At 33.0% G+C, this 72089-nt stretch overlaps 2 protein-coding genes across 3 annotated transcripts in view; one reads left to right on the top strand and one right to left on the bottom strand.

The window, feature by feature from the left end:
* Positions 1-31399: 31399 nt before the first annotated feature.
* LOC124364918 (GDP-fucose protein O-fucosyltransferase 1-like) lies at positions 31400-53191 on the top strand. 2 transcript variants are annotated; one of them, XM_046820726.1, is made up of 6 exons: positions 31400-31524; positions 34588-34621; positions 35981-36172; positions 38290-38462; positions 51184-51420; positions 52431-53191. In XM_046820726.1, the coding sequence occupies exons 3-6, from the start codon at positions 36127-36129 to the stop codon at positions 52623-52625; spliced, it is 651 nt and encodes a 216-aa protein (XP_046676682.1). In that variant the 5' UTR covers positions 31400-31524; positions 34588-34621; positions 35981-36126; the 3' UTR covers positions 52626-53191. The 2 variants fall into 2 exon arrangements, with proteins under 2 accessions (XP_046676682.1, XP_046676681.1); XM_046820725.1 differs by lacking the exon at positions 34588-34621 and having other exon boundaries at positions 31406-31524.
* A 10164-nt stretch (positions 53192-63355) lies between these two features.
* The window catches only part of LOC124365265, a 12208-nt gene continuing 3474 nt past the window's right edge, over positions 63356-72089 (bottom strand). The window contains exons 2-3 of the mRNA XM_046821230.1: positions 66216-66282; positions 63356-63867 (exon numbers count right to left, since the gene is read on the bottom strand). Of these exons, the coding sequence (XP_046677186.1) occupies positions 63363-63867; positions 66216-66282 (572 nt within the window). The 3' untranslated portion in view covers positions 63356-63362. The remainder of the gene's footprint in view (positions 63868-66215; positions 66283-72089) is intronic.

Raw genomic sequence — 72089 nt, 5'->3', positions numbered from 1 at the left:
TTCACCATATTTTAATACCTCAACTGATCTGATTTGATAAAGCAAGTATTTTTTAAGAACTATTGTTTATTTTGTAATATGAATTAAATCACATAACCTCTTGATTGTGGCAATTCATTTGCTAACTATCTGAAGCTTACCAAATAAAAGGGCCTGATTTCTGGCACTGTTCCTTAAAGTCACTATTGTTGTTGAATATATGAGGTGTATAATGGTAAGTTTTAACACATCTTAGGCATCATAGAAGATAAAAACACTTTTACAAGTACATCGTTAGATTGAATTAATAAAAATGAAGTGCAGTGGTACTTCACTTTCACGTACTTAAGTTGAGGACCGGGAAACGTATTCAGCAACAACCACACAGTCCAGGACCTTTCCGACATCATTCAAAATTGGATTTTTTTCTGTTTGTTCTGTTGGTATTCACTGATTATTTGACATCAGGCATGGGATGATTCACTATATTTAGAACATTAAAATAAAAAAAAAAAACATTGATTAGTTACATTTATAATTTCTTATTATTTTTATCTCACCTTTTTATGAAAATATAACGTGTTAGTCTTAAAATACTCATAGTTAAAAAAACAATAAGAAGTCATGAGTACGCCACTAATGAAAACGACACGACAATATACAAATAATTAAGATATCTAGCTTTAAGTACACAGTTTTAAAATATCGATGTGTATGTAGTTAGTTAATGTGTATTGTACTAACATGACTATTCATCCATTGACTATTCTTCTATTCTTTCTTGAGTGAGGGTGATTGATGTAATTGGAGCGAATAGTATGGAATATCAAGGTTAAGCTAGTATTTTACAACATGTTTATACTGCGATCATGCCAGAAAAAAGTGAAACTGATTTAGCTGGTATTGATAGCATTGAGCATTGCTTCTTGCTTAGACAAAACCTTACATTTGTGATATTAAAAGTGAGATTAAAGAGTTTGAGACATACAGGGACGAATATTGCGTTTATTACCAAAAACGGGTTGAAATTAATAATAACGAATATTTTATGTTTATGCTTATGTTTATTTCACTTTTATGACGTACAGATGAAGCGTAACTGGTAAATGTGGGGGATAGTAGCGAATAGCGAGTATAGTGGTCCAGCCCGGAAGCTGAGATCAATAGTCCCAGCTTCCTCCTCTACACCAACCATGTTATTGGCCCCTGCCAGCCCGAGGTACTTACGTTGTATAACGATGAGTAATGTAGGAGGGATGGATAGTAGCGAATAGCGAGTATAGTGGTCCAGCCCGGAAGCTGAGATCAATAGTCCCAGCTTCCTCCTCTACACCAACCATGTTATTGGCCCCTGCCAGCCCGAGGTACTTACGTTGTATAACGATGAGTAATGTAGGAGAGACAGGTAGTAGCGAATAGCGAGTATAGTGGTCCAGGTAAGTAATGTAGGAGGCACGGGTTGTAGCGAACGGCGAGTATAATAGTCTAGCTCAGAAGTTGATATTAATTGACCCAGCTTCAATCTCAACCCCTGTCATTTCCCGACTACTGCCAGCCTCTAGTACTAATATTGTACAACTGTGAGTAATGTAGGAGGGATGGATAGTAGCGAATAGCGAGTATAGTGGTCCAGCTCGGAAGCTGAGATCAATAGTCCCAGCTTCCTCCTCCACACCAACTATGTTCTCAACCACTGATAGCCCTCGGTACTAATATTGTACAACTGTGAGTGATGTAGTTGGGATGGATAGTAGCGAATAGCGAGTATAGTGGTCCAGCCCGGAAGCTGAGATCAATAGTCCCAGCTTCCTCCTCCACACCAACCATGTTATTGGCCCACTGTCAGCCCGAGGTACTAATACGTTGTACAACGTGAGTGATGTAGGAGAGACAGGTAGTAGCGAATAGGGAGTATAGCGGTCCAGGTAAGTAATGTAGGAGGCACGGGTTGTAGCGAACGGCGAGTATAGTGGTCTAACTCAGAGGTTGATATTCATTGACCCAGCTTCAATCTCCACCCCAGTCACATTCCCGCAACCACTGATAGCCTCCGGTACTAATATTGTACAACTGTGAGTAATGTAGGTGGGATGGATAGTAGCGAATAGCGAGTATAGTGGTCCAGCTCGGAAGCTGAGATCAATAGTCCCAGCTTCCTCCTCCACACCAACTATGTTCTCAACCACTGATAGCCTCCGGTACTAATATTGTACAACTGTGAGTGATGTAGGTGGGATGGATAGTAGCGAATAGCGAGTATAGTGGTCCAGCTCGGAAGCTGAGATCAATAGTCCCAGCTTCCTCCTCCACACCAACTATGTTCTCAACCACTGATAGCCTCCGGTACTAATATTGTACAACTGTGAGTGATGTAGGTGGGATGGATAGTAGCGAATAGCGAGTATAGTGGTCCAGCTCGGAAGCTGAGATCAATAGTCCCAGCTTCCTCCTCCACACCAACTATGTTCTCAACCACTGATAGCCTCCGGTACTAATATTGTACAACTGTGAGTGATGTAGGTGGGATGGATAGTAGCGAATAGCGAGTATAGTGGTCCAGCTCGGAAGCTGAGATCAATAGTCCCAGCTTCCTCCTCCACCCCTGCCACGTTCCCGACCACTGCCAGCCCCTGGTACTAATATTGTACATCTGCGAAATCATCATAGTAATAACGTCTCTTTTCTCCTTCGCTTGCTCTCTGTCACCAATTCAGAGAACCGACAAGCCTCCAACTTTCTTTTGACGAAAATTCGCTTTGCAATATTACGTTGAATTGCCTTTTAATAATTTATTATAACCATTTAAATTTAGAATATCATCATTGCCATTATAATATCGAAATAATGATAACTAATGTGTATAATCATACTTTTTAATTCACTATTAGTAAATTTTACTTATTGCATATGCATCTACAGTAAAATAATAACGTAATTTCATTATATAAGGTGTGACGGTGATAGTGTATTGTTTTACCTATGCCCTTTCCTCTACTTTAAATTTCCATAACTTGTGATTTAAACGTAATTAACTTTGTTATTTATTTATGTGAGATAAGTAGTTCAATAGTTGAAAACGATAAAGTGATTTATTAGTTTAGGATTGTAGTTATTATTTCATTACATTATACTAATTTGTTTTAATTTGTATTGAAACATAATATTCCATACACCGTTTGATCAAATCATTTTTTTAATGGTGAGCTCAAAAGATGTAACTGTTTTCTACAGTACTTATTAATACAACTTGGATAACAATATTGTATAATATTATCGTATATGCTGATACTAGAAATCGGAAACAAAATAATAGATAATAAAGTAAATTTAAAGATTAAAATATATTATATATGTAGAATTTATTTTAATTAATTTATATTTTTTATTTAATTTACAAATAGAATTTATTTTCAAATTTATACATACAAATTTATTTTTATTCAATTACATACTTTTACAATTGTATATTACCATATCTCACTCACTATTGAATTCGCTATGATCCATTCACTTTTCCAAATTGAGATTGATAAAAACAAAATGTTCAAGAAATAAGTATTTAATGGCTTATTTAAATACATTTAGCTGGATTTTTTATTAGTTGTAAACATTGTGGATTTCAATCCACATAGCAGCAATAGCAATTTATAATACCACTTGTCATATACAGAGTTATAATGATATTCTACTTAAAAATAAATTCATTTAATGTACGGTATACAATATTTAACATTTTAGGATTTACAATTTTTATTATTTCCGTTTTATATTTCATAATAATTGTTAAAAAAATATTACACGGAATTAAATAATACATTATAGATAGTACATTTTTTATTTCATTTTAAACAAATCCTTAATACTAATACATGTACAGTCTGTGTAAAGAATTAACTAACATATTATTATACCTACTAATATGCTCTAAGTGCATTAAACTTACATGGCATCAGGTATTTATATTTAGATAATAAAAACAAAAACGGGATACGGGCACAAAAACATTACGCATAAATGCTATGTTTATGTCATCTTACTAACAGCAATCGTCGTTTGACCCATTAGAAAAACTACGTTTTACTTAAACGTTTCTACGAAAGAATTTCCTTTATTTCCACTTGAACAGTCGAGGCAAGAGGAATATTGTTAGAGCTACTCGCTTGAAAGATAACTCTCGGAAAAGGATCTATCTTCATGCCATTCTCAACGTGACGTCAAAGAAATCAGGATGTTACCGACCGACTGAACGTGAATAGCTCACATGAGACTGATCCTGAAGCAGATGTGCCTTGGTCCTGGACTATTCATGTGGCGCTCATAACAACCATTTATTATTTCCTCCCCCATACAAAGCTTATAAAAAATAACGAGGTTGCAGAAAGCTTAATTTTTATTGTTCTGTAATTTTAGCATCGAAAACAATCAGTTTTTGGAACATCTGCGCATGTGTATAATTCTTCAAAATGTAAAAATGTTGTTCCATTTTCGAAAAATCTATTAAAGTTATTTCACCTTAAAAACAAATAATTATTTCTTAAAATGCCTAGCGAATAATATTAAACATATTGAATACAACACAGAAAGAATACCTCTATCAGTCTTGTTTAAATGTTACAAAGTATTGAATATTAAAATTTAATTCAAACTTTGATGTCTTAATTGTTTAATTTCTGATTCATAAACAGAAATAAGAAAACTATAACATTATTTTATAATTATCAATAAGTTTTAAAATCCTGTAAAATATTTTTTGAGTCTAACGTCACAAGGCTCTCTTTTTTGTGTGGAAACTGTGGAAAATAAAATATATCTTAGTATGTCCAAAAAAATGAGAAATTATGGGATATTTTGATTTTTTGTATAAAAGCATTACTATTACTTTTTAAATTCTTGTCAAAATTTGAAGTCCTTCTGAGATTTATTAATATTACAGATACTAACTAATACTCATGTCACCGTGGGTATAAACGTACGTAACACTGAAGTACATAAATCGTTGAATTCTTCAATATCTAAAGTGCGTTTGTTCATATTTTAGCACTTGTTAGTTGTGAATCCAATGCTGGCTGTGGAATCCGCCTTGTTGAATATTCACAGGGCCGATTCGGGAAACGGAGAGCAATAAAAATAGAAGAGCGGTCCACAACCTCATTCGAATGTTGACCCAGATAGGTTCCACGGGTGTAGATTGTAGGTAAAGCGCAAGCCTCATCCTCGATGCTATACAGGCCCATGTCATCCCGGGCTCAAATTGATTCTAGTTTTGGTCGGATGCGAGCGGAGGAGGGGTGCAGCCCGGACCGCTACATCCACCCCCTCCCCCTATTCCAAAGCTAATTTACAGCCCCGGCCCTGCCCAGCTCACATATAATGGACTAACGGGATCCGTTACCACAACCAACAGACCACACTTCGGATAATGTATTCCTGTTCTTCGACCGCTCACTCGAATTCCGATTATGTATTCTCTTTGTCCTGGGAGTTACAGGAATAATTGGGTTAACTCTCCCAACACGAGTTTAAATCTCTACTGTGTAACTCTCGTCAACTGTGTTATACACAATGTTTCATATTGATTATATCCTAATCTTTATACAAATAAAAAATATGATTACGTATACGCTTTTTTTACGTGCGCTTGCGCGCTTTGAGAATTAAAGTTGATTAACGTTTGTTATTTATAGTTTTAATGTAGCATTAATTCTTAAACACATAAACATAATATCTTTATTGCATTTTTCACAATTATATGATAAAAAATATAATATGATTAATAGTAATTAAGATATGGATAGAAGCGCGCCATTATAATCAATACATATGGAATAGTGACGTAACATTCAATAAGCTGGCTGGCTGTAGTAAAATGAACTTGAGTGTTTTTGTAAAAGAACAATGTTATAAACTTCATGTGGTTGTGAGGCCTTATTTTTAGTTATAGAATTATAGGCAATGACTCACATTAAAGATATAATTAATACGCATTTAAACGCTTATTAGTTTTATTATGTTTTATTTATAAAAAATCTCAAACATTGTTGTGTTTGATCGCTTGAATATTTACAAAGTGTACAATTCGCAAAAAAAAACTTTAAAACGATTTGATGTGTATTAATTAAATCATTAAAATGAGACATTCCTCATAACGCTAAGATCTAAAATAAAGGCGTAAATCTGTATGACTTTTAACATCGTTATTAGGAGAAAAAAGGTCATTTTACTACAGCCTTACGGGAGCGGAGATTTCGTTGCTGAGCGACGCGCTCCATAGTCGGCGAATATTGGAACTACACTGCTTTGGAGCTAAAGACAGAGTGTTGTATCAAAGCCGGATACGGAAGGTCTTCTCTATCATGACAGGTCACCTGTCCAACCATGACAACCACTGTCCTGTTGTCCTAAAATGAGGATGGTGCAATAAAATTTGTAGAGGCGTGAGACAAGCTAGAATGTCCTCGTCGAGTTTCTAAAAGTCGTCACGTTTCCCTTCACTGTTTTTTCTTGCAATTACTATTATATACTACACAATTACACCAATTTATATGAACTGATTATAGACATATTCTTGTATGAACAGAACCTGAAGATGAATTCTTCGAATCCGAAATGAACATCGAAGATATGCTACAAAGGGGTTAAAAGGTGCACTCCTCTTATTTGGAATGTTATTATTCTTATGATTAGTTTTTGGGTAGTTTTACTATAGCAAAGCTCAAAAAGTCATTTATTTAATTGTAAGAATATGCACCCTTCTCCAAACATGCTATACCGTAGAGGGTTTCTTGAAAAAATCCCTCAATAAAGAATTATCACATTGTTATATCATGTAAAACACCAAACTGCCACATTACTGATTGGTGAACCTTTTTAGGCCCAATATGTACGAAATTGGCGTAATAATTTGAATGAATAATCAGGTATGGCATATTTGGGAAAGATACAAACAGTATATGTACGAACCTAAATAAAACTCTTGGTAGTTACCATATATGAACTGTGTAATTATGATACGCATAGTGGATGCCAATTCGGCACGTGCATAAATGCACATGGCTCTAACTTAGCATCCCTCACTCTCAGATTCAACGGGCCAAAAAACTTACCGAGCGAGGGGATGCTATGTCCAGGGGGTGCTAATTCAGACGCATAAATCGTGTTGCAGATTGAGTTTGGCGTCCCCTCGGAATCGATATTTGGACCATTGCTATACGTTTTCTATAAAAGCTAATTCCAAATAGCGAATTAGTTATGTATGCAGATAATATTGTAATTCGTTTTCAACACTCACTTTTTGTAAATTTTTAAATTAGAATGTTTCTTTATTTTTTCTTAAGTTTTGCAACATAAAAATAAAATATCACTGAACTACCATTTTATAAAAAATCAGTTTTTTATTTTTGGAGCAAAATTAAGTAAATTAATAATGCCCCACCATTATTTTGGTCATTATTATACAGAAAAAATACAATTTATAAAATATTCTTGATATAAATATTAATGACGATATCATTTGGTAACCGCTTATTAACTGGTTTATCTTTGTCACCATAATTATTATTGTTTGCCGGTGTCTAAAATTTTACAGTAAGAACACACTGAACTGTTTATTTCACTATGATGAAGTTCCGTCTTAAATACTGGTTGTTGGTGTAGGGTCCCGTCAGTAGGACATCGTTGAAAGGGAACTCGTTTTTAAAAAGCGCGCAAATCGTGATTTTGTGGGACTTTGGGGGAAACCGTCCTGTAGATCTCATTTCAAGGAATCTACACGTTTTTATTACTTACGATATTTTGCCCAATAAATAATAAAGATAATATTTTACAGAACTGTTGTTAAACGGGAAGAGAAAAATGGAGACTTTCAATGTAAAAGTCATATTAGAGATAATGACTTTCATTTTTAGAGATATAAAAAGATGTTTAAGATTATAGTGTACAAAAAGAACACTGTAATTTAAATTGAATATTTTAAATTATTTTTTGAAAACTATGAAACTTTTAATATTATTTATGTAAAGTTGTTGATATATTGGTAGGAAGAACAAAATAAGATAACTATGTTAGATTTAAATTAAAAACTTTGAAACATAAGTTTAATGTAATAAAATTAATATTTTAGATAAAAATAATAAAACTATAAAAAAATAAGTAACGTTATATCAAAATTAATAATGTAGTTCTTAGTAGTTTTTAATATGTTTTAGCCTTGACTGATGTTGGAAATAATTCATACTAACTCACGTGTAAATTTTAAGTTATTTGATTATATCACACGAAACTTTAAGTAAAAATGAATGTACGTGTAACATATAAAAATTGAATGCAATGACAATGAATAATAACAGAATAGATTCAATATTTAAAAGAAAACAATTACTGCGAAGGTTGAAGGTCTGTGAGCCGCGTTCCTATTCCTTTGTGGCCGTCACTGCTCAACCACAGTTCCCTGCCATCTTTTACAAATGGTAAAAAGGAAATAGTGGCCTTATCCTTACAATACCAAAGTACTGCTGAGTTATTTTATTTGAGTCTGCAGTTGCATTTAAAAGCCTGTGAACAGAGTTGTCGTTCTATAGCATTGAGTCTAAAAACTAGGTTAATTTTATCAACATTTTGCATCCAGGATGGGTGTGAGGTCGCAGTTCTGGAGGCCCTGCAGAGGCAAATGTAATAAACTCGGGAACGTAACATGGGGATCGCTTCTCTGTGAAAAACTAGTGTCATCAATAAGTTTATATATATATATATATATATATATATATATATATATATTTATATATATATTTACTATGTGATTTATAACAGTACTACGTATTTCAGGAAACTTTGGCAACTTTTACATTATGTACTTAAAATATGTAAATAAAAATATTTATATGTATTTTGACTATTTTTTTTTATTATAACCCATATTGTGTTATATTTTATTGCAAAGAGCATCTGATGCAGCAAAAAGACACTTACTCCACCTTTCAAGTCAATTAATAGAGCTCCTAGAAAATTTTCAGGCACGTGTGTGTGTTCATGTCTTTCCTAAAGTTTTTGAAAATTTATATTGCCGTATTTCGGATTTGAGATAAAAGTTAAAATTTCGTATTTTTTTGTCTCAAAGTTCACCATGAGTACTCAGAAGGTTTCATAATCAAAGGTGACAGTCGGGATGGAAAATAGCAGGTGCCGAGCTGGCCCAAAATCACAACCCTTTGCGCTCGTGCATGTGAGACGACTACCTGCCCTTCAGCCGCATTCACTAATTTGCTAATTATGTAGGTTTACAATCCAACAATCAATTGTTGCACCTTGGGATTCTATTAAAAACGAAAACATTGTTTGAAATGTCGATTTGCAATTTAGCCTTTTCAAATATTTTACTTAGGTAGCCTAAGTATGAAGAGGTGAGACAGGTTGGGAAGCTTTTGGCATTATATACAGGAAAAGGTAGTAACAAAACGTTCCTACAGATTTCCGGATGTGAATTTCGCCCTCCTTCTTCCTCCTAAGTTCAGCTCTGTGATAAGACAGCCGATTTTGAGAGTTATGCAGTACATGTAGCCTACGTCCAATGCGACGCTAAGATATATCACTGTTCCTTGGTACAGGACTATCTTCGAGCGACTCCAATTCTAGACATACCTCGCCAGAACAATTAAAAAATTTTAATCCAATTGTTAAAGCGCGGTGTAACTAAAACTGCTAAATGTTCAGGATACAAAAAATCGACTTAAGATACAAGTTTCGGAGTCCCTGTATCCTATTTCATAGACAACGTGTTGCTCCTGTAGAAAATAAAGTTACTAAAGTGCTAGAAATAGGTTTTAAAAACATATGCAACTAAATTTATGTATTACTATGTTATTTGCTAATTAAAAATATATACCATGATAAAATTTAATAATGATTCGTCGTATGTAAAACAACACAACCTTTCCTGTCTGCCTCTCTCTGCTTCTAATAGTAACGAACAGTATTGGAGAGCCAATTTACACTGTATAAGTACTTAAACTATTTCTTCTTGAAATCGATACGGGGAGTTTTTACTAAAAAAGAATTTGATCGTCAGCCGCGGTAGTTTTGGTAGAGGGTAAAATGAGTGGATTAATCGTACGGAATGGGACGGTATTTTCCTCAGATATTTTTCCTAGCTTGATACATTTAAAACCGACCGCCACAAGCATAAACAGTAATTTACAGCAGAGGACTAGATATTCACCACTTTAAGGGTCGTATATACTTACCTGATTTAATATGATTTATTTACGTATCTGACGGTTGGTTTTAACTGTGTATAGCTAAAAAAATATAGTTTGAGAAAATTATCATCAAATAATTTAAATCACTCCCACTCCAATAAACGACATATTTTAAAGCAATGTTCCTGCCAATTTGAGGAAAAATACAATTGTGTGCTTACTCAAAGCAAATTGTGTGCATACTCAATGCAAACTGTGTGCTTACCCAAAGCAAATTTTGTGCTTATTAATGCAAATTGTGTGCTTACTCAAAGCAAATTTTGTGCTTACTCAATGCAAATTGTGTGCTTACTCAAAGCAAATTTTGTGCTTATTAATGCAAATTATGTGCTTACGCAATGCAAATTGTGTGCATACTCAATGCAAACTGTGTGCTTACTCAAAGCAAATTTTGTGCTTATTAATGCAAATTGTGTGCTTACTCAAAGAAAATTTTGTGCTTATTAATGCAAATTGTGTGCATACTCAATGCAAACTGTGTGCTTACCCAAAGCAAATTGTGTGCTTATTAATGCAAATTATGTGCTTACGCAATGCAAATTGTGTGCATACTCAATGCAAACTGTGTGCTTGCCCAAAGCAAATTTTGTGCTTATTAATGCAAATTGTGTGCTTACTCAAAGCAAATTTTGTGCTTATTAATGCAAATTGTGTGCATACTCAATGCAAACTGTGTGCTTACGCAATGCAAATTGTGTGCATACTCAATGCAAACTGTGTGCTTGCCCAAAGCGAATTTTGTTCTTATTAATGCAAATTGTGTGCTTACTCAAAGCAAATTTTGTGCTTATTAATGCAAATTGTGTGCATACTCAATGCAAACTGTGTGCTTACCCAAAGCAAATTGTGTGCTTACTCAAAGCAAATATGGTACTCACTCAATGCAAATTATGTGCTTACGCAATGCAAAAGTGTGTGCCATACTCAATGCAAACTGTGTGCCTTGCCCAAAGCAAATTTGATGCTTATTAATGCAAATTGTGTGCTTAAACAAAGCAAATAGTGTGCTTACTGCAATGCTAAATTGTGTGCTTACTCAAAGCAAATTTTATTGTGCTATATTAATGCAAATTGTGTGCATACTCAATGCAAACTGTGTGCTTACCCAAAGCAAATTGTGTGCTTACTCAAAGCAAATAGTGTGCTCACTCAATGCAAATTATGTGCTTACGCAATGCAAATTGTGTGCATACTCAATGCAAACTGTGTGCTTGCCCAAAGCAAATTTTGTGCTTATTAATGCAAATTGTGTGCTTACTCAAAGCAATTAGTGTGCTTACTCAATGCAAATTGTTTGCTTATTCAATATCAATAAAATTGGCTATCGGCTTCTAGTCTATAAATAATCCTAAATTCTACTGGAGCAGAAATCCACCAATAATATAGATATGGCCAAGCATTTACAGATTCTACAGTTTTGTTTTATAAATGCATAATAAATGAGGGTAAGTTTTAAAAGAACTAAATTTTATATTTTATAAATAATTTATGAAGTTTAGTTCATTGCCTGGACGCCGTCATCCGAATAAAATCTCAAACAGAAAATGCACACAAACTTTGTTCATTTACACCTTATTCCAACTGTAGTCCCTGGAACCATCCACCACTCCACTTTGTTCAAATCTACATAATTTGAATCCGCCACACCACCTCCGGGAATTGTAGCTATAGAGCTCGTCAGCTGCCTTTGATCTTTTAGCAACTGTGAACATCTGAGCGTGAAATCTTAGCTTACAATTAATAATTTAGATACTCATTCCCTTTGTTGTACAAATTGAGCAGACAGTAGCATTTACAATTCTCCGTTACAATATGATGTTTAATGAGTTTTCTACAGTAACATCCGAAGCAGATGTTATGTAACAAATTGAATTTGTCTGAGTCTTTAAACTAACTTATAATGTAGTTAAACGATTATTACAAATGATTGTATTGTTTTACGTTTTAAGAATATAAATGTATTATTTAACCAAAGGCAATGTCTTTTTGCACAGTGTAAACATTCAATGATGTAATAAACGTAAATGAACATAATTAAATGAATGAAAGACAAATTTAAACTATCTATGTATTTACCTCTGTATTTAAATATTTTAAAACAAAAATAATTTAAAACAAATTATAAAAAAAGAACAAGAAACTCAGGTATGAAACGATATTAAATATATATGAAATAGAATATTGAAAATTAAACATTCACAAAAAAGAAATTATAAAAATTTCAAGTATGGTAAAAAATAAATAATACTTGTGCCAATAGGTTTAATTAAGTAATAAACAATAACAGCTAAACATTTTTCTAAACCTAACAAGTAGCAACAATAATAAATCAACTAACATAAATATTATGAAACATAACTATTAAATTGATATACTGATGAACTAATAAGTTTGTTGATTAACATTTTAATGCTATGAAAAATTAAGTGATCAATCTTGTAGGGTAGGAACGCACATGAGGTTCATTAAAAGAATGAAGATGTTTTTATATTCTTGAGGTATAAGAGATTAAATATCTTTTCCCAATAAAATATGTTAAATTTTTGTATAGTATTTACACAAAAATATGATTGCATGATCTACAATCACCTCCAGATCTCCAGGATCTCTCTTAAATATTTTATTTCTGTATAGTCTGTACGATGTAACCTGTCCACTGCCTTCCTGAGACTGGGTCGAGCCAATTTTACGACAGTTTAGTCCACGCCGATACCCGTGGAGTACCGATCCTACTTTTCAAAACTGGCCTAACAGTGTATTTGGTTTTCCACCTGAACTCATTCTAGTGATGGTTCCATTAAATTTGCACAGTGTGCTGCTAAGTTAGTATATATTAACAAAAGTTTACTCAAAGCAGAACTTAAGCCATCATATATGAAGTTGATTACTTTATTGCGATTAATGAAAAAAAGCATTATATTACTATTAAAGTAATGCGGCATTATACTAATGAATCATATTCATTTACAGTAAGTTTATACTGATTATTCTTGTTCTGTCGTTTGTGTAATACTGTATATGCGTGCAGACTTATACGTTAACTCCAATTGATAGCTTATTGTTTTATTACTATAACTATTTAGTTGAAATCTAATACATCACATTTATATTTGAATCAAATTACCTTAAATAGTTATTTACACAAAGCCAATATATTGTATTACCTTAAATAGTGGCGCTTGGCCTATAAAAAAACATAAACGAAACCTATCTATCTACAGAGATATAACTAGCATATATAATACAAGTACGTGTGTATATAAGTATTAAAATGTATCTCAAAGAGTTAAACTACACTACAAATTCAGTTTGTAATAGAAATATAATATAATTAGGGACATTTTATAATCATTTATTTTACTAAACACTATGCCTATGTTCATTAAAATAAGAAAAAACTGCAACAGACTATAACCAATCGCTTAAAATGTTATGAAAACTTATAATGATCTAATATTGGAAATTCCTATATTTTAATTGTAAATTCACGATTAATTATAATTATGCACTAAAGTGGAACTGTAAAGTCAACATTCCAGTTACAAGATAAATATTACTAACAAAAATATTAGAAAAAATATCAAAATATTTTTAGTTCAATTAGAAAAAAGAATATTCCGTCCAATATTTTCACTAATGGAAATTGAAGTTCATACAAATTTCATAAATGTCTATAAATTGAGTTTTTCATGAAAGTCAAGGTAGGCCAAGTAAATAAAGGAATTTAAATGAATTGAATACCTATATCCCTAAAACTGTATATTTGTATTACACTATTTTGTATTTTATTAACATTAAGTGTTAGAGATTTTTACGATAGCGCTGCAGTAAATTTTATGTTCCTATTCAAAGTTGAACTGTAATTAAAAATATCAGAAACCTAGCTAATCATAGATGAAAATAAATACCTGTAAACCTTATTACACAAACCTTCTTTGTGAGTTCCTATGTAATTTGATATTAATATTTAATTGTAAATCATACATAAATCCTTTTATTCAATACGGCACAATAGTTATACTAAATTTAAACTTCTAAACGTAATAATACATTATTTACTACATAAACAACAATAACTCATTTTTATTATTTCATTCTTGCTCGCTTCCGCTATTTTTATTTTTTACTCTTTTGTGTATACAGTATCCCCAATACAGGCACAGCCTTATGGGGTACCTACATTTCCCTTATTGTGTAAAATTAGTATTAAAAAAAAAAAAAAAAAAAAAAAAACTTAAAGGGAATTCACCTACTTTTTATATTTTATTACTCTAAGGCACACATACCGAATGGAAATAAAATAAGTAGAATATATGTTTTTGTATGTGTTATTTGCTGCTATTGTAAATAAGTTATGTCATAGTATTATTTATTTTTAAGCACAGGCAATAATATTTGTTTGTAATATTCAGATTGTTATTTTTGGGGAAATAAATGGTTTATTATTAATATTATTTATTATATCTACAACTTTGCTGTGACAAGTTTAATCCTGTCCTAATCTAAGTGCGAAATCCGATTTCTGTCTGCCTCCACAACGAGATGACCTAGAGGGTTTAAATATGGAAAGCAACTTTACCTATATATTTCTACTGAATATGAAATATCGGTCCTTTAGAAATTTTGACTTCTGTCTGTCAAACGTGACTCTAATTCCATTGGTCGTAGGGATTTTCACGTCCCGTGTTGGAACGTTCAGTTCCATTTATAAACTCTCGCTTAGTGCAGGGTCTAAAAGTATCATACAGCTATTTTAAATAAAGGACAATCATTTTTAAAGAGCCGAAATTAATTTATTACAACAGAAAAACACCCTGTCGTAATAATTATGTTCAGCACATGCAATTTAAATTGTTTTAAACCCATCACTTATAATGCTTAATATAAACTTATACAACATATGTACGGTCATACAAGTCAAAACAACTTCTATTTCAAATCCAGTTCGTAAAAATGGCAACTAATTCATATGCTCATATTTCATTTCTGACTTGTATATTAATTGAATTTCACACCAAATCGAGAAATTCAATCAATATTCCTGTGAATAAAAATATTTTTTCAATGTAAATTTACTATGGTAAATTTATATTCAACTATCAAGTAAAGTTTTGAAAAGTTATAATATATAATAATTATATATTATAATTATTATATAGTAATGTATATAATATAGCATATATTATATTTTATGTAACATCAATGTAATAAATTTTAGTTGGAGATTTCAAATTTTTAACTTAGCAAAAAAATGACTTTATTTATGAACTGGGTTAAATAAAACTGAAACTAGCTTTCATTAGAACAGTGTTTTATTTCACAGAGAGGCCATCATGTACTGTGATTATGCAAATAAAGAAGGGCTATATAAAATGTCAACTTAATTAAAAAGTGTATACTAGCTAGAAGGCTATATAAAAGGGTGAAAGAACATGCTGCTTCCATTAACATAAACCTTTAGTAAACGTAATAAACCTTTCTTGCAGCAATAAACCGTTTCAAATTTGACCATATCCGATTGTGGTTGCAGTGGTACGGTGAATGCGTTTAGACTTTGAACCCAATCTTGACGGCTAAGAGTGCTGGGAAATGCCCGGGGCAGTCCCAGGTATAGTAGAGAATTTATAGCATTGCCGGTGACTTCGAGATGCGCCGTAGGCAAAGACGGAACTAAAGTGGTGGGGGGTGGAGCGGCTCAGTCTGTTGCCGTATTTAGCCTTGTGAACTTCGGTCTCCAGTCTTCTATACGTGCCGCCCAAAAAACATTCGATTGTGCCAATTCACGAGTTGTAATACAATTTGTGAATTAATTGCGTTGTAGTCGAGGGTCTAGAAGGCAGATTACATCATTCAGACTATAAACCCCTGGCTCTATCCTGAATGCTGTCAAGACATTGAAGCTTTGGCACTCAGGAATCTTTGTAAGCTTTCTACGCGGCGAAAGTTGTGACATATTAGATGCTCCATTACGAAACGTGGTTTCTGCCAGTGTAGTGGTAGATATCAGGCCACGAATATCGTTTTTCAACTGGCCGTGGACTCAGGTGGTCGTACAGACTTATTGGTAAATTTGGGTTCTGGCATATTATTATAGGAGCCGGATCTAATTTGCATTCTATAAGCACACAGTCCAAAATTTGATAGAGGAATTTGACCTAGTGAAAATTTATCGTCAGGCAATGTTTGGAGGATATCAAAATGGTTAATAATATAAAAACATATTGCTCCACAGATAATACTTTCCCTAACTTGACAATGTTAAAACCGACCGCCAGATGCATAAATAGTAATTATGGTATTATACATAATAATATATTATAGATAAGTATATGCAGATACATAAATTGGTAATTTATGTATTATAGTAGGTGTGTATATGACTAATTTAACAACTGGTTGAGTACAAAAGGTGTTTGCGGTAATTTAGTTGTATGATCGTTGGTTTTTAAGTTACATTGTCCGAAAAATAAATAGATAAAACTTTGAAATAGCCACCACAATTGTAAAAATTACAAGTAGTGGTGACTTTATATGGCACCATGTGTTTATCTTTAATTGTTTTGAACTGATGACTTCAAACACTGTTACACTATTACTGGTATTACTGGAAAAGAAATATACTGGTATTCTAGTATATATATTAGGCCTATATGCTTCACTACACAAGACTGACCAATAGAACAAAGGGGGTGAATGTTTTGTTTTGTTATTTTATTCTTGAACATACAGTCTACTATTTAATAAAGATCTAGTTAGTAGTAGCCACACACTAATGAGCTGTTTTGATCTACATGTTTATGTTGGTTTAGTACTCACAACCATTTTAAACCAGTTGTAAAAAATAAAAGGCACGTCTTACAAATTATATCTTATATAAAAAATAACGATAGATTAACCCTTTCAGGGCCAGGACCAAATATGAGATGTTGCAAAATTTTTTCACATATCATATCCCCTTGTGACTAGTCAAAAGTGCCAGGCTAAAATTGGCGATTTTGCAGTCTCTTAGATTAAAATTTATAACTTTTCATAAACATTAGAGAATGACCTAAAAGTTGCACCAAATTACTCGTATAGATATATACTATCAACAAAAAATATATATAGATGTATTTTTAAGTAATTTAAAATTTAAAAAAAAAGTTTAAATGGATTACATAAAAAATTTTATTTTTTTATTTTTTTTTGTAAATAACTAAAAAAGGAAAAATAATTTTACTGTAGGAATGTATGTCACCGGCGGCAATATATTGCCGCCTGGCACTTTTCAGACACGATCTATGGCGGCAATATATTGCCGCCTGGCCCGGAAAGGGTTAAGCTAGGTATTCGCTGAGAAAAATATTTTGACATTTGAACACCTATATAAGTATTCGATGGTTATTTACATTCAGAAATATGTACAAAACTTTGAGTTTAAACAGCAAAATAGATCTCCTAGATCAAGTCAGTTTATGTCAATATCAATTCCGTTCTTAGTCAAAGAAGTTAGCAGTCATAAATTTTGTAAGATGAGGCCGGCAATTATAACACGTTTACAATATTTTGTAGGAATTATATTATCTTTGAAAAAAAACATAAAGTAAAAATGAAAACTGTTAGAATTTGTTCATATTTAATGTTTATTTACACATACAAATTAACTTATTATTATCATATTGTTATTTGTTTTTTATTTTGTATAGTGATGCTGTAGTTGCTTTTACATTGTTGCTGTTGTATTGTTGTTAATTTATATTGTTATTAATTGGTACTGTTATTTCTATTTTTAAGTTTAATGTTATTGTTATATTTTTTAATTTTTATTATTTTTTTGTTATTTACTCTTTTATGACTCGAGGTTGTATATTGTTAAAAGAAAACATTGTAAATGATAAAGTATTTATGTTCATGATTATAAAAAGAAGATCTGGAATATTTATTGACTAGAGACTGATGTTAAAAGACAATTAGCAGAAAAGAAAACTAATATGGCTAACTGTATTCCGCACGCGCCCTACGTGGTGCATTGGGAAATGATTGATGTAAAACTGTGTTCTGTATTACAATGAATAAAGGAATTGAACTTGAACTACTGTAATCGGCACCAAAGTAGTTCGATGACATTTGAGGCGGTGTTGCCACATCGCTGCTGACCATCTGCTGTTCCAACCAAGGAACATACGATTATGTTCACATACTGTCTATGAAAAGCCAATGCATGAAATTAAACGGACGTATATTTGTTTACAATAACAATTAATGATGTTGTTTTATTACATTATATGTCAAGACAGACCAGTAATGTTTCATACACTTGTAACAGTGGTATGCGTGGGGTTTAGAGGGGCCACCATCGGACTGTTTGTTGTACAGTCTGTTCTAGTAAGGTATTATTGGTACCCAGCAGGGATCACTTCTGGCTGGTATATACCTTCCAGTTAAACCCACCACTGGGCACAGCAAAAACCGATGTATCACTTAAATCTGGGCAACCTTATAGAGATGTTAGTGAGATGTCCAGGAGAGACACATCATTAACCGCAAATATCGAGATTCTGGGGTTCATGGGCAATTCGATAGGTCTAGTCTACTGTGGGAGATGACTGTTGGAGTTGGTGGGGTTTGTTCCCAAACCTCAGAGGTCCTTGCTAGCCTCAACAAGGGTGTGCCACCCCCTGCCTACTTTGACTGGAGAGGCTGGTTCAGAGCTGGCCTCCCCTTCTTCCGGGGAGACATGACTTCGAGATGTATTGCCCCAATTCTTCCTCATGGATCTCGATAGGAGGCGGCCCCTACTCCCTAACCTTACCCATCCTGAATATACTGTCACTCCGGAAGCAGCGCAAAGGTTCTTACAGGACTAAGTGCAATTTATAAGCTTCTTGTCCTAAGAGAACACACTAACAAAGGTATTATTGGTAAAACAATTAACAGAACTTTGGTTTCATATCTAGTTACTTAATACCGTTTATGACTCATCGTAATACTAACGAAAAATCCCCTCAGAGGTTAGCAGTACACACAATACAATAAAATACTATTAATCATAATATAACAACAGAGTTGCGTTATATGTTAAATTATCAATAATTTAATTTATTTATTTAATAATATAGAAATACGGTAATAAAAGCTTTGTTCATCAATTAGTTGTAGTATTGCTAGGGAGATACATTTTTAGAAATAGCTTTTAGGAAACGTCAATTTAATATTAACCACGTCCCTTTGTAGTGTATGATTTCTATCTAAACGGGTATTAAATGTTTCTAATGACATGTACTGTTTATATACTGTTTATATATTATATATACTTTTGTACTGTTTATGTATATTAATAATGTTTTTATGACTTCCTTAACATTGTAAAATGCACGCGGTACTGAAATGCCTTTAGCTTTATCTTAAATAAATGTTGAACTTTTTGTAATTATTTATTAATTTAAAATAGTTAAACAAATATAAAGTTGTAGATGAAGTGCCTGATGATGGAATGTTTGATTCAGAAAGGCCTTGCACAAAATAAAAAATTATATTGGAATATGTTGTATTCGTTTATACTAGTGATAGTACAATAAATATAAAGCTGTTTTGGATGTCTGTTAGTAATGTCCTTGCTGCTCAGAAGGTGAATATTGATTTTTTTAGGTCAACAAGGCCCCGAAAAAGATTCTGAATTCTTGGTACAACGATTCAGAACTAGACGTAATAGACAGCATCCTTCAACAGGATTAAACCACAGAGAGAACCGGAAGAGCACCTGAAGTAGACCTAAATCCTTACTTGTCTATCAAAGATATTTTTAAAGAACTTTATTGTAATGGTTACATATGGACGTGTAGGATCGGGAAGGGCACTAACATGTATACTTAACACATTTCATTGTGTCAGCAATTAGAAGGGGATGATTGCCTCACCATGTTGCCATTTGGGCTTTATTGAAGAAAATTTCCGCCAAGCCTAATTCTTTGCTCTAAATGTTTTATGATTTGATGAAACCACTTCCTCACCAACTGTGAAATCAACAGACACTATGTGCATTACTGGAGAATCAGCTCTGGGTGCTGGAATTTAATCGCCAGAGACGGTTCTCTGGGATATTTGACATGAAAATGACTAACCTTTTCGGAATTTCTTCAGACTAGTTTAGATGATACAATGTAATCATCTCTTAAACAACGGACTTCTCCAACTACAACAGACTGTTCCTAGCCACTACATAAGCTACACCGTAACACGGGTATCATGCAAGATAAAAAAAACCTTCCACGTTTTGGCTTTGTCGTTCATAAAAAGCACTGTTTCATGCAAACTACAGCAAACTACATTCAAAGATGAGGGACATTGCGTTATCCAACTAGTTCCTCTGATTTAATGTTTATAATGATATGTATAGAACAGAGTCTATCATCCGAGAAAATGAAATAGAAATGTAACATTTAGACATAGGTGAAAGTGAAGTTCACATTAAATGTTAACAGTTTTCAAAAATGTCTGGATAGAGTTTGGAAGTAAAAAAGGTGATGTTTGAGCATTATGTAAATAGTGTGTTGATAGTTATAATAACTGTATGATTACGATTTTTTATAATATTTCTTCCTAAATTCACATAAATAATTTCACAATAATTCTCAGTTAAACACCTTTTGTAAAAACAAAATATGAACTGAACATGTTTACGAATGTTGTAATCCAATGGGCTTCCAATTAAAACTGAATATTTGGTGAGGGTAAAATATACAAACATAAATTGAGCCGGTGAGAGGAAAAGTGGTCTAAGTCAATTTTTTTTAAATTTGAGATTATTTGTGTAACATATTGTTTGTAAGTCATTCTATCACATGCAAAAGTGATCCAAGTCAAATCCTGTTTTTTTTTCTGATTTATATGGCAGTGAATAATCATTGGCCAACGGAATAGGTGAAATACTGAAAGCAAAAGTGGTACAAGTCTGGACTTATACCACTTTTTCCATGAAGGTGCTTGACTTACTTCACTTTTCCATGTGGTGTGTCTTGTTATGTGCTTTTGCTTCCTCTGCAGACTTAACACAGTGATAGTTTTGAATTTTTTGCTCAAATAGTTTATTTAACGAAACCAGTATGGAAAGTGAATCTGAAGATTAAACTCCTTCAATTCTATTGGATTCAGGATCAGAATACATTCCATCTGATGCTGAAAGTACAGGTAACTATGCTTTCTAATCTATCTCTAACCTCACTTTTTATAACCTCAATAGGCAATAGGCCCTACTTATTGTATTTTGAATATTACTTGGCCTGTAATATTATTGTACTTTAAAGAGATTATTTATAGTGGATTGAGAATTCCAATTGTCTAGCAAAGTTAGAAAATTAACCTTAGCTTGGGCCTATCACTAAGTTAGTGGGCTGTTGTTTACACAAGCAGAGATAGGCCATGCCTATGCCTATCTCTGCATATGAGATAGGCCCATGATTTTGGGCAGATGCCTATAGGCCATACAATATTAGGATATAATTACCATCCAATTATACTGCCAAATCCTAATTTGAGTTTATTTTTTTAGATCATGAAAACGCAGGCGCAGCGATACCACAGAACATCTCTTCTGTCAGTGAAAATTCAGGTGCGGGATATTTCATAATTATTTTTTATTATCTCTTCTTATAACATTAATCAACATAAAAACTGTTATATTGCAGATTGTGCTGTAGTATTGGTAATAATAAAAAGATAAGGTTTAAAATACTCAAATAGCCAATACAATGTTTTACATTTTGAGTTGTCCGTAGATGTCAGCCTACCTGGCGAAAGGCCTCACAAATTTTAAACATTGTATTGGTTATTTGAGTAGCCCTATTTAAAATCTTATCTTTAGAAAAACTGTTATCCCAAAGTGTGTAGCTATTTCCAAAGCTATGAGATAAAGTACGTGACAAACCACCTATAATAGCTCGAAAACTAACATATTTTGTTTCTTTTAGTTGAAATACTATTGTTGGCCTACAAAGAATTTGTTTTGTTACAGAACACAATATCGCAGTTGTTGCTGATGCCAAAACAAGAAAACGTAAAAGGAATATTAACAAAAAACAGAGCGGAAAATGAAACGTGCTTATGGGGAAGGAGTATTTTCACAGCAAAAGGCAAAAAGGTGGCGCAAAAAAATATTCGTAAATGAACCATGTCAGCCTTCTTGCAGAAATAAATGCAATGAATTGGTAGCCGAAGAAGAAAAGGAAGATTTTATTCCAGAAGTTTTACGATATGGCCAGTTTTCAAGCACAAAATGCTTATATTTGTGGACTTTGCCAGCAGTCAACACCGATTACTCATCGAATAAGAGATGGCTCTAGAGGAATAAAAAATCGAACAGTAAGGTACCACTTACAATTACCTACCAAAAACGTATAAAGTGTGCAAGCAGTATTTTTTAGGTCTACCGATGAAGGTAGACTGAAAATACTCAGAGATCATATTTCTTCATTTCCCTCGTATGAATCACATTATACAAGAAGTCACAATCCGAACCGCAAGTATTTACCAGATTCTCTTAACATTAGAGAGATGTACAATCTGTACAAGAATCATTGCTATACTTTGAACACACAACCTCTATCAGAGTCAATGTACAGAAAAGTGTTCAATTTTGAATTCAATTTGCACTTTTCATCAGCCTCACAAGGATACGTGTGGTGAAATGTGACACGTTCAAAATGAAACTAGCCATAGCTGAAGATGAAGAAGAAAAGAGAAATATTGAACGTATGAAGGAAATACATTTGAGAAAAGCAGACCTTGCAAGGGAGAAAAACTAGACGCAGCGAAAGAAGAATCCAAGAACAATTCCAACGTTTATTCATTTACGTTTGATCTTCAGAAGGCGTTAGCTTTTCCAAATTTGACATGTTCAATTGCATACTACAAAAGAAACATGTATGTGTACAATCTGGGCTGTCATCAGCTAGCAGATAGTTCAGCTTTCATGTATGTTTGGAATGAAGTTGAAGGTTCCCGAGGATCTCAAGAGGTTGCTTCTTGTATTACAGAGCACTTAAGTCACAATGTTTCCAATGATGTTAGTCATGTAATAATGTTCAGCGATAGCTGTGGCGGGCAAAACCGCAACATCAAGCTTGCTCTCACCATGATGCAGTTTATTCAACAAGAGAAATTGTAAAATTCAGACAGTAGATCATAAATTTATGGTCAGCGGACACTCATTTCTGCCTAATGACGCAGATTTTGGCATTATAGAAAAGTATTCTAAAGGAAAAACAATGTACTCTCCTCGTGATTGGTACGATACCATAACAAAGTCAAAGAAGAAGAAGCCCTTTGTGGTTAAAATCATGAACCGAGAAGACTTTAATTCCACTCAGGCGCTCGAAAGATCAATTACTAGAAGAAAAAACCAATGTAGATAACACAAAGTATCTTGGTTTTAGTATCCAATGGTTGAGGTACGTTAGGGACCAACCCTTCAAGATCTTTTACAAGGAGACACTGAATGATGACATTCCCTTTGATTGTCTTGACATCACCCAGCAAAAAAAGGAAGGCGAATGGTATCCCTCGCAAGTATCACAACTGAAGCTCTTGTACTCGTCACCTCGTCGGTTACAGCAGCGAAGAAGAAGGACATGATGGATCTCCTAGCCTTCATTCCTCCCATCCACCATAGTTTCTACACAGACCTGACAGTTGGAAATCAGCCTGAAGGAATTGACGACACCCCCATCATCGATCGTTGCAGTGAATCAGAATCCGATGATGAAAAGGACTAAAGGATAGGCTAACTTATCATTGTTCAATGTTTTTTGTAGCTAAACTAATGGCAAAATAAATGAGTTCTTTCAGTTTCTTACATTGTCAAACAATTATTTACCCGAAATATGTTTTGGAAAAGTGGTACAAGTCAATTTTGAAAAAAACTGCAAATTGTTACTAATCGATTGCATTCATTAAGTACATATTTTGATATATGAAATGATAAATCAGGATATGAGTAACCAATTTTTGTCATAGAGTAAAAAGCTATTATGATGAATAGATTTATAGTACTCCTTTTAGTAAACCCTTCAGAATCTCAAAACTATAAAAAAGTGACTTGTACCACTTTTCCTCTCACTGGCTCAATTAAACTTTCATCTTTTGTATTTTACTTACAGTTTTTTCTATTGTTCAGTCATATGCAATGTTATACAACATGTTATAATTTACAGCATTATAATGAACAACTGACGCGGATTTCCACGCGATTCCCTGTTCAATAAGAGACACGTCATATGCATATCTCCTTTAAAAGGCATATTAAACACTCCTGAAGATAAGTCACTGGCAGATATTCCAATCTCCTGATCTACTTGTAAGTTATCTTTAAAAAGCAATCCTTTGACGCCATGAAGTCGGATGTTGGAACTGTTGTTATAGTACACAAATTTCTCTGCAAAATTCCATAAATATGTAAATGCAACAATAGCTGCAACACTATTAGCAACATTTAATCTATTTTAAGCCATAGTGGAGCAATACTAATTCCATAATAATTTTAACGATAGCACTTATGATGTAATATGATGTACTCCTATGATAATTTTGAATCGGAGATAGACATGTTTAAGGTACATATTATTTCAGTATTAATTGTCTAAATGTTCAAAAGTTGAAGGAAACATTCTCTGGCTCTTATTACATGTTTAGCACGCGAAGACACATTTCTAATTCGAAACAATTTACTACAATGAAAAGCCATAGTAGAGGTTTGTCTTGTTATCACGATTAAAACATTATTTACATACTCTGGCTAGGTCAGAGGAGTTTGCTTTGGTCAAAAATTTATATTTTCGATCATTGTAATGTTCTTCCTGTGTAAGTTATCCTCGGTGCCCAATGGTGTTTGCATTTTTAACTACTACAGTTAAAACGCTCCTACTTCCGCACATTTAAAAACAATTATGGCGTAAGCTGTTAATTTGTTTTCCCAGTTACGAAAAAGATTATACAGTATATTGTCTATACACATAAAAAAGTTGAAAATTAAAACATAGTCTTGTAGGAGTTGCAACCCCATTTCAACTCCTGTGGTATTTGGGTCTTTCTTTAGTTTTCTGTATAACTAATGATGCATACTACAAGTAATACTGATAGAGCAAAAGAAGCTCAAGGACACAGTGCTGGAGGACTTCACAAAGTGTGCTGTGGTTGAGCAGTGACGGTCACAAAGGATTGGCGACGTGCTCACCAACCATCAACCCTCACAGTCAATTCTTCTCTTGTAAATATTGAATATATTCTATTATTATTCACTATAGTTTTCTTAATTTTTATATACCCCATATACGTTAATAATCATTTATAATTTTTCTTGGAATACAAATGTGTTATTAAAAATGTATAAGAAAGTTAGAATAACTTTTTTTCCAACATCGATTGTGGATAATAAATTATATTTATATTTGGTTGTAACGTTACTTATTTATAGTTTTACTACCAGTTATCCGCGGGTCCACATGTAACTGCATAGGTTATTACACTTGGATGAGCACTTCTAGTTCGAGGGCATTATATTTCCGACGCCAATATTGAGTTTGCCTTCTTATCCGATGATTTTGTTCCATAGTTGATATTGCCTCGTTTCTCGATGAAAAAAATATAAATATTCATACATAGATGGGAGAAGCCTACTTCTGTTAAAGTACAACTACATAACTATGTAGTAACTTTGTCTTTTATATCTAATTTTTAATATTTGCTAAAAATTGTACAGTTAAAAGTACACAATGACACCATTTACGTGTTTGTTTCTTTATAAACTGAAAAATATTTTGCATATATTAGGTTAATTAATACAGAAATAAAATTTTTGTCAGATATTCATTAAAAATGAATGAACGTGCATTCAAATTGATGAAGGATTGATGTTAAATTTCATTTCATGCAGTTTAAGATCAACAATAAGAACAGTAGTCATAATAAAAAAGTAAATAATTAAAGAAAAAATGTGAATTCGTAAAGAATTTTATTCTGAATATAAGTATTTTATTTGGAACTAATTTTAAGAAATGAGTACAGCACAGCCTCGTTTATTTGAAATTTTTACTGCATAAAAATACAAACAATAGACGTTAAAATTTATTTTGTATTTAATAAAGATGAATGTATCAACAAAGAAGATAATATGTTCTTTACAATAGTAGAGAAAAGAGTTAAGCGTTAAAGCATGGCTCAAGTTTATTCCAGCTGAGTTCATGACGTTTTCATAATTGATAACAGTGACACTTTTCACAACTGTAAAGCTTTAAGATTTGAACGCTTACTAAGCAAAGGAGCATTTTAATGAACGCCTTGCGATCAGTGAAAGGCTGTTTTCTTAAATGTCTACACGCGTTCGTTCTATGAAACTCCAAATTCAGCATTGAAAAGACCTTAGTTGTGATGAATGAAAACGTGACTCATTAAGGATAGGATTCCGTTTTAGTAACCGCTGTAAGACCAAAACACTTGTTAAATCAAAGCAAAAACAATGTTCTTAAACAACTGGTCATTGTTAAAAACTAATGATATCAAGTTTTATGTGAATGTCCAACGTAATTTATTTCCAATTCCTAGATTTTATTTAAGATTGAAATAATTTAATTAAGGGTTATTTAATTAAAAATTAGTTAAGGGTTTTCAGGACCTTATGCAAAGTATTTTTTGTTTTCTTCTCTCAATAATCTATCCCAATCCAAGCAGGTTGTATAGGATTTACATATTCGTGGATAAGATGAAGAAAACAAAAAACTTGTTGAAAATAAACGAAAATCCTCAACCATATGGTATCTACAGATTTTTAAGGATTTAAAGTCACGGTTTCAAATTTAAATTTAATCAAATAAACAAATTTGGGTTAGTAAATAAATTTTCCTCGCGTTACCAGCTGCTGCAAGGGGCTTCGTATTTTCTCTCAGTGTAATTAGGGTGTCATAGACAATCCCTCTTAAATGGGTCTCAAGCGTTTCTGAGAGAAGTGATGGTTAATTGAAGCTATCTCCAGCTCCGGAACACTTCTGAATTATTGAGTGTCTACATTAAAGTGCTTGTCATTACTGATTATAGATGACTCTTGTGCGCATGTCTGAGGCTACATGGACGTTAAATTTCAAGAGAATTTTAAAAATATTATATGAGATTTTGGTAACTTATAAATATAAGTATAATATAAAATAACAAAGGGGCAGAAATCGACGATTGCATTCCTTTCTAAATTAGACAAATTAATTCCTTTCTGAGTTAAAATTAATTGTTGCAAAATTTCACGCTGCTGCGATGTGTACGTTCTGAATATCTACAAGGGATTAACTCAATGAATTATTTAGCAATTTTTGAATTCGTCATTTAAGCTGCGATTCATCCAAAATTTAAAACGTTTCGAAACCATTTATTACAATCAGTTACAATTAACAGAAAACGTGCAATCGTTGTATATTTTAGGATAAAATGTTTAGGAACAAATTATTTCACTATACTAAAAGCAATTTTATAAAACAGAAATGAGACCTGCGTTTAGAAATTTTTAAACATACAGTTACTAAAATAATACTTTCCTAATATAATTGATCTAACATGTCCTGTTATTTTTGAGGCTCGTATTCACTCTTAACATAAATCTATATATATAAAAATCTTGAGTCACGATGTATGATGCCAATAAACTCCAAAACGACTGAACCAATTTCAATCAAATTTCCCATGTATCCGTAATTTAGTCTAACTTAGAAGATAGGATAGTTATTATCTGAATTATTCGCTTATGTCGTGAATATAAACGAATAAAATGAAGAAAAGTTTTCAAAGCGCCTGCACATTATAACCTGCAATTACGAGATAGATACGTATATTAAACAGTGAAACACTATTTGAAGGCGCTAAGTTATGATGTATAATTGTCTAAACTAAATTTTTGGTTGAACTTAAAGGTTGAGTGGTAGACCACTTTGTAATAAAATACATTATGCATGTACAATACATTTTTTGACATATTTTCTTGATCGTGACATCAAGGTAAAATCTACATCGGGGTTGGAAATATAATTTAATTCAACCAGAAATGCTCATACGCGGGCAAAACTTACGAAAAGCGTGCGAAGCCGCGGGAAACAGCTAGTACATGTATAAATATTTAAACTAGAAAAATTCAAATGAATTTATATGTTGACATTTTTTATCTCTTAAGGAATCACGTTAATAATTCATTCAAAGTGAAATTGTAATCTAAGAAATATATAAAATGAAGTGTCATTAAAGATGATTTTAGTTTTTCATCGGTTTTTGTATAATCTGTGTAAGACGATGGTACTTTGGAACTGATTGAATCATGTATTTATAATTTAGACATATGCCCATGTAATTTTTATGGGCATGTAATTTACAAATACAAATATATGTAGAAAGTCATAAAAATCGAAATCTGCGTCAGCCTGGAGGACACTTTCAAATAGATCACTTTTATTCACTATACTAACCCGTGAAACTCAATGCAAAATATACTAACTGAAGCAATCTTATTTTGTGACAAATCGTCCTCGCTAGCGTATTTTGCATATACAAAGAGCTTTTATTCGAAGAACGAGTCCAAAAAATCTTTAAACTGATGAATTTGTAACAAGTACAATCTGAGATTTTAATTTCCACACTTTAAAAGAAATTTATAAATATTAAGTACTATAACAGTGTAAACAAGGTCACAATTTTTAATTTAAGATAATCCAATTTTGATGCAATAATTTTAAACCCAAACCTTAGGTCAAATTCGTTAATGAGCAAAATCATCCAAAGAGGAAAATGCTAGGAAGCGATGGTTATGAAAGGTAGCGTGGATCAGGGCCTGGGCCGTGAGCGTGGATGGATTAAAACCATGTCAATTTAAATATTTAATAAAACCAAAAATGTGAAGTGTTTTAGGAAGATTTTATATTTCAATTTTTCAACTTTGTAAGGGTGATAAGGGGTGATGGGAAGGGATTCAAAATATATTTATAATACAGGCATGGCTGCTAGCTGTCATTAGCTTACAATAAAATTAATAAACGGACAGGAACAAAATATGTAACCCAAACTCATCCTTTGAACCATGCCGAATGGGATATATTAACATATTACTCACGCGTATTTAATTATAATGAAAATACAGTAGGTACTGCAGCACTATACATCCATTATAAACGGATATATACCAAAGGACCTGACAGAATGTTTGAATAAAGTGAATAAATTATCGCATAGACGGACGGACGAATTTCCATTTGACTTTTTGAATCCAAAATCAATAGAATTCTTCCTTAGACTGAAATGAAACTATACAAAATTGTATCGCAAGGACAGAAAGACGGGGTTATTGATCTTTTTTTCTTTCAATTCCAGAATCCGTAGGATTCTTCCGTAGATTAACATGATTCCATTCCCTTAGTTTGAAGTCTATAGGATCTTTCTTTAAAAATTTATCACAGGGATAGGCAGACGGATAGACAGAAAGACAGACGAATTACACATTTAACTTTTGGTCCTAATATAAATGTAGCTCTTTCTTGGATTATGAGGAAACCTAGGTACCAAATTTTCAAGTCTCTATGGCCTTACTATACAGAGTCATCGCAAAAAACTGTGCAGACGGAACAGACATGTGTAGGCTCTGGTCGGGTTCTTATAAAGTACTACTAAACAATGTTCACATTAATTCTTTACTTTTTTATTATCTTTTCTTTCATTCTTTTCTTTCTTTTCTTTCTTTTCTTTCTTTTCTTTCTGTTCTTTCTTTTCTTTCTTTTCTTTCTTTTCTTTCTATTCTTTTCTGTTCTTTCTTTTCTTTCTTTTCTTTTCTTCCTTTTCTTTGGTTTTCTTTTCTTTTCTTGTACTTGGTTTTACTATCGTGAGTGTGTCACACCACTGTGATCAAATACAGTCAGGATAATGTGTCTTACTGGTTAAATAGTTTGTAAAGGGTTAAACAGTTACTGCGTTAGTTTAATGTTAGCTATAACTTACAAAGGATTAGTCCTCGTTGAAGAAGTGAGGAGAAAGAGGAGAAAGGTTGTGATGTAAATGTCGTGTAGGCAGAACTCTCTCACGGCTGCCCGTCGCCCACATATCCTGTCCTGGTGGGGGGGGGGGGGGGTGGGGGGGGGGGGGGGTGGGGGGGGGGGGGGGTGGGGGGGGGGGGGGGTGGGGGGGGGGGGGGGTGGGGGGGGGGGGGGGTGCTCTTTCTCTCTACTTTTCTTCCTCGTACATATCACAATTGTGTCCCCTAATTTTTTTTGACAACTTCAATTTTTTGTCTCATAAGGTTATTATCCCTAAAATATTTTCTATATAATAATTCTGATGATAATTTGTTAAAATAATTTGTAACCTGTTAGGTACTTTTCAAAGTGGTACAAATAGCTGATTTCGAAAAATTTATCCTAAAAAACATGAATAGTTACAAAAGACTAAATTTTATTTCAGTGGTAAATGCGTGGTCTAATTTTTATTAAATTACGAATGAGTAATTTATAGCATGTCTAATGTATTTTTAAAGATTTTTAAATGTTATTAAGTTGGTTTTGATATTAAAACAGTTTTTAAAAGCAACCAAAATTTTGACTTAATTTCTCCCATTTATAGCCAATTAAATAGTTACAAAATAACATGAACCATAGCAGCACAAGTTACTCTAAATATAATTAAATCTTAAGTTTTTACAAAACTAACATTCAGATCACACAATTGTCAAACCTATTATTATCCTGAACCCTGCTAAATAACATAATATTATGTATAATTAGGACTTACACATGTTATTACATGCAATTTTGAAAATAAAAGTCCTCTTCAGTGCACTTATAATGTAATGTGATGGAATCTTGTGATATTTTTCAAATGCAAGTAGATGTATATTGGGTACATATGTTAGTTTAGTTTTCATGGTTAAAAGAGGATGAGAGGTTTAACAAAATTAGAACTGGCTCATATTAGGTTTTGCACATCTAACAGGTTTGATTAAATTGTATGTCTGACACTGCAGTTGACGCCTTGTTGCCCAATGGAAAAAGTATTTACATGTGGGTTTCAGAATCAAACTTGATCAAAAACACCTACTTTGGGCTTTTTATAGCCTACTGTAGCCCCCACCAAGAATATATTTGTGTATTTAAAATATTCTCATTTTACATAATATTTTGTATTTTTCAGATTCAAGTTCCTTTTGACACTTATTTTGAAGTTAAACCACTTCTGGAGTTCCACAGAGTTATTACAATGGAAGATTTCATGAAAGACATTGCACCAACTCTCTGGCCTCCAGAGAAAAGAACCGGTAAATGATATTACTCAGCAGTCTGAAAGGGCACTACTGTAGTTATCTCCCACTCCCTGTACTACATAATACTTTTAAATCTTTTGAGTGGTATATCTATTTAAACAAGTGCATAAAGTCAGAGGCTGTTTTTTAAACAGATTGCAAGTACTTGGAGAAAAAAAACTGCTAGTAAAAATAACCCTTCAAGTGAGAAGGAAATATCCTACTAAAATAATTGTTTCCCAGTGCCATGCTGGGAAATTTTATGATCTAATGTTATTTTATTAGCAAATCCAATTAATGTATTAAAACGATATAAAATTCTATAAATATACACATCAATGTAACTAAAACCATAGTTGTAATACTGTTCACAATATTGAATGTCCTATATACAAATAACATGTCAATTGCTCATTGTGTCTAAATATTGTTTGTTACGGCAACCCCACAATGTAAGTGAAACTTCACATTGGTTTTCACAGTATTTTACTTAGTTTTATAAATACCATTAAAAAGATACAAACCAAATTCATTCAGCTAAACTTGTTAAATGTTACAATAGTAACAAAATTTACCAAATAAAAGTTAAGAAAGAGTGAATTTTGGAATCTCCAGGTTTAGTACTCTCATAATTTATTCGTTATTGATTTATTTACAATTCTTTTAATTGTTCCAAATATGCTCAAACATTTTGCTTACGTTTGTTTTTCTTCTTATATTGATATTTATTTCATAAAAATTGTTATAATATGTGTTTTTAGAATCTTAAACTTTTTATAAAAATTGCTAAGAAACAGATTCCTCAGAAAACAAGAAACATGTATTTTACATTTTTTATGAATATTTCAAGAATAAACTGACATAGGGGATTGATAATTTAACACTTTTACTAAGTGATACTAGTGATCTTAAGTGGTTAACACCACAGTACACGTAGTATGGCATCTGTTACAGTCAAGGTCTCAACTCTGTTTTCATAATGTTTCTTTTTTTTTGGTATATATAATTATTACTATGAGCAACTGAGCAGTTTTTATAACTGTCAGTCAGAGGGTTAAAGAAAGATGAATAAAAATAAAACAGTATATTGTGTTTATATTTATGAATGCAATATTTTACTCAGCATACAATGTTTGAATATGATACAATATTGTCATGCAATGAGGAAATAATTAATCTTTGAAACCAAAAACTTAGCATGTTCACATAAATAAATATTAGTCCAATAGTAAATATTATGATTACATTAAAGAGAGTTATGAAAAACCCAAGCCCCTAACAAGTTAATCTAAAATTATTGTGTATCTCAGAGTTTCTGTCCAATGTTGACATCAAATTTGCCACCATAGTGAGATATTTCAAACAGGATCCTCCTCCTAATCTCAATCACTCACAATCACATAATGCATAATCACATGAATTATGTTTGCCAGACTTATCAAATAACGCATAATTCACACGTAGGACCTTAGAATCTTTAACTGTGCAGTCTTTCTTGGAATAACTGTGCCTTAATGGGCAGAGAGAAATTGTCTGTTTTAAAGGTCTTTATTCAACTTCCATCTGCCAATTTGTGAACAGGGTGTTTGTGCCTTTAACCCATTGGCTTATACATATTTTTACTATCAGCTCAACTGGAGTTATCCTATTAAAAATGCTAAAAACGTAAGAGTTTTGTTATATGTTTATAAAAAAATTTATTTTTCAAGTTATTTGGTTATATTTTATATTTTTTGGATTAACATAAAATGGGTTTTAATAATAAATAGATAGTGATTATATTTGGTCATAATTTTAAAAATAATAATGCTGTACAAACTAAAAAAGTTATAGAATTTTTTAAATAAAAAAAATGTTTTTTTTTACTCAAATAATATAAAATAAAATACTCCATTGTTGCTTTTATTTTATTTGAAATGTATTTCTCTACCTAGCAATACTAGAATATGTGTATATATGCATAGTTTGTCAGAATAAATGTTTTTTTCTAAATACTGAAAATTCCAAGAATATTAATTTTTTCCTCTTGTAGTACACTAATATTCTTATAGTAACTTATTATTCATTTAAATTTCAATTAATTGTAGTATTGCAGTTTTTCTTATGTGTTACAACAATATTAGTCTAATTTATACTAACATTTGGTTGAAAAAGGAGTTAAAAAAAAATATTTAGATGGCGCTGTACTTGTCACGGAACGGTTCCGTGATATAAATTTTGAGCCCAGACTAGCTGTCATGGAACCGTTCCGTGATACAAGGCCAATGGGTTAATGACTTTTACCTAATGTACTGGATCATTTACCACTTAACAATGATGCGGTGGTCCAATCTGATTGAGCTCAAAAACTCAATGCAATTTGTGTTGGCCTGTCAACCGTTTTTGGACCCACCTTGCAGACATTTTCCGATATCCAAGGTTTTTCAGTGGTGGTTTTGTGTTGCAGAGATCTGAAGATTTGCTGATATAGCACAGAAAGTTCATCCACAGTCAATATGTGATCATTACGGAGCATTTTACAATTTTTCAGAATTTCAATCACTATTGAAAGTCTTCCACTCACTGATTATCATGCAAAGACATACAACCCTCTTTAAACTCATGACACCACTTGAACACACTCGTGCGATTGAAAACTTTATCATCATATGCAGTTTTTACCTCATTATAAACCTCAACTGGTGTTTTAATCTTCCACACGAGATTACAGATGATGCCGTGTATTTTGCACTTGGTGGGAGATTGGATTGACATTTCTCACAAAATATACTGTCGCATCGATAGTTCTCAATGTACTGACCCTGAACAGGTCTTGGTGTAGGAGGAATGAGACTACATGGCAGTGTAACCAACATATTGAGAAAAAAATATCCTTCCGCCCGTGAGAGCCTCAGTACACTTACTCTCTGGACATGCCTCGTATACGCTTGGAATAGAACTAAGATAAAGGCAAACATTCCACACCTTCTCCTTCAATAATAATAATCTTTAATTGAAGACAAACAAGTTTTGATTTAATTTAAAACAATGTGTTTGTTTTAAACATTTAATTTTCTAACCTGCATTGATGTATTTCAGGCAACTGAGAGTATACTCATTCTTCCTATAACAGGTATCATATTCAAATTGAAATATTTTATTGTTGTTTTATTTATATAAACATTGACAAAGTCATAATGCGGCTTATTAGCTAAGTCAAAATACTGATAACAAATTAATCAAATTATTCCTAACTTAGATTAAATAACCATAGATAAATAAATACTAAATATAAAAAAAATAACACAAAATGGAGTTAAACAAATCCTTAGTTCTAGCAATAAACGAAGGCAAACTTAAACATTATGAAAGAAAAGTAGCTACATGATTGTATCGATGTCTGAAAATAACAAACCATTTAACTAAATATCTGATATGGCTTATTCAAATTATGAAATGTGTTAACATGTTAACAATTAAATTAAGTAGTAAATAAATAAATAATAACAGACATTAGAAATGTAGCCTCGAAGTGTGTTTGATATAATTTACAATAATAAATCTTTTAACACTTTTTATGTATTTCTTTACTGTACAATGTAGATTTTGAATTCAATGAATTCATTGAATTCGAAATGTACATTGTACAATAAAAAAATATATAACAAGAGGTAAAAGGTTTATTATTGTATATAATGACGGAAAATTGATCAATTATATTTCAACAAGTTGTAAAACATAACAGTAATAAAATAGACTATAGACTGAAAACTAAATAAAACAAGAATATTCTGTAATAGTAACAATAATAACATAACACTCAGAGTTGCAGTAATAAATGCAACAATATGGGATCCCACACAGTGAGGAATGGGAATACTTAAAATGTTATATTTTTAATTTCAAAAATGATTCAACGGGATAAAAAAGGGTCCAAAGTAACACATTATATAGTTTGTTTTAAATATTTTAATAGAATACAGTTTAATCAAGTGTATTAAATGGTTTTAAACTTTCAATGATAGTACAGTGTGACTGTTTTGTGTTTTATTTCATCTGTATACATAAAGTTAATAAATCTGTACCTAGCTCTTATTTCTGGTTTGTGCATAGAGCAGTACTTCAGATTCGAATGAATGATATATCCTAAGCCACATAATGATTTAATTAGGTCTGATAAGCCTACTTCAGTTAAAAGCATCTACTTGTAATGCTTTTAAGTCTTAGGTATTTTGTTTTAGACCAGTGCCATATAGTTAAGTTTGCCGTGATCAAGAAATTATATGAACATGTAGGCCTGTGAAGCTTACTTCAGTCACAAAGTGTCTTCTAGACTTTCTAATTCACTTTCAGTATGAGGAGTAGTGTGAAAAAAATTTTATTTTTGTTGTAGCTAACCTTTATGATGTATTGTATTTTGTGAATTCAGCAATATCAGTATACCGTTTTCCTTAATGACGTATTAAGCTGAGTCGTTTGACATGTTTTGCAGTATTCTGCTACACTGCAAGATCTGAAAATAAAGGCTGCAATGCAAAGGAGGGGAACCCCTTTGGACCATTTTGGGACACATTCAGCATAGACTTTGCAGGTTCTGAGTTTTACAGCCCTCTACACTATGACGTGCACAATTCAAACATGTCAGAGCAGTGGAATGCCAAATATAATCCTTCAGAATGGCCGGGTAGGTATTAAATATAATTTTCTTTAAACATATCTTTCCGTGAAGTTTAATCTACAGTTTAGTTCCTGATTGTATAGCTAATAATATGTAGATAATAGTCTTTCTGTGTGTATGAGAATTGTGTTGTGAATGCAGGACATTGCTTCAACAAGTCCAGTTACCTTGAACTATTAAAGTGACCAGTGGTCAGCCATAATGTTACATTATCAGACATTAACTGTGAAACATGTATAAAAAGTGAAGGTGCAACATTTTTAAAGGTAAAAAAGAAGTTGCTTTGAAATATAAAATGGAAGAGAACGTGTGAGAATCGGAGTTTTTCCTTTTTAACCGAGATAATGGATGATGACTCCTGCGCTTGGCGGGAGATTGGATTGACATGTTTTGTGATACGTATTTTCACATTGATAGTTCTCAATGTACTGACCTTGAGCCGATCTCGTTGCAGAGGGGTGAAATCAGGCTACCCGGCAGTGTAGTCAACATGTCAAAAAAACCATGTGAAAAAACGTGTCTGGACTTGAGAGCCTCAGTACACTTAATTTCTGGATATGCATTGTATGTCTTATGAACAAAGTTGTTTTGATTGATTGACTGAGAACATGATTTCATCAGATTGGTAATAGCTGTTGGTTGCTTAATTAGTAGTGACTGGATATCCAACTGGTCTAAATTACGTGTAAATACTCTCTGTATACCAAAATTAGTCTGAGTACAAAAAAATTATTGGTAGTTATTGCATTTGTAAACCTGTATTATATTGCATACTCCCACACACAGATGCACGCTCGCACGCACACACATGAACACACATTTTTGATGATAGTTGTTTTGGGACCCAGTACCTTGATCGAGAAAATGCAAAAAATTCCATGAAGTTCCATCATGAGGGAGATTGCCTCTGACTATAAATCAAAGTTTATCAAATGGGCTTGGTCGGGACGTGGTTGCAACTTTTACACATCATTTCAGTGGTTTTAATGATCATATTCAATGTCAATGCTGAGGCAGTGGTGCCTCTGGCTCTTATATGGCAACTGCTACACAGCTGGAGTAATGTCGAGTTGGATGTATTCGTCACTATAATTGGTCACTTGTTGAGACTAAAACGTGACATCATTAGGCTTTAAATTGTTGTTTACTACTATGTTAAGGTGTTTTTATATTGTCAAATTATTTTATCAAACATTAAAAAGAAATCTTAGTAAGGTTGTCAGTTACTTAGTATTTGAGTACTTAAATTGAGTAGTCAGTTGAGTTACTATGAGTACTTAAATGGCTATGTTAAATCCTTGTAAGTGTCCGTATATGAGGTGTGTTCTCAAAAAGTAAGAGTAATTTGTAAGTTTCGAGGGTTTGGAGAGTCGATTGTCAAGATTTTTTTATTATGTTGATATACGCCGGTATGATATAAGCCGTTGTATACGGCTTCTGAAGTAGTATACAAATGTTTTATATGTATTCATGGTTTACTTTTTCAGTGGCAGCTGCTAAGGTTAGACGTGTTTTATGAACTGATCAACTTTCATTGTTAAAAAACATGAATCAAAGGATTTGTGTCAAATTTTATGTGAAAAATGAAATAAAGTGAAAAGCCTATGGTGAGTCTACTATGAGTAAAACAAGGGTTTGCTAGTGGTATAAATGTTTCAAAGATGGCTGTGAAGACATTGAAGATGATGAACAGTCCGTACGAATGTTTATTTTGTTAAAATATTCCACCCACTCAGATACTCTCATGTTGGGACAATTTCACTTCTATTCTATAGCCTTTCAACTTTTATTTGTAAAACCGTTCAACATTATCTTTCGGATGATTGTGGATTGTATCTCAGAATTAGTCCTCATTACCTAATCTCTATCATAATGATAATATAAGCTACACACCTGAACTATTAAATATATATATACTTATAAATTAACCAGGCATCATTAGTCTGAAGCATAGGCTAAGTAAGACCAATTGTAACATGTTATTTTTTAACTATTGATGTTGACAAATCTTTTAGATCCTTTATGCAAATGTTATCCAACATTTTTTATGAGTTTTGTCCAAAACCAAGAGAGTTAATGGCCTGAGAAACTTTTCCCTCATTTTTTATTTTGTACTTTTCCAGTTCTAGCATTTGCTGGAGCTCCTGCAAGTTTTCCTGTGCAGTTGGAGAATAGAGATTTGCACCGTTATCTCAAGTGGAACACGGCTATGAGCAATGCAGCTAATGAATTCATCAAGACCAAAATGCCGAAGGGAGGTTTCATTGGGATACACCTTCGAAACGGCATTGATTGGGTCAGTATATAAATAATATGATGTCCTTACCTCAGTATTAGTATATCTCAATAATTATATATTGTATCTCATAATATTTAAGAAATTGTAAATTTAGTCAGGATAAATTGCTACTAAATCAACAACAATTAGTTTAAACTCTTCAATACATAAAATCGCAAGACATGCTCAGCAACAATACTACTTGTAAGGAGTTTACAGCAAAAACATTTTCTTGTATACAAAACTGTCTTTTATGAAACATCTGACAACATTACCGAAAATTGATTATGAAACATGTTAGTAGTCGATAAAACTGTTTTGTTTAATATAAGTAGGGCCTTGCATTTATTATCATTAAAGGCTAGCCTCCTCACCACTGCCGCCTGCTCCAAGTGATTCAGTGTTGTCTGAGGGGTTACACTTTGATTACTTAAACAAGAAAAGATAAGCAAAAGCTAAATAATTAAGTTGTTATTTTCTATCTTAAAAATCACATTTCAAATAATTATGCTCAACACTTTGGTTCCAAAGTGGCACTGTGTCCAGTCTTGAGGTAACATTGTCAGCTTGTGTAAGCTCTGGGAGCAAATGTGTTAAACATCTGATAGAAGTTAAAAGAAATAGACAATAGTAGATCCACCTAGCTTATAACATTAATGTTTATCCTGCCACTTCAAACAGTATCAAACTCTACTCACAGAAGGTTGTCATTTACAATACAAGGTGTTTGAACAAGTCTGGGTACGGCTTAATATTTTACATAACCATAGCAGATAACATCTATAAACTTTGCACAGTGTCATATGGCTAGGTAAACTATTTTTCCTTGCTATTACCATGACATGCCAACCATGGGGGGACGGCCCACAGAGGGAAACATGGAAATCTTAAATTAAAGCATGGGTCGAGTGATACCTCATTTTAAAGAGCTCACTTAGTAGAGTTGAATGCCACAAACCGCATCTCAAAAGGTTTATCCAATCAGAAATGGCGGGTTGTTTTAGTTACACATTGTGAAGTACATTATGCGCTGCCATTTCTGACTGGATCGTCGTATTCTAATGCGGTAGGTGGCGTTTCACTCTACTATAGATATTCTATAGATTGCAGTTGTATGTAAAACTATGTAGCGCTACTGGTCTATTGTTTTTCTCATTTCTATTTACAACAGCAACTATTCTTGTGCTTTATAGTATTGGTTGCGTTTTATTATTATGTGATGTTAATAATAATACTATAATTATTTAAATGTAGCATGATTTTGCTGTTCTGCTGCCAACATGCAAATAAATTCACAAGAGTGACAGACATCGATCTTCAATGGGTTGAGCTGACATTTTCAGCTCAGCCATCGCTAAATCTAGTTTATAAGTTCTTAGGGAGTTCTTAAATCCATTATTAATTGTCAGGACATGAATGTGAGCTGATAATCATGAATTTGAGGGAGAAGCAAGTGAAGAGATCAATATCACTAGAAAAGTCACCTTTAAAATGGTTAACTTCATCATCTTTGGAAGGTGTCACCATATAGCTTTGATGGCAGCCTGATAAGTCAATACTGTAATCTTCAGTCATTATGCCACAGTCCTCTATAACCAGGGATTATAGTCTAGTTAGCAGCCCACAAGAGCTAGGTGCAGATTGACATGTGTTAGGCTAGATGGCTTGCGTCTGGGTTGTGGGAGTAGAAACTGTCCTATGCGCAGTCTCACAGAAACTTTGGGGCATGTAGGTAAGGTAATAAGTATAGAAGATTAAAGTGTAAGAAGCGGATACGTGACCCTTATATTGCCTGTATAATTAAAGAATAGGCCAATTTTTTTTTCATTTTACAGTGTTCTCTGCAGTTGGCTTTAACAACTACTCAAAAACTTTCTTTCGTTCGTCTCCTTTAATCATTTTTGAAATCTCCTGCACTATTAGCATGTTAGCTGCCGCCACTAAAATGACCTTGTAACCATCTGAATGCCAAACCACAAAAAATATCTTTTTGTCAATGTCTATTATATTTTCATATGCAGCAACACATTTTAAACTAATATTATTATTTATATTGGTACCAAACAGGGTTACACATCAACGAGAACAATTATTCACCGTAATTTTACGTGTTGAACCAATTGGAGCGACATTGCTTTTGGTGTTATTTTGCTCTGTCTGGAATTTGTTTCCTATCTTAGGGTTGCTAAAAGTAAGATCAAAAGACTATTCTACTTGTTTCACACGCAAATATTAGCAGGCACAGTTTACCGTTATTTATCATACTAACCTCACTTGATTATGGGTATTCATGTGTAGCCTTTGTTATTGTTATCGTAATGTGCTGCGTGTTTCTAATTTTGAAATAAAATGTGTGAAGGACTATATTCTTCCGAAATTGAGAGACAGTTGATTGATGAACTAAGTAATGGAAGTGAGGGAAGTAGTGGGAGTGAATATGGATCAGTTCAAAATTATTTTACACCTCCATCTAGTGAATTGGATTCTTGACGATGATGAAGACAGACCTAACACTTTTTTCCAGCTTTGCCCATACCATCATCTAAAGCCCATGTAGATTGATGCACCTACTGACAATATAGATGTCACTGCTGAAGATATTTCTGACCTTATTGACTTCCAACCTTCCTTATGACGACGCCAGTAACTATTAAGGCCTTGGAAGTGAGGTAGAACGATTTTAGGAAGATCTATAATTAGGCAGTCGGCAATCAGAGGTAGGATAAGCAATGTACTGTTCAATGATCCTTTGGACAATCACCAAGGCTTAAAAAAACAAATTTGCCTTTACCCAAATTCCAAAATACAATTTAAATTTATCAAGAAGCAAGCATATAGAACTCCATAGATAAATGTTGACTGATGAAATTATACAACTAATTTTCACAAAGTCCAATCAAAATGCTGCCCAAACAGTAGTTGGTTGGTGTTTAGCCCTACAAGTGGGTTTAAAAATGAGAGAGAGACAAACCATGAAAAAATGAGAAGTCTTTGGGCTTAGTGATGTGGATGGGACTAGCCTTATTTCCCAGAATAATAGACTATTTGTGTACTAAAATATTGTACAAAAACTTTGTAGCAAGTAATGTAATGAACAGAAACAGGTTCCAACTTCTGCTAAGATTTTGGCATTTCAATGAGAACAAAAGCCCTGAACAGAATAGGCTAGCTAAATTTTATACCTTAAATGCTGGAGTAGCCACAACATTTAAGGAAAAATTTGGGAGGCCCAAGCCTTCAGATTGCTTAACAAGAGATTTATCATTTCAGAAACGTCACAATGGATGTGCGGTCTATGGATTGATTACTAAGCAACAATACAACAACCATAAACCAACTGAGGGCAGCTATAAAAATGCTTTTACAGCACTTGTCAGAGACTTCAAAACTCGAAACTTTCAAAGTCTAGTATGCTCCCCTATGGGTTGCATACGTGATGGATTAGCACCTGAAGTGTTTGCTGAAAAACATTGTTAGCTTTCAAATAAAAAACAGCAACCCCAGTAAATATTATTAGCTATAACAAGACTCCTTTTAAGAAGCTACACAATGGTTACACTTACACACAACCTTATCCAATGTATTCAAAATGCTATCGATGAACTGTACCTAAAACTGAAAAATACCTTCTTCCACTGACGCTGAACTGTACTCATTTGTGAACCCGGAGGAGCACACACCCATAGAACAACTTACTACCCAACAAATGAATTTCAACAACCAATGTCTCTATCTTGGATACAAGTGAAAAAGATGGTTCAGTGCAAGTTATTAAAAATGTTTCCGGTGAAAAGCAGAGTACCAGTGTTGTGTCGGATAGGTCTGTGTACAGACCAAAAGGAGATGTTTATTACTGATAATGGTTTTTTAGATTGAGCTCGCATCTGGAGGTGGGTTCCTCACCCTTTGTAGTGATAACAAACAAGTTAATGATAGAATAATGCAAAAATTATACCGGTCACAAACACGCTGACAAAGAAATAAATAAAAAGATCAGAATTTTTCACCAGAATATTGAGCATCTTCCGTCACGATTAAATTCACTTCAAATTATAATTGACGAGGTTCAACCTGATATTTGTGTTATCACTGAGCATAACATTAGAAGTTGGGAATTAGAAGGCTAAATTTGCAATAACTTTAGCACTGCCTCTAGTTACTGTAGAGATAAGTAACTACAAAGGGGGGAGTCTTAATACTTTCCAGGTGTGATCTAAAAGTAAGTAACATGTCAATACCTTTAGCTGACAAACTATGTGAAGATTTTTCAATGTGAATTTTGTATTGTTAAAATGTACTCTAAATGATTATGTATTTGTACTTGTTGGAATGTATAGGTCCCCATCGTCTGACGTATATGAATTTTTGAACAGACTAGATATTTCTAATTGATTATATTTTAGCAAAATTTAAAAAATATTCTGATTGTAGGTGACTTTAACATTAATGTTTTACTTAACAAAACCAGATAAAATTGAATTGAATAATATTTTAAAAAGTCATGGATTGAAATACTTAGTGAACTTCCCAACCCGAGTAACTGTGGACTCTGAATCTGCTATAGATAATGTTTTTACTAATATCCCTACAAGTAAAATAAAAGTTGAAGGGATTATAACACTGCTATCTGATCACGATGGTCAATTAATTGACTTGTTAAATTTGAAAAAATCTACAACTGAAAAACATTTCAATATCAGAATTTAAGCGTGTCATATCCAAAGAGAATGTTGAAACGTTTAATTCTTTTCTGGAGAAGGAAAACTGGATCCAAGTATATTTTGCAAATTCGAACCTTAAGTACAACATTTTTTATGATATATTCAAATATTATTTTGACTTATCATTTCATTTTAAAACAATTAAGGGAACAAAAAAGAAAAACGAATGGGTGACCAGTTGAACTTAAAGATGAAAAACAAGAGTTGACTGAAATATATAAAATGGCAAGACACAGTAAAAATAATAATTTATTTAAGTACCTGAGGAAAAGAAATAGGATTTTTAAGATGAAACTAAACAAAACCAAGAAAAACTATTATGATCATAAAATAAAAATTGCCAAAAATATTTCAAAAGCGTCTTGGGAAGTAATAAATTCTGAGATTGGAAATAAGAACCATCATCAGTCTGAAAAATATCACTCTAACAATTGATAATAACTTCTACACTGATCCTTTTATTATAAGTAAAAAAATTTCAATAACTACTATGTTAAATGTAGTAAATTGTGTGGGAAGGAGTAAACAATCTCTGGATAGCATGAGTTACCCACTTGATCAAATTAGTTACCAAAGACATTAATATCTTTCAACCAGCATTTTACCTAAAACCAGTAAGTGAGTCTGAAATAGAACATATTATAGATTCTCTAAAAAATAAGAGCTCTTGTGGTCATGACGAGATACCGATTTCAGTAAGTAAAAGCGGCTAAAAAAAATCTATCTGGAATTTTAAGTCATCTTATTAATTCTGCATTTGTTACTGGAAATTTTCCAAACTTATTAAAAGTTTCAAAAATAATACCAGTCTTTAAAAAAGGAAGCAAGCAAAACATTTCAAACTACCGTCCCATATCTCTGTTATCTAATATATCCAAGATTTTTTGAAAAAGCCATCTATAATAGATTAGTAGAATACTTAGAAATGAATCAAATGTTGAATATTGACCCAGCACGGATTTCGTGCAAACAAATCAGTAATTACAGCGGCCACCTCATTCTTGGAGTCAGTAATTGAATCAATCGATAAGGGGGAGAAGGACAGTAGGAATTTTTATGGACCTGTCTAAAGCGTTTGATAGCGTTAAGCATGATGTACTTCTTGATAAGTTACAAAAAATGGGTGTTACAAAAACGTCATTCTAGCTCTTTGAATTCCTATTTATCAAACAGAAAACAAATTTGTAGAATTATCATACATTCAAAATAACAAAAAAAATAAATATTCATTCAGATTTGCAGTTAATAAAATTTGGAGTACCGCAAGGGAGTATATATTGGGTCCAATCCTGTTCTTATGTTACATAAAATGATATGCCACAAATAATAATACAATAATAAAAACCAATACTTAACCTTATTTGCTGATGACTCAAAATTTAAAATTTTCTGCAAAAACTTCTTCAAGAACTAGAGCGGAATTATAGCACAAAAATTGGCATTAGTTAACCAATTCCTAAAAACAAATAATCTGACTTTAAATATTGAAAAGACTAAATTTGTTGCCTTTGCTACAAAACAGAATGGAAAATACTGACAAACCAAGGGTACTATATAATACGGATTTAGTTGAAGAAGTAAATACAACAAATTTTCTAGGGCTGAAAATTGATAAGTTCCTTAGTTGGGACGACCATGTAAAACATGTAATAAGTAAAGTTAACTCAGGAATTTATGCACTTAGACAAATTGAGATATCTATGTAATCACCAAATGTTAAAATCAGTCTATCATGCACATGTTCAGTCTCACATATACTTTGGAATAAGTCTATATGGTTCAACATCAAAAAAAAACTTGGATTAAACTACTTAAGCTACAGAAAAAAAAGGGATTTCGTATTATGTTAAGTCTGAAAAATAATGATTCTGTGAAGGAATATTTTACAAAATTAGAACTTTTGACTGTATATGGAATTGTACATATATGAAACAATCTTAATTGTAAAAACTGATTCAATTGTAATTAATGACATTACACCCTCACAACACCAGATGGAAAAATACTATAATAACAGAGCACCATCGACTTGAGTTATATAAAAAGAAACCAAATTACATTGGAAAAGTATTTTTAAGGCGTTTGCATGAAAATATTCTAAAGGAAAATGATATTAATATTTTTAAAGCCAAATTAAAAAAGTATATTATAAGCCTTAGTTTATACTCGTTGGAGGGAATTCATGTCATTAAAAAGACCAAACTAGCAAATATTTTTAGTAATAAGATTGGCCATATGTATGATGGCATTTTGACACTATTCTTGTACAACTTGATGTATTCAAATGAATAAAGATATTTGATTGATTGATTGATTGATTGAAATACTAAACAAAGATTCTCGAACTATCAAAACTGCTGAAGAAGAATTACCTGTCGATGAATCTATGGTACCATTTAGGGGTAGGTTGAACTTCTTTCGGCAGTACTTGCCAAAGAGAGTACATTAGTACGGTATCAAAGTGTTAAAACTTTGTGACAGTAAAGAGTATACATACACCGTAAAAGTTAACTCAGGAAAGGGATCAAACTTTACTACAGTAATTCACAGGAATATCTGTAGTTTTAGAGCTCATTAACCCTTTTTTTAGATCTGGAAGTACAATTTACATTGATAATTACTACTGATCTCTTGAATGGGCCATTCCACTGTACAGAGAAAACACACTTAGTTGGAATCATCTACTCTGATCGAATTGGGTTGCTGAAAGTATTAGTAATAAATGTAAATTTAGAACATGGACAAATGGCAGCAGTTGAGAACGACATTGTTGTAACGAATTGGGTGTACAAGAGAAGTATCTATTTGGTCTTGACAAAACATCCAAATCAATATGTCAAAAGAAACCAGAAAGACAGAAAAGATTACACTGTCTACAAATATTTAGTCCTGGCACATGCACTAAAAATGGGAATAGACTTAATGGACCATATGGCAGCATATCATTCTGCAGTTATACAAAACTGAGATGTATCATAAAGTAGTAGAACGCTTAATTTTGGCCATTGTTTGGTCAATGCAGAGCTTGTCTATAAGGATAATTGTCAAGTGAATCCACTATCCACTACTGCATTCAAGGAAGTTGTAGCATTGGATCTTATGGAACAATGAGCATCCAACTTCATCTGTAGCAGAAACTTGATACTAGATGCTCCAAGAAACAGATGTCTTTGTTGATGTTAGGAAAAACAAGGACGGGTGAATAAGGCTTATAAAAGTTGCTACAAACAGTTCACTGGAAGGTCAGTAAAATTAAAAGAAACAAATACAAAGTGACTACATATTGTGAATCATGTCCTGAATAACCTTTCATGTGTAAAAAATGTTTCAAATCTATTCACAAATATTCACTCTTGATCAAAATACTGTATATTTAGAGGAGAGCACTTTCTCACTTATTGAAATTTTTCTATAATGTCAGAATATTTAAATCTCCTGTTTTTACTTTAGAAATCCCTTTTGTCACTAAATTAAGATAAATAAATATCTTGTTTTTCTAGTTTGTTGAATATGTAAAAAACTCTCTTTGCTCATTCTCTGACTACGTACAGTTCTAAAAAGCTTTATGGTTGAGTCCACTGTAAGTTATAAGTGTTTACTGTATCAAATGTCATCCCAATAGCAGTAGTAATTATGTATAACTGTCACATTTGTTTTTTTATTGTAATAAATCTTAATTTGCTTTTTCTGGTTGTTTTTAATTCAGCCCACATCATTTTTGATTCAAGCTTTTTTTTAAACACGAAAATTTTATCAATCAGTAGAACGAAGTTACATGTTTTCAGTTGCTTAGCTATGCATGATAAAATGAATGAACAAATAAATTACTATACTTTGGTTAGAAGTAGCCCATGAACTTTGTTGTAGTTCATCCAACAGCAACTAATAAAATAGAATAGAATAGAAAAATTATTTATTTCCAAAAACATATACACCAAGATATTAGATTTATTCAAAGTCAAAGTATTTTTATTACATTATCGTCAAGATGAGAATGGTGTCACAGAGAATAATTTACAATACATAAGAACAATACAGGTCCAACCAGGTCAATACAATACGGGTTAATGATTGAAAAATTCATTTAAAAAGTAAAATGGGCGTTCTTGCAGCCACTTCTTGAGATATTGGCCAAACAGCTGCTTATTTGATTTCTTCAGGTTTTCAGGCAGAGCATTCCACATCTTGGCCCCGATGTAGCTGGTCTTCTTCTCAGTTGAGCTGAGCCTGTGTATTGGTAGACAGTAGTTGTAGGCGTGCCTGGTGTTATATTGGTGTTGTTGTGTTCCCTTGTTTGCCAGGTCTGGCATCTTGATGTAAACATGAGTTGTTGCTTCTAAGATGTACAAGCCAATAACTGTGAGGACTTTGAGTTCTTGAAAGGCTTCCCTGCAGGTGTCTCTCGATCGAAAGTCTTTTAGGATTCTAATAGCTCGCTTTTGGAGTACAAGGACACGTTGTAGGTTTCCTGCGGTAGTACCACCCCATACAGCAATTCCGTATCTAAGATATGACTCAAAGAGGGCATGATAGGCTACTTTTGCTGTCGCCAAGTCACATGTGTTCTTAATTCGCCTTAAGACAAAAAGTCCTGTACTTAATTTACTGCAGAGGGAGTCTATATGTGCTGTCCATGAGAGTCTATCGTCCAGTGTAACACCAAGATATTTTGTGTTTGTGATTTCTTCTAGTCTGGGAAGCCTTCCAGTATGTTCTCTTTGGCCTCCCAGTATTAGCTGTTTTGTTTTATTTTCGTTTACAGCAAGGTCATTGTTCTGGCAGTACTGAACTGCCATATTCAATGCAATGAAGCTGTCAGCCCCCAATTGTTCTACATTAGGTCTCCCAAGAAGAAGTATTGTGTCGTCAGCATACATAAGGGAATTGCAGTACAACTGCATATGCTGTGGAAAGTCATTTATGAACAGTATAAACAAAACAGGCCCCAAGACTGAATCCTTGAGGGACCCCTCGCGTGGTTGGTTGTAGTTGGGATTTCATTGTTTCTGTTTTGTTGTTTGAAGTGTGTACTATTGAGGTGTGTACTATCCACAAACTGACTTCTACCTGATAGGTAGCTGGAGAACCATTCCTTTGCTTTCCCTTGTATTCCCAAATTAGCTATCTTACTCAAGAGCTGGTCATGGCTCAGGCAGTCAAATGCTTTACTATAGTCCAGGAGGATTGCTGTTGATGTATTACCCTCTTCTCGTTGGTCAAAAAGGAATTCCACTAAGCTAATCAGTGCTGTAGTAGTAGATTTCCCTGCCAGAAAGCCGTGTTGATGGGGTGTTAGCAATTGGTTTTTGAGAAGATGTTCAAACAGTCTTGTTAGTACTATTTTTTCAATCACTTTTGAAAAGGTGGTTATAAGTGAAATGGGTTGGTAGTTAACTGCCTGAGTAGGAGAGTCTTTTTTAAACTTTGGATATACTTTAGCAATTTTGAGTGCCGAAGGATATATTCCTGCGCTGAAGGACTTGTTGGTAATGTCTACCAACAAGGAAGATGAGAACTAATGCAGATCTATTAGTTCGTTCTCGCATGCCTTCAACAGTTTGGAAGAAATGTTGTCATATCCTGTTTATTATTTAGGTTGGAGTGATTTAACTATTTTAGAAATTTCTTGCCTGCATGTCAGTGTTAATACTAGGTTTGTGATTTCTGTCGAGGGTGCTGTCAATGGGAATTGTCTTCCTGTGTCTTGATGGTTGGTTTTAATTGTTTCCTCTGCTGAAAAAATTGTTTAGGTAGTCTGCTATTTCTTTTGGGTCTATTGATTCCTGTCCTTGAATCTTTAGTTTGGTTAGTTTGTTTGAGTCTTCTTTTTATTTCTTCTCAGAGTTGATTACATCCCAGATGGCTTTTGACTTGTTGCTGGACTCTGCTATTTTTGTTGTGTTTATTTGCTGTCTAGCTCTTCTGAGATGCAAGTTATAGTCTTTTTTTAAGGGTGATGCTCTTTTTGTATGTTCCTCACTACCACTAGGTAGGCACACATTTTGTGCTCTCAAGTATTGTTGTTTTAAGTCAGTCGGTGTTTGGTCATTTATGTTAGGGAGTTTTCTTCTTTTTGTGCCTTGTGATGCTTAAAGGACATGCATGGTTTAGTGCTCGTTGGATGGTAGTGTTGAATTTAGCAAATGCATTGTTTGGATCTATTGTGTTGTAGATAACTGTCCAGTTTTCCTGTTGTAAGGTTTTCTTGAATGCAGGTATATTATTGTTACTGAAGTTCCTTTTTTTAGTTATTGGGGCACTTGGTGGTTCTGTGCTTGCGCTCACTATTTCACATATCTGGCCTGTGTGGTCAGATATGCAGGTGTTGAGTACTTGCACCTTTATATCTGCTGTTGGTAGGTTAGTGCAAACACAGTCTATGGAGGTTTGTGATGTTGGTGTAATTCTGGTGGGAGGAAGCTCAACCCTGTACATGCCAAAGCCATCAAGTGTGTCCGTTAGCTCTAGGTGGTCGTTCCTTTTGGCAAGGCAGTCTATGTTGATGTCTCCAATCAGTATTGTAGAGTGTTTTCCCATTGCAACATTTTCCAGACCGTCATTTATAACTTCAAGACCTGTCTCTACATTACCCTGGGTCCTGTAAATTCCTATCACAAAGAGGACTTTTTCCTTCAATGATATTTTTAGGGCAGCCATTTCACAGATCATCTCAATGCAAAAATCCTTTAAGTCAACTGCTTCTGTTTTTGTTGCTATGAGAGTTCCGTGTGAAGATGGCTACTCCACCTTTTTGATGGTTTTCTCGACAGAATGCTGTTTTCATGGAGTATTCAGTTAGTCTGGTGTTCTCAAGAGTTTCCTTCTTCTGGCCGTGCTCTGTTAAAATCACTATATCTGGTTTTAACTATCTTAGCTGTTCATTTAGTCTTCCAATTTTGTTTGACAATCTGTCAGTGTTTTGATGAAATATTGTCATTGGTTTACCATTTTTTTTTCTTATTTTTGATTATGTTGGAGGTCTGATGTTGCTACCTGGTTCTAAAAAAGGTGAGATGTTCGTTTCTATACGAGAGGGATGATTTTTGTAGTAGTTGGCTTTGAATTGTTCAATGTTCTTTTCATAAAACTTTAAGAAGGTTTCTGAGGGGTCAAGTTGTGTAGCAGTTATGGGTGGCCTTCTCATCGGTGTAGGGGGTACAATGGCAGGGGCTTCAGGAGTGGATATTGCAGTTATTTCAATGGGATTTGGTAAGTTGTCGCTTTCTTGGGGTTGTTCCTTTGGAAGATGGTAGTTTTTATTCTGGAAAGTCTTAAACTTTCCTATTTATAGTTGATAAATTGTAAATTACCCTTTTACTATACTTACTAAGTGGCGATACAATAAAACAGTTTAATTTTAAGTACAGTAGTTGGATAAACTATATATTACATATAAACATATAGTCTACAATGGAAATTAGCATACATGGGCAAGCAGCCTGTGCGTAGGCTAGAGTCGTACTAAAAAGTTTAATGTTATCTAGATGTTGAAAAAAGTGTTACTTTACATGTTGGTGTGTTTTAAGGCATAAAATGTAGAAATATTCAGTTGTGTGATGAAGGAGATACAAGATAATACTGTCGTATTAGACAAAACCATCGGTAGAGGTAAGACCACATACACAAGACCGTGATATGACGAGCACAAATCTCTGACAAATCCACTACAACACTGATTTGAAGTAATGTTACAAGTAACGCATTGTCGTACTGATCGAGAAAACTCGTGGTGTCATACTTATTGGTACTACATGGCACCAAATGTGAGTTAATTTGGATGGGTCCAATCTTGATAGTCTTGTTTAGCTTGTTTTAACTCTGTGATTTCTCATTTTGTTAATTTTAGAATTAGAAGAATTTGCAGCTTGCAGTGTTATTAGACTTCTATAACCCTGGAGAGTAGATGTGCACCATGTTTTACAGTTGTTGTATGTTATTCAATATTGAGTTTCTTCATTTGTTATCACTAAGCTAAAGTTGTCAAATCCTAGATGTGTAATTTGTGTTTCTATAACCAGGTGAGAGCTTGTGAACACATCAAGACCAGTCCCAACCTGTTTGCAGCTCCCCAGTGCCTCGGGTACAGGAATGAATATGGACCTGCCACACAGGACATGTGTTTCCCTCCACTCGATGTCATCGTGAAGCAGCTTAAGAGGTTGCTGAGGAACTCCAAAGATGTCGCTTCAATATTTGTTGCTTCAGATAGCAACCACATGATCAAAGAATTGGCGACTTCTTTGAAGAAATCAGAGGTTTGGCTATTTGTTGATTGTAGTATAATTTCAGCTACTCATTTTTTAGATGGGCTCATATTGAGATGGGCTTTTTGTCTTACACAACAATGGTAGATATCGGCTCCTTCACCTCTAATATTTTGCTGTTTAAGTGAAGTATCGATGTACCATTATTTTACTTCCTCATACACCACTGATAAATTATTTTAATTTCTAAGTGTAGGTAAACAATACATTAACAGAGATCATATATTTGTATTAGACTAGACGATTGCGCAGCTTTCACGACAGTGCTTCTACCAATGAGAATTACATTGACCCTAGGTTTTCAATTATTAAATGATTTATCATTTAAAATTTTTCACTTTAGGATAATAAGTTGAGAAACCTCTCATTACACTTAGTCCTAAAAGGACCTTTGCTATGTTTCTGAGAGTAATAGGATATTCAGGATGGGGTGTTTGGGGAAAGGGACCACCTCCTGTTGAGATCCAAGAGGAGGGATTTTGGGTAGTAATCCCAGTCATGTCTCCTTGGAAAATGGGAAAGTTAACTCTGAATAGACTCTCCAGTCAAATCGGGCAAGGGTGACACGCCCTCATGTCTAGGATAACAACAATATGTACTATTGTAAATATACTAGATCTATTGATCTACCCCTGCACCCCAGTATCTCGACATTTACGGTTAGTGATGTACAGTTCCTGGTCACCCAGATTTAAGTAACATGTTGGTTTTTGCTGTATCCAGTTTAGGTTCAACTGGAAGGTATAAACCAGCCAGAAGTGAACCTTCCTCGTGTGTCTTGCTACCTTAGTTAATAAATATACAATAGATACACTGTAGCAAATGCAAAAAAACCAATAACACGTATTTTTGTGAGAACATAGTGATGAAATTGGTACATCATCACTTCTTTCTGATATTTTTTTATACTGTTTCAGATTGTGATTATTTTAATTAGTTTTTGTACTCTTTAAAGTAAATTTTAGTAATTTTAATTAATGATAAAAATATAAATGTTTCAGGTAACAGTGCATAAACTGGAGCAAAACAACCCACATCTAGATCTTGCGATTCTTGGCCGTGCAAACTACTTTGTGGGCAATTGTATTTCTTCGTTCTCAGCGTTTGTGAAGCGGGAGCGTGACGTACGCAAGTTTCCATCTGCGTTCTGGGGCTTTCCACCTCCTAGGGGCACTGGAGCTCATGATGAGCTGTAAACTCTGGAATGACCATATCTCTGCTCTAGTCTAAGAAGAATCAAGTGCTCAGTACGCATCCTAAAGACAATGGTCTAATTACCAATAATTGTTATGTATGAATTCATTCTTTGAATTCAAAATTCCTCTTGACTGTTAGATATATTGTAGTGCTAATGCCAAAGGTAAGGATTGAATGATTGAATTGTATGCATGTGTTAAACTTAGTTTGTATTGTATGCGTGTGTTAACAATTTTTTGAATTGTATGTGTGTTGTTGAACTTGCTCTTGCATCATTGTTTAATGATGAGTACAAAAATATCTCAGTTACTACAGTCCCAATCGATCTTTGAGATGAAGAAGAGTTTTGAAAAAAAAAAAAATGATAATGAAATCAGTTATTATGTTGAACAAAACCTAATCTAAAAATAATCTTTGAGAAAATTAGTAAATTTGTATCATTCTATATAAAATAATTAAGTTATTACTGGGTTTTATTGATTTTCCACTCATTACTGTGTTTTTTAACTTAAGGAATAATAATAAATTTTGTGTCAAGTGCAGGATACACTGCTTTGCAAAAGTACTCTAGTCACTCAAATTAAAATCTCAATATCAATATACAAAGCTCAAAGGAACGAATCCTACCAACTCCAACAGTCATCTCCCAAAGTAGACTAGACCTATTGAATTACCCTTGCACCCCAGAATTTCGAAATTTGCGGTAGTGATGTGCCGCTCTTGGACATCCATCCATAAAGTTGCCCAGATTGAAGTGACACATCGGTTTTTGCTGTACCCAAGTGTCGGTTCAACTGGAAGGTATAAACCAGCCAGAAGTGAACCCTCTGGGGACTGGGAACTATGATGAAAAGTAAGTTTTGTACTGATTGAATAAACCAGTTTTTGAGCAGTAGTAATTTATCTTGTTACTGAATGACTCTCATAAAAAAATGATCGAAAGCGTTTAAAAAACATATCTGCTGTTAACCTGTTCTTATACGTATTTGAAAAAAGTACCTAGATAGGTGTTTGTATTCAGTTCTTACTGTTTATATTTCATAATAGTATGTAATTAAACAGGTGAAGTGTTCAATTAGGCTGTTCACTTTAGTTTGTAAAGCCATTAGGCTATGATAGTCAATTTGTACAAAAGTTCAAATGACTTCTGAGTGCTAGAGAAATTTACACTATATGCAAAGTAATGCTTATTCATACTTATATGTAAATTAGTATTTACCAGGGGCTTGACACACAATTTCTGATTCAGAAACAGGAACATCTTGAGGCATATTTCTTTTTAATTTCTTCTCAACTCTCCTGAGATAAGTGGTAGGCACTGAAAGATGTTCCAATCCTAACCACCAGATCTGTTTGAGATTTACATTTAAAGAGCAGTTATTTAGGAATCTAAAATTGGAGAGTGAGAGAGATTTTGGAAGTAGGACAAGTAGAAGTCCCGTAAATAACTCGAATTTCTTTCCAATAGTCTATGATTTTTTTAAATTGAAAAATTCCAACAAGTTCAGTAACAATCAAACTGTTTTAGCCCTAGTGTGGAGGAATTCTAAAGTCGAAGTCCTTAGCTTTTCACATACTTATGATGTAATAAATGGTGGGGCTATATGTAAGTTTGAAATGGAAGTAGGCTTTTTTTTAGTTATATTACAGTGTTCATGGTTAAGAGCTTCAGATCTCAAGTTAATTTATTATGGTTTTTATTTTAGGCTTTGAGGGTGTGTGAGAATTTCTGATTTTAATTCATTATATTCCCGATGTCATAGTTGAGTTTGACTTGTTTTCATGAGCAAGAATATACATTCATATACATAGACAGGTGTGAGAACCCCACTTCGGTTATAAAGCGTCTTCTTACAGCTATTGTAATTTCTGTCTAAGACATTTCAGGTAACATAGTTGACTTTGTTTTGTTGCCCTGATCAAGAAAATGTAGCCTATACATACACAGTTCTGAGAACCTTACTTTTCTAAAAAAATCAACTAAGTTGGGCCTTATAATAGTCTTTAAATCTTTAACAGAAAATAAGATAGTAATTTTCTAAATAATCTCTACAACACACTACTGATAAAGCACTGGCTACTTATAATAATTGCAAAAAAAGTTTAATTGTACTAAAACTTTCAATTTTACTATCCAGATAGCCTCTAAGCTCACAGTAATTACAGAAAAGGTTGAAATAAGAAGTGTTGTTATTTTTAAGCTTTATGCTTTCCTTAAGCATTGTCAAAAGAAAAATATTATTGTTCTAAGGGAGATATCAGTATTCAAGATCACTCCGGATTAAATCGAGAGGAGGTATTGATTAATTTATTAAAAAATATTGCGTATTCATTTTTTAATACATATTCAGTTATTTTTTATTTTTATTTTTTTGTTTATACATAACATACATGTGTATATTGGATTTTCATAACAATCATAATAGTTAATTAATAATAAGAATTGAATATTTCCTGTTGAATATTTTGGGGTTCCTGATTGGTTTTATTCATACATAATTATCATTACTGTATTGTGCACTTGGCTATACAGGGTGTCAATTAAGTCTGGAACCTCTTTTTTAATTTTTGAACCATAATAGAAAGAAATACCAAAGTTCACACGTGGTTACTGGTGATAGTAACGCACACATCTGCCCAATTACCGACCGGATAATCCCTTTGGGGGATGGTCCACAAGGAGTCGGACAAAATTCTTAAATAGCAGCATAGTTCAAATTTGGTATCAAATTAAAGGTCTTACTTAGCAGAGTACAATGCCGCAAACCGGACTTCAAAAGGTGGATTCATTCAGTAGTTATAGCTATTTGAATTTTAAAACAATTGAACAATGTAAATTAATAAGTATTACAAGTAAACACCAATTTTTAAGTACCTGTGATCAAAGTAAGTGTTCAAAATGTTCCCCTCCCATCATCTGACAATGTAGTAATCGAAGCCAGGAATCAATAATTATTACCAATAACACAACTACTGTTAGAATGTGAAAGTGGCAGATTGAGTCATACACAGCATCCACAGAAACTTAACGTTTGGTCAGGTATTATAGGAAATCAAATTATGGGCCCATTGTTTATCAATGGTAATTTAAATGGTGACTCGTATCTAGCAATGCTCCAAAATGAGATAATTCCTGCACTGCAAGCTGCTCTTGGTCGACAATTTCAAATAATTTATTTCCAACAAGATGGCGCGCCACCACACTTTGCTCTCCTTGTTAGAGAATACTTGGATACAATATTCCTTCACAGATGGATTGGAAGACGTGGTGCAGTAGAGTGGCCTGCTCGTTCCCCTGATTTATTTCCACTGGATTTTTTTCTTTGGGGATACCTCAAAGATAAAGTTTATCGTACTAAGCCTCGAGATTTGGCGCACCTAAGAAATCTTATAGTCCAAGAAGCTCAACATATTCCTCGTGACTACCTTCAAAATGCAGTGGATGGCTTTTACAACCGCCTAGGACATTGCCAGACGATGGTAGGGGAACATTTTGAACACTCACTTTGATCAGAGGTACTTAAAAATTGGTGTTTACTTGTAATACTTAATAATTTACATTGTTCAATTGTTTTAAAATTCAAATAGCTATAACTACTGAATGAATCCACCTTTTGAAGTTCGGTTTGCGGCATTGTACTCTGCTAAGTAGGACCTTTAATTTGATACCAAACTCGACCTATGCTGCTATTTAAGAATTTTGTCCGACTCCTTGTGGACCGTCCCCCAAAGGGATTATTTGGTCGGTAATTGGGCAGATATGTGCGTTACTATCACCAGTAAGCACGTGTGAACTTTGGTATTGTTTTATATTGTGGTTTAAAAATTAAAAAAGAGGTTCCAGACTTAATTGACACCCTGTATATGCACAAGTAGTAATATTAATAGTTAATATTAGTATTCAGAATTGTACGTAAATTTACCACACTAATGGCTGGAGACTTTTCTGTTATATAACCATAATTGTTATATTACACTATCAAATTCAAATTCAAATGACTTTATTTGTATTATATATAACATACAAAAGGAATTTAGGGCCATCAGGCCCTGTCTTACAATTAACCCTAATTAATTCATTGGTTCATTGGTTAATTGGTTCATTTCATCCATTCATTAAGGCTTTGTCTGTTCTGCTATAGTTATAAATTAGTGTAACGGGACTAAAGCCTTGTAATGATCTTATTTAACAAAAAAGGAGAATCGTTACAGTACAGTGTGATCTCTTAAGAGTTCTGCAATCACATGCAGTATTCACCACAATCTTGTCAAATTAAGATTGCAATAAAATGATTTGTTATCTACGAGGAGTTTTTAGAATTTTCTTCTCCTTGTTCCTGATGAAAAAATTTTAATTATATTTTTTACTAACTTTTCTAATATTAGTTTTCGCTTAGTTTTATGTACTTTACAACTAAAACAAAACAAACCTGTTTTTAAAAGTATATTAAAAACTAAGACTATTTTTTATAATTAATAGAATAATCAGAAAAAGAATTTTTTTTTTAAATCTGATTAATTCATCACTGTAAATATTTTCCCACCTAATTAAGTATGCTGATATGCTTATGTGTACTGTTTATTTTTATATTAGAGATAAGAACAATGTTTTTAGTTTTTTTTTCACTATATTTTTTATGTTATTATTACTAGTTTTTACTTTTTTGTCAAATGCTAAAGACATTAATAGGTAACAGCTCAAAATCAATGTAATTTGTGTAAATATAAACGTTTTCTGGATTAATTAGGATAATATACATAGCATGCATTTTATTTAAATCACAATGTGCCTTAAAATTTTGATATTACTTTTATACTTGTGGAAGTAAAATTAAGTAGTTGCAACACAAAGACTAAACAAAACCTTTCAAGGTGCGCTATTGAGTACACTGAATTCAGAACAAACCCAGGGATGCTCACTTAGTGAGTTGGGAGTTCTAGTTGGTGCAGTTCTATTCTGGAAACTTGGGTCTCCTCTCTTTAAACTTAATGTATTAATACCAAACTAATGAAGCTTTTCTAATTTTCATTTTGCAAAAGTGTTTTTAAGCTTATTAGCATACTCGCCCAGACTAGAGTTTCATGATGGTGAATTGCTCCCGAATAGAAAGTACTCTGGAAAAGTTGTCATATTTCTAACTATACTTCTTTTCCACATGAATAATTTCACACACTAATGCATTTTTACTGTCCCCACTATCTGGAGAATACTAAAAGCAATTATGATTGAGCTTCTGTTTTTCTAAATGTGCTTGTACCACAACATAATTAAAGCCCTTATGTTGATAAGAAAGATCAAAATTATAACGGATAGAACACAAGTTTTCAGACCTTCTTAACATATTTACTAACACTGGAGAATATTTTCACTCCGTGATTGTGTTATATATAAATAATAATCTGTCTATTCATTTGATATGAGTTTATTGATTATACTATCTATTTTTTCTAATATAACTAGATGTATATTATTTGGTATTGGATATTTTGTTACTCCTGCAAAGAATTTAAACCCTTTCTTCTGATTTGTTTGAATTCCAAACTCCTTATTCTGAAAACTACCAAGAACAAAAATATATTTTTCTAAACTGCAGGGTGAAATGTATTCAGTTTCGTGATGGTGTTGATAGAAGAAATTCAAGGATCATTTTGTTTTTAAAATGATCTTAGTGCCTTTTTAATTGCATAGTACAGTTTATAGACTATCCAGGTGGTTTACAATATCTTGCAAAAGATTTTTATAACAGAGTAAGTATCAGTAAACATAATTATTTATAGAATCTTAGTTTTGTCTTTAGATTGTATCAGTATTCTGAAGATTTAAGGTGTTTGCAAACTAGGGAAGTGCTGGTGAAAAGTAGAGTTTAAGATACTGACCACAAGTAACTTTCTTTGCACAATCTGTTGCATATCTATATCTTCTAAAAATGTCCATGTGCACAAACCTTGTATGATAGTGTGCTATTTAGTAAAATAACTAAATTACACTTTTGACCCATAGCCATCAAATGTTGTAGGACAAAGCAGGGCTGTACTCAGCTTTGGCGGGCTTCGGGAAAGATATTTAGCCGGACCCCATCATGTCCCACCACCGCATCCCCATCACACCGCTTCCCTTCCGCCCAACCATTATCCCATTGACAACATCTTACTATTTTGTTCACGATAGTTAATACAGGTAGTTAATACATTCACTGCTCAGGGTTTGAATGTAATCGTAATGATTTTAAAAGTAACAGCATTGAACGATATTACAAATTTAGCCTATAATGATGTTAGTTATTAGATTGAGCTATCTTGTCTGTCGACACGGTCCCTTCAAAAAGACATGTGGCGGGCTCCGGTAAAATTGTCTAAAAAACCGGTCTGAGTACAGGTCTGGGTCAAAGTACTACAAATGGACAGCTAAAATTGTCTCTTTTAGTCAGAAATGTTACATCAGTGCTTTTGTTACACCTTTTATGATCTTCTCACTAGATCATATTCATTTCATTTTTATGCTTGACACATCATCTCACTAGGGTTTTCATTAGATCATATTTATTAGTGTTTCATTAGATGATTTACATTATATTTATAGCAATTTACATTGTTTACCTGTAATATTCTACCATGTGTAGGGCACATTCAATCTTCTTGTCTTTGTATGATGAATAACATACGTTTATTAATTGTGATTAATATAGCATGTGTTTCTCAACTGGTAAATAAATATTATTCACTTTCTGTGTGAATCTTGATGCACTTCTTACATTAAGTTTTACACAATACTTGAAGTGGTATATTTAGTTATTATTAGAATGTAATGGATAAAGACTTTTTTATCTTACATTTTTTATTCATAAACAATTTTATAATTTTTGAATCAGCAAAAATACTATGTGAATATATGTGAAAATACAAACTTATGAAACTGTAAGAAAGTGTATTTATTTATAAACCTACCAAGAATGAATACTTGATATTATATAACTAGGGCTTTTCTTCCTATTTTAATTTCAAGGATTTAGAAATCTACTCTGCTTCTTCTTTGGTGGATGGCAGGGAAAACAAGTCTGGCTTTTTTGTGGTTTACATCAATAAAGCTGAGTACCAAAATTTGTTGTACTGATAGGATTGGACGTTGTATGCAACTAGAAACATTTTTTCCCTGCCTTTTCCATTGTGGTGTGAATAGCATCGGGACCATATTTTTAGATTACTGTTTTTCACTAAACAACTTTAAGATTTTCGTCTTCAATTAATTCCTCTACTATTTAACCATCATATTATCCTCTTCTGGTGTTTCTTCAGTATTTACATTTAGATTTTTCTCTATTTGGAAGTAAAATTGAGGAGTTTTCTTCAATCATCTCCAAAGTGTTTTAGAGCAGTTTAGCAACGTCCCTAATATTCAAGAGCTTTAAACTAATTCCCTTTTCCATCTCAATCAGCATCATATTTTGATATGTGTAATGTGGTTGAGATACTAGCCTGAACATACCGTTCAGGTGTCTGACCTATAAGTAACTTCACTGTACACCACAACAGCAGTTTTGTCTTTATTTTTCTTTAAAACCATACGTTTGAGAGGAATTGAACCTTAAGTGAAAATTGTCCGGTATATTTTGTACCTTTTCAGATCAATTTTAAAATCATAACCTGGTACTGTCACTGAACTCACCTACTTGTGAATGGTTCCATGTTTTGCTAGGATCTCCTAATACTGTTCTGGTTTCAAAATGGTGTCCTTTTTTCTCAATTTTTGGAATGAAAGCGTGATACTCCATTATATTTTATTTATATGAACTAATTATCTGTTATGTCAGATAGTAAAAAAAATTGTATTTGTCGAAATATATAAGTACCTATTCTTAATTAAGTGGCAATCAAGTGCCATGTCAATAGCACAAATACAGTAGCTGGCTGTATTGCTGTAGGCCAGCACTGACAATGCTGACATAGTGTCTGGGTCTGTGGTCTAGTTACAGGTGGCAAAGGTAGCTATGTGCTAACACTGTATGATGTGGAATATCACTGTTGGATTGTGATGTGGCAGTGACGTCACTGTTTTGGGTTACGTCATAAATAATAATTCAAAGATTATATTTTATATTATTTTAGCTGTTGACAATTTCTTGAAAGGTTTATAAAATTTAGAGTGAAGACACAGTTTTGTGAAGTATTAGCATCAATCGTGAAAGTATTTAGCTTGGCTCAATCTGTAGCATATAAAAATAATTTGAGTTTCTTGATAAAGTTTTGAAGTTCCCATGATGGAATATTAGCTTGTTTACATACATGTGATCCAAGGTAAGTGTTATGCACAATTAAATACTATTTTGTTGGATTATTAGCACATAAATTCACACTTTCCTGGTGTTCTCTTTACTGTGACTGTAGTCAGTCAGCCTTGTTGTGTTCCACTCAGATATGACTGTGTAACAATCTTATCACGATGTTAAATATTAATGTGCAAGGTGTTCTACTTCCGTTTCTCTAATCATTCTTAAGTGACCGTACACAAATAATGTGTTAATGATGTGTGCTCAAAAGAAACAGAAGATAAGTGGGGTGACCCACAGAACTCTTCGGCCTTTTGTTGTTTTTCATATCAATTAACAACTTGCCTAATTCACTAAGTACACTCACAACTTTATATGCAGATGATAGGTACCACTTTTTTTAAATGTCACCCAAAATATAAATGAACTAAAAGAAATTCATCATAAAACAGTGACTGATGCTTCACAGAGGTTTATATTGAATGGATTTCTATTAAATAAAGGAAAACTCAAAATAAACTGTTTAGCTTAAGACCAGTAAATGTTGATGATTATTTGTTTAGACATCTCAAGTTTTTGTTCCTACAAACAATGTAAGAACTGATTATTTCTCCTAGTTCTAGTCCATTCCAAGGTATTGAAATGGTTACTGTTACTGGATAAATAATGAATAACCCATGTTGATGGTGCCAAAATGAATGGGTTCCAGTTACTGAATGTTTACCAGTTAGTAGTGTCAAATGAAAAAGTTCCAGTTAATGTTGGATGATTGAGCCCTAGGTTGTTGAACACCAAATGTTAATGTTCTGTTTTAAATGTAGATTAATTTACACACGTGTTTAATAAAAAAAAATGGGGTTTAATTGTAAATAAGGTTCAACTCATAATTCAGGTCCAAGGTAGTTTTTCCTTAAACTACAGTAAAATTGTTAAGGGAGACAACCAGTTTTGATAACCTTATATGCAAAGCATTCACAGCCTTGGTCGTCACGGTGGGTTTTAGAACACTGTTTAAATATTATTTTCAATGTACTAGATGGTTTATTCGTTACATAAATAATGTAGATAGTAACTTTGTCTTTGCAATCTGCATAACACTACTGATTAAACACTGTATAATTATACAATATTTTCTAAAATTTACATGTAAACAAACAAATGTTTTTGCACTTTTGTGAACTTCAGCTAAAAGTGTCAACAGCTGTTTAGGGTCAGTTAATTTTGGATTACGTGTTGTAAATATTATAATTATTTCCCAGAATTATTAAATATTCTGAGAATGTTTTCCAATGTTTCAACCTTCCTCGGACTTATACAAACATTTCAAAACTGAATCGGTCTCCAGCCGTTTTTGAGTTTTAGAGAGACTAACAAACGTCATTTCATTTTTATATAATAGAGATTATTAACAAAGAAGGTATTCTTTGTATAAATATATGTTACAGTTGTCACTTTTCAGCACATTTTCAAATTTTTAAATATTTCTATTTAAGGATATTTCAAAATCACGAAACCTAAAAGATTCACCTAAAAGATTGCTATTGCAAGGTATGACTCGATCACCTATCAATAGCTCTCCCAAAAACTAAAACTAAAGTTTAGTATTGCCATGTCCTTAATAATAGTGGTGCAATAAAATCTAATAACAATAATATAATATGTGCAAGAAATAAAAGACTTTTTGGATGTAATAATGTTGAGTCTCTGATGTCGAAATGATGTAAAGAGTTTGTTTTGAGCTGAATGTTTAATGGATCTCCAGACAAACATGACTCCAGGTTCCAGGAGTCAAGTCTGAGTCAGCACCAAATTCTAGATGCTGTACTTAGAGGAAGGTGAATTGGAGTTAAGCTCAGCATTGATGTAATAATGTGGAGTTATTATATAACATAACAGTTATTTACTTAAAGTGTTAAGAAAATTTGTATGTTTTGACTTTGATTGAATGTTAATTTGTAGATAACATTGGGTGACATAATGCAAAAAACCACCTTGTTATTATGAATTTTGAAGTTGACCCTACATCTTGCACTTTAAGCAGCCTCCAAATATCTCTGAAGACCTTTAAAGATTGTGTACAAGCATAATGCAAAGTTTTATGAAAAATCTGTTATTTTAAAATGAAGAAGAAAGGGGGGAGGAGGGGAGGAATTGATACATATAGTATATTATACAAGGAGATATTATTAAATATTATAATATAAGTTGTTTTCAATGGAGTGAGGGGTATTACTTTAGTTAGCTCTCATGGAATTAATTAATTACACTTAATTAGTGTTGTAAAGTAAATTACTAAAAGCATACGACTAAAAGTTTGTTTATTTGCTGATCAATAAGGGCTAACCAACAAAGATAGCTGTGCTTGTACGAGTCAAATAATTTTGTGTGTATATTATCTGAAATAAACTACTGATTTAAAACGAGGAATAGAGAAAGGAATTGAAATAAAACTTAATAATGGTTAATGTTTTATTAGATTCCCATCCACCACCAAAACCTGTGTGATGTGTAATCAATAAAACAACTTCCCATCTCGTCTTGTTTCATTGAGTTGTACATGGACCGTGTTGTGTTCCACATCTCCGAGGCCATCTTCATCATTGTGGACATAGGCTGTGGGGTGAGATCTGATATAAATAGCATCACCACATGGACAATGTCCTGAAGTAATCCCTTCAGTGTCACTTCCGTATCCTTCTCCTTCTTTTTGGTCATCATCGACATAGCGCGATCTCCACACTGATCTCGTCCACAGTCAGCACTTCTTGCTCTTCTGACACTTGGAATAATACCGGCATACCGGGAAAAACACATTGCAACTTTTATCTCCGGTTTCATTCTTCGGTAGTATTTAATGATTCTGATTAGAGTTGATTTCATGGTATCTATATAAAATCGAGGCATTTCTTCATCAACTTCTTGCTTTTGTCGAGTCACACTTTGACTTCTTTGAGGGTTAATGGTGAGAGCTTTGTTTCTGTAACAAGAGAGAAATTAATATTTTGTTTTCACCGATTAAGTTGGCCATCATATTGAAACATCTCAACTATATTTTTAAACCTCTACAAAAGTAATAAAAGTTTCCCCGTTTAATGTTTGCGGTCAGATCTTGAGTTTGCAAGATACCAATGGTGGCAAAGTTAAAACATCACCATTAGCAAGCATCACCTGGACCAGCCTGGTAACCGGTATAGGACTTTCAGAGCTTGGGTGTTCAAAAGGTGGTGTAGTGTACTGTACACTTTAGAAGCTTTCAGGAACTAAATGGATCAGCCAAATCCAAACCTTATTAATTACAACAAAAATCTATTTGAATCTTGTGGGTGGTGATCCAAATGATCTTATCTTTTAATAACGTGAGACTGGCTGTGTCATTTTATATAAAATGTATCACAGCTTTCAGTTATATCTAATATTCACATAGTAAAAATATTCATATTATTATCTTTAATAGTGTAATCTACACTATTTACATACTAACAGACCTTTGTGAAATGATCAAACAGATTTACTTTAGTCTTTCCTAAATTCAAGGAACCTACAGTAAGTTCTGTCATATCTGAAAGATAACTAGCTCTGTAATGACTAGCGTCTACAATATCCGGTCTTGTGACAAAAATACAACTATTTCCAACTTTAAGCTTTTGCGAGTAAGGAATGCCACACGTACAAGTTCGATGACCTCCTACACATCATCCGGTTATGAAGGGGGGAGAATGGAAGATTTGTAGCCCTTTATTACGAACACGCCCATGCCATTACTTAAAAAAAAACTACAACATTGGCGAAACATTGACATCAGTGACATTTTCTCAGTGTTCGAATATGCATTGGAACGTGTTGTAATAATAGAATTATTACTTATAACTTTTTCAGTAATTTCAGATCTACGTTTTATGTTGTACTTTCTTAATGTTTCATTTACTGAAAGATACATTTACTCGTAGATTTATAACCTTTATAATGGTATTATATTGTGCATGGGCTATGTAAAAAAATGTAAAATATGCATTGCATTAGTAAGGTTTTAATGCGAGAATGAGCTTTTAATTAAAAATTAATAACATTGTACGGGAAACAGTTGCACAACAGTTGTTGTATTTAATATTTATTAAGTACTTAGTGCGTTCAAAAAAGTAAACCGCAGCAGCAGTAGTGCATTTGCTATAAATAACGTTGGTCTTCATATCACAATTCAATATCCGGTTTTAACTATATCCAGCTTACTCCGTTATAACATTAGGCCGGATATGACAGGTTTTACTGCATCTTTAGGGCTGTGATTGTAAAATTATTATCAACAATCAACACAACCGAAAAAGGACTGCGCCATTAGTGCTTCCGGGTAGTTCTAATGGAACAAAAGTGTTCGGTAGCTGGTCGGTCCGTTACTTGTTTTAGAATCCTCTAGTAACCAATTCCTTTTAAAATATAATAACATGATTTTTGTTTTTGTTTATATTCTTCGTCATATATTATTAAATACATAAATAGACTAATAATCGATGTTTAAAGCAACATACCAATAATCTTTAAAACCACTAAAATAATATTCTTTATAAATAATTAGTTCTTAATTTTATTTTTAAATTAAGTTTTTTTCAGTTCTTTAGTATTGACATATTTTTTAAGTTTTACCTTTCACTAGATAAACTTGTTAGTGCAATTTAGTTTATTCACCTTATTACAGAATATTACTTTTGTAAGTTCCTCTGAACTGAAATAACTAACAACCTTAACTCCTAGGCAGTATACGGAGCTCTAATCCACTTTCAGACTAACGAGTTGTCGACTGTATTTATTGTAACAGTTGTCGTCTATTCTTAGCTCACATACACACACTCTTATATCTATGATACCAGAAAATTTAGCCCTTATATTTTAGGTGGTGTAGACACTTTATCTACAGGCTTTACATTCCCTTGTATCGAGGATTAATTAATTGTAGTCTAATTAAACTTTTTTAAAGTACATTGTATTGTAAACATGAAGGTTAAAATAATAATATTCGTAATACTAATATTCTAAATAATTCTTTTTCTATTGAATATATGCTTACCAAATATTAGAGAAACATTTTCGTGACTGAAAGCTTCAGATAAGGTTGTTTGAAAATGACTCAAATAAAGTTTAGCTATTGGGACCTTTAAATAAAATTAAAAGATAGGATATTACAACATGGACTAGGCCACCAAGATACTAAGCGAAATTTAATTTTTCTCTACGTATCAACGTACTTAATACAAATTTAACATATGATTAAAATATATTAATGAATGATTTATCTTAATTTGATAAGCTTTATAATTTAAAGTATGTACTTACTGATCGTGTAAGATAATTAGGGAAGTTGTGCAATGCACGATCACTATACAAATAAGCAGTGCTAACCCTGAAACAATAGAAAAAGAAGACTGTCAATTACATAGGAATTATAAAACGCTCCACTGGAAAAACGACTTTTCTGACAAAATAATATCATTTTCACATATTATCCTAAGCTAATCCGTGAAAATTTATTACAATTTTATGTTACCTATACATTATTATTGTTTCCTGCACAGAATAAATATCTTTGAAACATAACAATATGTTCGTAATATTAACGTTTGTCGTTGAGAAAACCAGCCGATTTGTTTAACGTTTTGCATATAATATTTACTATATAGAATTTAATATGATCGAGAATAACAACTAGTCTACCGATTAAGTTAATAGTTTCAAGATTTTCCGCGTATATGCGTTGAAAAGAGAATACCATTATTTTATTAGTTGATAGACTGGATAGTCGCTATTATAAACTACCCAGTATTACATATACATCAATTACAAGTCATGTTGTAACTTAATTTTGAAACTGTAATAAATTGTGTCACATATTCAAATAAAATTAGCTGTAATAAAAAAATGTATGACATCCTTGTCACATTTTGATTCTACAAAATGATTTAAACTTAAAAAAGCGTTCCAAAACCACTGATTAGATGTTTATTTCTAAGATTCAGATTTGAAGAATCTCATTCCTCAATTTGCTACTAGTATGCCGGAAAGAACGCGTCACTACATACCACTCAAAATCATGTATTAACCCGATACTGAAAATTCCTAACCGGATTATTAAACAATACGATTGTAACAATGGAATACAATTTATTGGCTTATTAAGTCATAAACTGATTTTGTGTTAAGGACGTATCCGTAACAGATAATCAGTTTGTGACTTAATATTCCTAAACTGAATACTGAATACTGAAAACTATAAACTGAATACGGTATTCAGTTGCAGGCTTAAACATGATAAAAGCTTGAGATATTTTAACGTATTCTGACAATCCATAAAAAATAACCAGCATATACAAGTCAAAAACACGAATTATAATTTTTTTAATAACTTAAATTTGAATTCTAATTCCATAACACGACATAACAGAAAGAAAATATCTAACAAAAATGCAACATCAGCTTTTGTACATTTTGATGACTAAAATAATTGGCTACAAAGTACAGGTTAAATAAGGGGAAAGACGTGGAAGTAAATGTATGTTAGTAATTCATATGACATTTGTACATGCTGTGAAGGATAAGAACTAAATTTCTAAAACAGCATCCTCAATGCTTGCACACAGTTATCCTTACATAAATCGAGTGGATGGTGCATAGGATGAGGAACCTAGTGGGGGTGCTGAAAGTCGGTATAAGAAGAACCCAGTATGACTAGAAAGACTCAAGTTAGAGGCGGTCCAGAGCAGAAGAAGGATCCTAGCAGAAGGCAGACCCAATCTGTGGAGACGAGGAACTATCAAAGATGATTCAGCACGGAGAGGGAAACTGCTAAACATAGAGGTTGCAAAATGGAACTCGACGAAAGGAGGCGCTATCAAAACAGCCAGGTAGCGGGAATGGTCAGTCAGTAAGAAGAAGCCGGTTATTGGAGTCCAAAGCAATCTGTTACAAATAAATATATAATTTATTATCAGCACTGTGTAATTATAGTCATTAAGATAAAACTCATTGAACGTAGTAACGAATTACCTTAAAGTGTTGACTTTAAAAATACTGTATTAGTAATAAGGCAGTTAACCGATTTAGCTATATACATATTTTGAATTATATGGGGGTTTTGGATTCTAGAGACCATGAAAGGCAATTCCTTGTCTTCAACTCAAAGAAATGGTGATTCAGTAATTGTTACAGATAAACGGGTGCCTTTCTAAGTCATCATTGTAATCTTGGAGACCTATACGGAACATTAAAAAAAATTAAATGTATGTATTTCAAACTTTTGAAAACTTTCGCTATTTTTAAACATGGTGGTCAAATTAGTTTTTCCTAGCCTGTATTTTATTATTTTTTCGATGGGAAAAGTAATAGACTTATTATTTTAGTAGGTTTATTTATAATTCTCTTCATCACGGAAATATGAGAGCTCAATTAAAAAAACATACTCTATGTATATACTATAAAAACATGTAAAATATATTAATGGTTATACAGTAGTGTATTTAAGTTAAATACTTTTTCCATTTATTATATACTATCACTAATTTTTATTATAATTTATACATTTCTTATTTATTGTTAATTATGCCTAGATTTGATTTAGAGTCCAGTTGAATGTTTGGTTTGGCCTTTTTATTTAAGTAATATTTAATTATTATTTAATCAACTTATCATAAGTTTATAAATGTAAATTGGGTTTTGGCCGTTGAAAGGAAACAAATAAATATATAGATCCTCTTCCATGGAAACATCCGAGTTATGTCGGATTTAAATTCCATATCGATTGAATCATTTTCAACTTCTGTCAAAAATAAATTTCTAATTAATAATAGATCAGTGCTTTAATGAGAAAATGTAAACAGTGTTACAGACAAAAAAGAGAAAAATATTCGTCAAACTGAAAGGACACTGACAAATAATGTAAAGAACTCGTGAGTTGGATAATGCCGGAGTAATCTGTATCAGAAAGAAAATTGTGATGCTGTTGTTGCCCGCTGAATACAAGAGGATCTCCAGGGAAATTACTTGTCAAACTTGTGCCAGATACTATCGGGCTGACAGTGATTTGTTGTGTACATCGTTAATGTTGTTTTGTGTCCCACATTCAGCCGATACCTCAGAGGTTATTTGATTAAGTGCTTATTTCGTAGTCATTCAATGATGAGAAAGATTCTTTTATAGTGGCAGTTCTAGAACAGTTTATTGCTTCACTTCAGGTTAAGGTAATGTTATTGTTTACTTTTACCATCTTACACATACTTTTCCCTGTCCTAAGGTGTGTGTGTGTGTGTGTTCCTCCTTAGCTGAAGAGACGAATCGATATCGAAACAGAAAATCCGCAAATATCTCAAGAGCCTTAGCTCAAAGAATAAGTTTGCATTTACACTCAATACTAAAGCGTTTTGGCCGTCACGGAGTAACGGATCCCAAAAGAGTAACCGGGCTCTAAGAGCTAAAGAGTTCGTGCGTAGAAACAAGATTTTCGCTCTAACACACACACCTTAGTACAGGATGTGGATGGTCAAAAGTAAACAATAACATTATCTTGCCAAAATACCGCATTTTGCAAATCCGACTCTGTCTTTGACTCTTTTGGGATCCGAAATCTTGTAGAGCCTGGTCACCTTTTTGAGATCTGACTTTGTCTTTGATAAATACATTCAGGTCAAGCTTAGATGACAATTTGCTTGCGTGCTAAATCACTGTGACAGAACCGGATTCGAACCTGGGTCCTCGAGGTGATAATATTAAGCGCTAATCACTGACGTACCAGAGAAAGCTAGATAATGAGAGTGTAAAGTATGTGTCTGTGGACTACTGTTATGTTGGTTACGTACAGATATAGCTTGGACAGCACTCAATCATCTGGGTACAAAGACAAGGGGCGGATTTTAAAATCTGTCACCCGTGGGCTATCGTGATATCGCAGCCTCCTCATCCTCCATAAATCTGTCTCTCCGCCTCAGCCTGCCTACCACCTTTGATAGCGCAATAATCCATGAGAATAATGTCTTCACACGCTAAAATCTGTTGCCAGCTGATTCAGGTATTCAGGTTGGGCGCTATCTAGACCATATATCTGGATGAGAGTGATAACTTAAAATCTCGTTATCTGATATTGATAGAATTAATAATTATGTGTACGACGGCGAGTTTTAAGCGTGTTAACTTAAGGAATATTACGTAAAATTCAAAACACAAAAGTAGGACAAACTAAATGGATAATTAATGGATGATCAGTAATGTACCCTACGTTGTTAGTTTGAATTTTACAAGTATTTTCATATCTATTAATTAAATATTATTATTATTGCAACCTGAATGGAATTAGTATACGAATACGTTTGGATATGGGAGAAATCATTTTATTCTTTTTAGTTCCTGTTTGAAAACCTGTTGAGACTACATTTTATTCATATAATTTTAAGTTTTGTTTCATTCTGATGAGGTTTTATTTAAAAAAGGCATAGCCTCCCAAATCCAAAAAAGAAACTGCAGCATTACTTTATAGTTTGTATTGAGTAATAAGAAAAATTAAGACCAATAGAAAAAATAAAAAAACATAAAGAAAAAATAAAGAGCATCTAGAATTTAATTAATAGTGATTTTGCTCTAACATTAAAATGTGATAATCCAGGAGGTTACCATATCAAAGTATTATTATGGATACAAAAAACTAATATTTGATAAAGAAACTAACGTTTTAATTATACAGTATTCTATTATTACCCTGTAAAATACACATTTGTCTACGCTAAATTTTGTTTTTAAACATTTTACTTTATTGCATATTGAGTTAAGAGAGTTGTTGGATCTACGTCTTTCGGCGCCTTTATGGTAGGTGGCTAATTGTTCTCATAGAAACAACGGTGGTACGATTTAGGCGAGGGTGCAATATAGGCAACCTTCCCCTAAATCATTAAAAATCGTTAAAAATGTACGTATCTTATGTATGTATGTGCCTTAAATTTTATATTAATATTTTTGATATAGTAAATTTTCAACTACTGGGTCCTAGTAATATGACAACCCCCACTCGTACTGTAAGCATGAATCCAAATATTTTGAGGATGAACATTTTTATTTTATTTGTAAAAATATTCAAAGACTACTTGATAGATGACTGGCATATGTTTCAACATCAAGCAATGGCTGAAAGCATCTGATCGTTTACTTGTAAAACGAGGTAATGTTGAAGTAGCTGTAACATCCAAACCGCCGGAAGGTACGTTACTTGGTAGCGATGAAATTAAAATAACACAAGTCTGGCATTAAAAACTTTCAAGATTCCGGTTGAGAAACTTTCAGCTTTCGCTTCTTAACAAGTTAGTACGATTTAAATTGAGTGTACTTTGCGATTATATATAGTATTATATTAAGTTTCGTTTATCTTATTTATACAACTGGTTTCCATCATTCATGTTTCACAAAGTTATAAATACGGTGACAGATACACTGATTATCACGTACATGAAAACTGAGTTAAGATAGGTATTTAATAATGTTCTACACAGAATAAATCAGAATATAAAGTTCGATTACATTGAGGTTTCAGTTTATCTTTAAACGATTTTTGGGCCAAACATATACAAAACTCGGCTTATCATTTCGGCCTCGGAAATCGTTTAATGCCACATGTTTGGTGAATCCAATGCTGAGTACGTCATTCCATGACCACAATAATTATGGGCCATAACAACTTTTCCGTTTTAGGAAAATAGACAAATCCGACAATATTCCAAAAATAATTTAAAATAGAAAAAATTCTGAAAAGTCTTTTAGCTATAGGATTAAAAAAAATACATACATGTCGAGAAAAGCACAACATTGACTCCTGGAATCTGGCGGAGATTAAAAAGATGAGATACACAATTGGATTACTTTTTTTATCTCTTTACACGGAATCTGTGACAGTGTTAGGTCCCAGACGCTGCACTAAGAGGGTGAAATGGAGCTCAACTCAACATTCACATTGAATCAACCATTTCCACCATAGCTACGTTGTATGTAGAAAACTCGGTTGCTTCACCGTGCTTAGATATCGTGTCTAACAAGTCGTAGTGCTCTCACCATAATGAGAATACCTCTTCACCTAGATTACACTATATTTTGAGTTCTAGCTGTCTCTGATGTCGAAGCGATGTAATGATTGCGTTTTGAGCTTCTCCGTCTCCGTTTTTTATTGGAACTCTTCAGACG

This window comes from Homalodisca vitripennis, chromosome 6 (assembly GCF_021130785.1).
Source record: "Homalodisca vitripennis isolate AUS2020 chromosome 6, UT_GWSS_2.1, whole genome shotgun sequence".
NCBI classification, from domain to species: domain Eukaryota; kingdom Metazoa; phylum Arthropoda; class Insecta; order Hemiptera; family Cicadellidae; genus Homalodisca; species Homalodisca vitripennis.
This window is presented reverse-complemented; position numbering and strand designations above follow the sequence as displayed.

Excerpts from the sequence above, each read along its gene's own strand:
- LOC124364918 (XM_046820725.1), top strand. The coding sequence starts at position 31,467 with ATGGAAGATTTCATGAAAGACATTGCACCAACTCTCTGGCCTCCAGAG. Across the intron at positions 31,525-35,980 it reads GCCTCCAGAGAAAAGAACCG|TATTCTGCTACACTGCAAGA; the intron begins GTAAATGATATT and ends CATGTTTTGCAG. Across the intron at positions 36,173-38,289 it reads TAATCCTTCAGAATGGCCGG|TTCTAGCATTTGCTGGAGCT; the intron begins GTAGGTATTAAA and ends GTACTTTTCCAG.